Source organism: Gobius niger (genome assembly GCF_951799975.1).
Source record: "Gobius niger genome assembly, chromosome: 5".
NCBI classification, from domain to species: domain Eukaryota; kingdom Metazoa; phylum Chordata; class Actinopteri; order Gobiiformes; family Gobiidae; genus Gobius; species Gobius niger.
In genome coordinates, this window is record NC_136856.1 from 8,917,978 (window position 1) to 8,981,131 (window position 63,154).

The 63,154-nt window shown below is 42.0% G+C and overlaps 1 protein-coding gene across 1 annotated transcript; it reads left to right on the forward strand.

Annotated features, from left to right (window-relative positions):
• Positions 1–9,152: 9,152 nt before the first annotated feature.
• On the forward strand, positions 9,153–19,152 carry tbx22 (T-box transcription factor 22; the record flags this gene model as incomplete). The annotated part of the gene is made up of 7 exons (XM_079557034.1): positions 9,153–9,241; positions 10,498–10,599; positions 10,684–10,858; positions 13,519–13,683; positions 16,775–16,839; positions 17,045–17,149; positions 18,657–19,152. Exons 1-7 carry the CDS (start codon positions 9,219–9,221, stop codon positions 19,150–19,152), a joined length of 1,131 nt encoding a protein of 376 aa, XP_079413160.1. The 5' UTR covers positions 9,153–9,218.
• Between the last annotated feature and the right edge of the window lie 44,002 nt (positions 19,153–63,154).

The window sequence follows — 63,154 nt, forward strand, 5'->3', positions numbered from 1 at the left end:
GTATGTCTGTTTTTTGTCTGTTTTGGATTAGTTCTTGTTTAGACCCACCTGGTCAGGGTTTAGTCCTGTCATAGACCCGGTCGTCTTAGATTAAGTGGTTCTCAGTGAGCCGGTTCAGCGGATAATCAATAGATCAGTAACTCCACATATCACCTTGAATCTAGCTTTGCAAATCCCCAATTTCAAAGCAGTTATTCATAAATGAGACCAATCAGGACGGGCCCGCGAGGCCACGGGCGCTAATGTTGGCCTAATTGCAGCTGGTGGTCATCACTGCACTTCCATGTCTAATGGAAACCTGACGTCCTGCTCCTAATTGGATTTAAGGATGTTGCTTCCTCAAGTATTGGGCCTAATAACAGGAAACATGTGGAGCAAACAGAACATGTGACGACGTGCGGACACTGCAGCTTCGCACTGGATTAGAGACGCAGACTCTGTAACGTGTGGGCATTTCCTGTTTGGGCCCGGAGACGTCACCGTGTGGCCGACGAACCCAAACTCAGCCATGATTTATGAGCTGTGAGCTGAAGACGGGGAACGTGATCCTGAGTTTGGAGGACGTTTCTGAGGAGAGATGTTTCTGAGGAAAGATGTTTCTGAGCGGCGTCTATTTCTGATCATCGTGACTGAAAACAGACGGAGCCACAAACGGACAATATAAAGCTTTATACCGTGGTCTGGGTGAATACTCGATTCTGATTGGCTGGTGGGCGCTAACAAGCGTGCAATATTTTGGTATAACCGCACATGTAGTCCGGTAGTTAAATGTGGGCATCGCCATAGCAACGCATGACACAGCTGAATCAGATGAAGGCGTAATTAGTGGCTGACAGGAACGTATGAGATGGATTTTGTGTTAATTTCAACGTTTTTGGCCAAAACAAAACATTAATGTTTGTAGAGGAGAGTGAGCAGCTAGGTTAGCTACTGTTAATAACATATGAGCTTTACATTTCTATTGAAAACCGTTAAAGCTCTTTTCATCATTTTCAGGCGTACATAAAATGATCCTGCATTTAAGCATATTTGTCTGGATTAGTAAAGTCAAACATAAAAGTTTCAGTTCGTGGGGCCCAGGTGTGAGCGACTCCACCGCAGCTGTTTCCATAAACAGTTGAGCTGGTTGAGCTAGCTAGCTAGCTTCAGGTTAAACAGCGTAAAAGTGAAATAACTCCTGCCCATGAGTGCCGCATATCGGTGTTTACTTCCAGGGAAAAGTGTTTCCGGGTTAGTCCTGTTGTGTTGTGATTCTGTGCTGATGTTGTGTCGTTGAGCCTGACTGAGATCCTCGTAATAGCTGCGGAGAATGACTCGCTCTGAGACGAGCCTTCAGTGACCGGCTAATAACCCACACAAAATAGTCCCGTAGTCTGGCAGATTTAGTGAGTTTAGTAAATGAAAAAAAACATTTATTATAAATGTTACGTTTGTGGGACCCTGGTATAAGCGGATTAAAGAACGAGGAGCCGCATTAGACGGTTATAATGCACTTCGCGGAGTCAAGAACACCACTCCACTGCGCGTCTAATGCGGCTCCTTGTTGTTTAATCCTTACTTACACAACACTACAATGTATAGGCGGCTGCATATATGAAAAAAAAACACCTAACCCCAAAAAAATTGCTACAAAAGGTTTTTCAATGGTTTTCTGTAGTATCAGGTGTGCTTATTAACATACTAAAAGTCTACCAAAATCTGACCACTGGAAAGGTCTAATTTTCAAGATGGCGTCCAAGAGGGTGGCGAGATCCTTAAAATGCCCATTACTCCTTTATTATTCATCCTAGACAAGTCATTTTGGTTCTAACCCCATGTGTTGGGTGTCTAGGAATCCAATGGGCTTGTTCAAATTGTAGTCACATGATCACATAATTATGATATACAAATCGTGGACAAAGACTCTATATATTAACATTAGCGAGTTGTCATGGCAACGGCACACATTTTCAATGCAACCTTTGCTTCCCAGAGGCTTAGAGGGGCATGGATGGGCTCGTTTTAAAGCCCCGCCCCTCTTCTTCCCAACGCAATAAAAGGTACGTCATTTACTCACGGAGATATTCACTAAAGTCTGCGAGGTGAGCGACCACGTCGGCCCTGACATGGTGGACCTGGAAGGTTAAAACCCTTCCAGGTCCATCATGTCAGGGCCGACGTGGACTCTCTGTTATCTTAGCATTTTATCAGTTAGCATATTTAAATTATAGTGAAAGGATTACAATTACAAAGTGATTACAAATCTTAATTATTTTTGAAGAAATACCTTTGATTTGCACCATATTTACAAATAGTCCTTGTCACACTGTTCCTCCCATAAAGGTGGATTATGTGGATTGGCACAATTTTCCACTTGACGTGGTCCACAAGCAGGTGTGCGTGGTCGTCCACATCCTCTGCAACTACACCGTGGTGTTCGGCAGGCAGTTGTGCATAAATATCTCATTCTTCTGGAACTCTATAACTCCGGGAAGTTATGTCACAACCTGTGAAAGCGTGAATAAACAGTAACTGAGAACACAAGTCACCCCCCAAGACTTGTTTCATCTCGTTGATATTTTATACTTTAGGAAGTGTGGATTTGTCCAAATGAAAATAGAAGTCCCCGTTTTTCATCTCAGCCTAGTAGAGAAGAAGAATATGTAAGTCTGTATCTTTGTCTATCAAGATCCTGGGCTGATGTTGGGACGCCTGCATTGCAGCCTTCACAACGTCCATGTCTGCATCTCCTGTGCTGATAATGTTGCAGCTGTTCTTCTGCAGTTCCTCAGTCACAAGACCAATAAGTTCTTGTTTGTTACATGGTCTGCAAAGAAAATCTTCTTTTCCCACAAACTCAATTTTGCACTGAAGAATTTTCCCAATTGTGCTCCGTTTTCAGGAGGGAGGGGTGAACTCCTTTTAAAGTTTTAAATGATTGGATCTGATTTTATCCAATCGCTAGCGTTTAGTCGTGAAGTAATGCACCCGAATGAGTGAAGCAAAGCTATCAAATGCTTGACGTCACCTACAACATCTGCCTCCCCCGCCCGCTGAATGGTAGGTTGAAATTTAACCGATGCAACGCAGCCACTGAAATTAGACCCAGACGTTCATGTAGGGAAATTATAATTGACTGGAGTTTACGGATGGCTAAGGTCAGGCCAGTTTGTGCCAGTTCTGACCGATAAAACTGCTGCCCTGAAAAGTCTCCTGTAGATGGTCCACTGTAATTGCACAACTACCTGCCGAACACCACGGTGTAGTTGCAGAGGATGTGGACGACCACGCACACCTGCTTGTGGACCACGTCAAGTGGAAAATTGTGCCAATCCACATAATCCACCTTTATGGGAGGAACAGTGTGACAATGACTATTTGTAAATCTGGTGCAAATCAAAGGTATTTCTTCAAAAATAATTAAGATTTGTAATCACTTTGTAATTGTAATCCTTTCACTATAATTTAAATATGCTAACTGATAAAATGCTAAGATAACAGAGAGGCCACGTCGGCCCTGACATGATGGACCTGGAAGGGTTTTAACCTTCCAGGTCCACCATGTCAGGGCCGACGTGGTCGCTCACCTCGCAGACTTTAGTGAATATCTCCGTGAGTAAATGACGTACCTTTTATTGCGTTGGGAAGAAGAGGGGCGGGGCTTTAAAATGAGCCCATCCATGCCCCTCTAAGCCTCTGGGAAGCAAAGGTTGCGTTGAAAATGTGTGCCGTTGCCATGACAACTCGCTAATGTTAATATATAGAGTCTTTGTCCACGATTTGTATATCATAATTATGTGATCATGTGACTACAATTTGAACAAGCCCATTGGATTCCTAGACACCCAACACATGGGGTTAGAACCAAAATGACTTGTCTAGGATGAATAATAAAGGAGTAATGGGCATTTTAAGGATCTCGCCACCCTCTTGGACGCCATCTTGAAAATGAGACCTTTCCAGTGGTCAGATTTTGGTAGACTTTTAGTATGTTAATAAGCACACCTGATACTACAGAAAACCATTGAAAAACCTTTTGTAGCAATTTTTTTGGGGTCAAACCATATATGCAGCCGGCTAGTAATACACACAGGGTGGCAGAGGGAAGTAGTTAGCACCTTTAGTTAGTCGGTCAGTTAGTTGGTTAGTTGGTTGGTTAGTTAGTTGGTTACTGCCAGTGTTTTTCAACCTTTTTGAGCCACGGCACTTGTTTTTCATTGAAAAAATCACGAGGCACACCACCAGCAGAAAATGTAAAAACAATGTAACTCTGTAGACTATATTCAGTCGTTCTCATCAAAGTGTCTTGAATAGGATCACCGTGTAGTCTCGCCACAATGACTCAATGCCTCAATGCATCACTAACTCTCTTGTCTCAAAGAAATTAACTACCTGATATGGAAGAGCATTACATGGTCACTCTGCCGATCACTCGACCGCACAGACAAAAAGTCAATTAGGTGAAATTGGATCATTTCCCAAAGCACACCAGACAATATCTCACGGCACACCAGGTGCCACGGCACAGTTTATGGGTTAGTTAGTCGGTTAGGTTTATTTGCTAGTTAGTTGGTCAGTTAGTGTATTTGTTAGTTGGCTAGTTAGTTGGGTAGTTTACAGGTTACTTAGTTGGTTGGTTAGTTAGTTGGTTCATGAACTGCTTAGTTAGTTGGTTAGTTTATGGGTTGGTTGGTTGGTTGGTTGGTTGGTTGGTTGGTTGGTTGGTTAAGTTGGTTTGTTAGTTGGCTAGTGTGTTGGGTAGTTTACAGGTTAGTTAGTTGGTTGGTTATTTAGTTGGTTCATGTACTGCTTAGTTAGTTGGTTAGTTTATTGGTTGGTGAGTTGATTTGTTGATTTGTTAGTTCATTGGTTAGTTTATTGGTTGTTTAGTTAGATGGTCAGTTAGTTTATTTGTTAGTTGTTAGGTAGTTGGTTAGTTTATAGGTTAGTTAGTGGATTAGTTAGTTAGTTTGTCAGTTAGGAAGTCGGACAGTTGGTTAGTTAGTTAGGTATTTTATTAGTTGGTTAAGTTATTTGTTAGTTAATTTGTGGATTAGTTGATTTGTTTGTTAGTCAGTCGCTTAGTTAGTTTATTGGCTTGTTAGTTGATTAGTTAGTTGGTTAGTTTATTGGTTATTTCATTGGTTAGTTAGATGCTCAGTTAGTTGTTAGCTAGTTGGTTACTTAGTTTGTTTGTCAGCTAGGAAGTCGGGTAGTGAGTTGATTGAGCACAGTCCTTTACAGCAGGACACATTTCAATCCATCTGTGTTGGGCCCTTTACCACAGCTTGCAGTTCTAATGTTATTTACTAATTTCATATTTCCACAATCGGACTGAGCAGAGATGGAAGAGAAGTGCTTTCTCTTTTTTTTTTACTTCCACAATCTTACATTGCATTATTAAACAGTGGTAGGATATTTGATTGTGAAATTGACTGTATGTATTTTTCCACATGAGATTTAATTACTGCAGATCACGGTCTAGCGGTGGTTAGCAAACAGCAAAGCGAGCGGTTTCGAATCCATCCAGTCTTCACAGACGTCCCAGAACTTGTCAAAACAATAATCTCATGGTTATGGAACATTGACTGCTTGTATTTGTGTTTTTCCCCCCTTTTATGCATATTTTTTTTCCCCCTTTTATCTTGACATTATGACTCATTTCTGTCTTTCTTTTGCCCCAGTCCTGGCTCCAAGGTCCCTCCTCACTCTCACAGGATGACCCCTCTGGCTGCGGCTCGTCTGTGGTCTCCTCCGGTTTAAGACAGGACGAGTTAGCCCTTCTTTAGCATAAACATAAATCTCCCCTTGCTCCTCCTGATGACAGGGAGCATGTGAGTCCTCTTGGTCATACTTCTCCGTTTACCGACCGCCTCGCCGAGATTTCCATCACCCACCAACTCGACCGTCGCATAAACACACAACCTCATTTGTTTCCCCCTCCGACCAATTATACAGTGTGATCAAATGCGTTTTAAATACGACTTTTATTTGTGTAAAGCGGATCTATTTCATGTCGGGGAGTAATGTAATAATCCCCAGCTGTCATTACGGCCCAGTCAATGTTTTTGATGTGAGCGCTTATGAGAAACAGACCGGACCAAGGAGAGGAGAGAGAACAAATGTAGGAAGGCTTCAAATTAATATAGGAAATGTATGTTTCAACACACAAAGCACTCAGAGATTTTGCATTGCACATGTTCCGCGTTAACAAACTCAAATATTTGGGCCTCCACTCTGCTCCCACTGCGCTGAAAACGGTCCCTGTATTTATCCACGGGCCGTCTGAAAGGAGGGAAGTAACGTGCACTGTCCACACAGGTCAAATTAAACAGCTTCCTATACGCACCGAGTGAAAAAGCTCTCAAAATAACCTGTTAAAAGTAAACAGTAAAGGCTCGAATGTGCTTATCGCTTCATCCGAATCGTATTCGGGAAATCGCATCAAGGAAAATAGGAAAGTGCGTGTCAGATTTTGGGGAAGTTTTGCCCGGACAGTACGGCCACTGAGAAGCCTGAGGCACAAAAGACAAGCCTTATTCCAGTTTTATTTGACCCTGTAGTTCAAGAAGTGGTTTACCTCCTATGCAACTATTAATAGTGAGATTAAGCATTATTTTCTTCTTCCAGTGTCTGCGTACATTGGTGTATGAACGAGAGTGTGAATGAGTGAGAGGTTCCTTGATGTAAAGCGCTTATACAGTAAGTTGAGAACATTTAGCATTCTTCAATAAATACATGAGCCTGACTGGATTGTGAATATTATATTTAGCAATTTAACATTTGTCAGAAAAAAACAACACGAAGACAATCACTCTGGTAGAATTACTGAAAATTGATCATTGTAATAATACTGAAAATACATGGTTATAACTGTTACAACCATATAGAGTTCGGGAATGTGATGCCATATCGCTAAGCATTAAGGGATTTGCAGCAATTGTAAACTAATGGAGATTTTAAAAGTTAAAAAACATTAGTTATTGTTCACATTAAAACACTTGGACACCACAGTGTGTTAGATGTGTTTACCATCAGTAACTCAGCAGCTGTTCCACGGCTATTTTCTCAACTTTTTATGCTGTTTTTAGCTAATGTTAGTCAGTGGAAATGCATGCTGCAAAGATGGCGGATCTCCATGGTAACTGTGGAATTTCCCGAACTCTATTGAAGAGTTGCAAAAAACAGATAAGTGCCATTGAAAAAACTCAACATGCTTGGCAAATTTCTCTTTCCATAGCATTGTTCTTCATTACCAGGTCTGTTTCAGTGCCATGAAAATATAAAGTCACCAGTTCTTAATGAAATCTACAAGTGTAATCTATTGTAGAGCAACAAATATGCAAAATATAAATCAAAGCGTAGATATCTGCTTTTGCAAATGAACTCTGAAACTGCCTCGACGACTTCTTCAGTTCCATCGAGAGCTGGAATGAACTGCTAAACAAATACAAGGTTCTCATATATTTCAATATGTTTGCAAACAGCAAGGTCTGCCGGCTTTATTAGTCCTCATGGAGACGGGATATTTTGTACTTTGGGATATTGTATTGCCCAAATATTGCAGTCTTAATGTAGCTTTAAACAAAACTTTGGGACATTTTATTATCACAAGCTTATATTATGATCTATTTCTTTTAAATATAATTTGGTCCAATTATGTAAACTTTATGACAGCAGCATTTTTAACATTTGTATCAGAAACACTGGCTTCATAAACACACACCTGAGGATTATTTTCTGGTCATATTAAGCACACAAAAAAAAGAATCAAATTGCGCAGCCTTACAAAGCTTCCTGTTCCTTGGTTTACACGATAATTTATTGGCCTGGCTCGATCAGAACTAATGTGATTTGTAGAAGCGCATCAGGCCCTGGATGTGGAGGAATGCGCTGCCCACCCTCTCTCTCTCTCACACCCCCCCTCTCTCTCTCTCTCCATGACGCGCGGTGCGAAACAATCCTGAGGCGAAACCCCCGCTCAGACATGGACTCACACTGCGAACGAGAGGCGGGCCAACTCTCAGCACTTTGGGTCAACTAGACTCTCCGGGAAACACAAATGGGAGCGCGCAGGGACGACGGCTGCTGCTCAGCGAGAGTGAACGGGGGGCCACGCGGCTGTTGCTCCAGCACGTCCCGCGCGCCTGAGGTGGACACGGCGGACCGGAGGATGCAGGGCCTGAGCTCGCGGGCGCACGCTTTCTCCGTGGAGGCGCTCGTGGGGAAGCCCTGCAAACGGATTAAAGTGGATGAACATGACTCAAGTTCGACCGAAGACGCCGGCGGTGACGCGTGCCTCGCCGGTGAGAGGGACACTTTGGATAAACTTGCGTCGTGCGTAATTTACTCACAGCGGGGAGAATGTGTACGACTGTGCAACTTTAATGAATGAAATCCGAAAACTTAAAGAGACCTTCTGAACGCATTGAAGCATGATGGGATTTATTTCTAAATAACAAAGCTTTTCGATGTCTTATTCTCATTATGGCACGAGCACTTTATCATTGACTTACTTCTTTACTTCTTACTTTACTTTCAATTCTCAGATATTACATGAAGGATTTTTTTCTGAATCTAGTTTTTGGTTTAGTTTATTTGAGCAATTTACATTCATTTCATATATATGCATGCTCAAAATAGATTAATAGCAATAATATGTGCCTATACTCCATATTCAATTCAATATACATTTACCTAACTTAATAAATTATATGGTAACATTACTTTGGATGCAAACAATTCCTTCTTGAATTAGTCCATATTTAAGCTACTTTTTCCAAACAGTGTGTTATTGAACGATATAAAAGCTCGTTCTTCCGCTGCAGTGTTTAATGTTTCCCAGCATTTGCACTAAAGTGAGTAATGTAATTTAATAGGCCACTTTATGTTACTTTTTACAATGTCATATCCCCATTTTAAACACAGGAAAATTATTATTATTATTTTCAAATTGTGAGATGCATCAGCGTTTCGGTTTCCTCAACACCTCGCTCTGTCTCCCGTCAGGCCTGCACGAGTCCCCGGCGCGTCATTTGGCGGTGAAGGGGGCCTCCTCTCCAGCCGCGCGCTGCAGGTCAGAGGACACGTGCGGTGACCCGGACTCGGCGGCGGCGGCGGCTGTCAGGCACGAGCCCGGGACAGAGGTGGTGGAGGAGGAGCGCGTGCCGGACAGAGAGGTGCGCGTGGAGCTGCAGGGCTCCGAGCTGTGGAGGCGCTTTTACGAGATCGGCACCGAGATGATCATCACCAAAGCGGGCAGGTATAATGGAATAATGGGGAGCGGGGTCTTAAAATCATAGTGGCGTCTTTAAACCTTTATTCTGCGGGGAATTGCGCGGGGAAATTAATAAATAAGCTGAACGAATTTATCTAATGCGTTAAGCTCTGAGTCATAATTACGCTCACGCAAAATTGAAGTTACGCACGAGAAAGAGCTTGCTTGTTTTCTCAGTGTTTTTGCTTTTAACTATGCATTGGTTTTGGTAATTTTATACTGTGTTTAAATGGCAACACGCGCTATATTTTGGAGAGGAAGCACCAGGGGCGGACTGGGACTGAAAAACAGCCCTGGACTCTGACCGGCCTGGCCCAAATGAGCGTAATTGTGACACTTCCACAAATACATATTTTAACTTCTTACCACCCGCCTAAACCAAATGCATTCTGTCCTCTTTTGGCTCATTTGAAAGCTAAGACCCACAAAACTGACCTTTTTCCTCGCGCTGTTGCTGTGTTGTGTCACCTTTTGTATGTTTTTTTTTTCTTTTTCATTTTTGTCACATTTTTGTTGAGTTTTTGTCACTTTTTGATTGAGCTTTTTTGTCACTTTTTGTTGAATTTTTGTTACATTTTTGTCGCATTTTTGTTGAATTTTTGTTGAGTTTTTGTCACATTTTTGTTGCATTTTTGTCACATTTTTGTTGAATTTTGGTCACTTTTTGTTGAATTTTTGTCACATTTTTGTCCGTGTTTTTCTCATGTTCTCACCCTCGCAATGTTGATGCCTTTCTTTTTAGCTTTTAGATTTGGGTAAAGGTCGGTTGAGGCGGGACCGGTGGCCCTCGAGCCAGTGGCCCTTCTGTGCTCTTCCAGAATGGACATATGGCCAGTCCGCCCCTGGGAAGCAAACACACACACAAACACACACCATATAAATACATTTACACACTTTTTATAACAATGTCAGGCCTGTTTCCGGAATCATTCATGTTCATTCGCACTTGAATCATCAGAGTTGTTTTTGCGATTATTTCTCTCCGCAAATAACTTACCACGAGTTAACAACCTGCTGAAACTTAGGGTCCGTTTATTCAATTACCGACAAACAAGCGTCGTAAATCTTGGCCCCAGGAGCGCAGTGAGCTTTCCTCCGGACTGCAAATGACCCACAAGGCAAAGGACAGCACTGTAAAACGCACCATAGTGATGTATTTTTGTTTTCCGTGTTAAATATCACTGGGTTGTAAAAGAATAGTAAAACATCTCGCCTGTTTTTGTGTGTGTGTGTCTGAACAGGAGAATGTTTCCATCGGTGCGCGTAAAAGTGCGCAACCTGGACCCGTGCCAACAGTACTATGTGGCGATGGACGTGATGCCCGTGGATTCGAAGCGCTACAGGTACAGGCTCCAACTCTGCGGATTTAATGGAGGTCGGATAATGAGGTCTGAACTGTTTGATCGCCGCGCGTGCGTGTTTTGTAGATACGTGTACCACAGCTCGCAGTGGATGGTGGCCGGAAACACGGACCACTCGTGCATCTCCCCGCGGCTGTACGTGCACCCGGACTCGCCGTGCGCGGGAGAGACGTGGATGCGTCAGGTCATCAGCTTCGACCGCGTGAAGCTCACCAACAACGAGATGGACGACAAGGGGCACGTGAGTGATTATACGACTATTACGCGCGAGCGGCAACGTCTGTTTTGTATATGTCGCTGGTTTTAGTTATTACTTTTATATTATTTTTTTTATTGATTGATTGGAATTGATTTAACCCCTTAACCCAAGTTAAGCCCAACTAAGCCCAAGTTAGCGTAAATGTGCACTTCCACAAATACATATTTTAACCTCTAACCACCCGCCTTAACCGAGAGCATTTTCCCCAGGTCGACTTTTTTTTTATTGGTATCATCAGCAAAAAGAACTGGACATGTGGTCGTAGAAACAGAAGCAAAATCATTAATATAAATAATAAATAATAATGGTCCCAAAATGTAACCTTGTGGTACACCATACTCCACGGAATTCCTTTTAGATTCATATTTTTTTTATACTGGGCTTTACCCAAATCTAAAAGCTTCTCGACTGGAGAGCAACAATGTTACGCCTCATTTGAAAGCTAAGACCTACAAAAGTGATGGCAACTTTTTGTCACGTCATTTTTGTCATATTTTTGTTTGTTTTTTTTAAATGATTTTTTTTTTAATGATCATTTTATGTTGTGTTTTTATCACGTTTTTTGTAGTTTTTTTGTTCGTGTTTTTTTCATGTTTTTGTTGCCCTTTCATCACATTTTTGTCACTTTTTTGTTGCTTTTCCAGCACATTTTTGTTTTGTTTTCATCCTCTTTTTCTCGCTATTTTGATGCTTTTCTTTTCAGCTTTTAGATTTGGGTAAAGCTCGGTTGAGGCGGGACCGGTGGCCCTAGAGCCAGTGGCCCTTCTGTGCTCTTCCAGAATGGACATTTGGCCAGTCCGCCCCTGCCGGAGACTTTACTGCTTATAGGCCAGAGTAACACCTCATTTGAAAGCTAAGACCTACAATACTGATCTAAACTGAAGTTGTTCCTTGTGTTGCTGCCATGTTTTTGTAACTTTTTTTTTAATTATTTTTTTTTATAAATTCTTGCCACTTTTTCGTTGCACTTTCATTGCTTTTCTTTTCTTTTTTTTTCTTTTTAATCTTTTGTGGCTGTTTTTTGTCACTATTTTGACGCTTTTCTCAAGAAGCTTTTGGATTCGGGTAACGCTGAACTGGAGAAAATGTGCTCGGGTCAAGGCGGGGGTTAAGAGGTTAAATAACAATGCAGATCATTTTTAACGTCTTATTTTTTCGTGTCCTAAAATTGGACAGCACAGAGCCAAATTAAACTCACTGTCAAAATGTGTTCGTAGCTTTACAAAGATGCAAAGAGAGAGAGAAGAAAACGTTGTGGCTTCACTGAAGTAAAATATGATAAACACTAACCACAAATATCCATTGAACTAAGTCTAAGTACAAAAGGAAAACAATCTGTCTCATGCACTTTATGTCTCAGCTTGCAAAAAATTTGATTACAGAGATATGTAAGTTTGTTCTCTAACCCCAGCTTTAATTGGGATTTTTCTTTATATCTTTTGACACACATTTATTGAACCAATTGCAAGGAATAGAATTACATCCACACATTTTCTTCTTCTCTTCTGATGCACAAAAAGGCAGATAATGACTGTTGTTGTAATTCAGAAACATTGGACTGAGTTTGTCTGAAGGCCGCGCTCATGTTGTGCCAAATCTTGTCATTTCATTTTCCAGATGGAATTGTAAATATTTTTGACACATCTTTCTCTCCCATTTGCGAGAGGCGGGCTGTGATTTGAAACCCCCCCCCCCCCCCCCCCCTCCTCTCCCCGTCGCTAAGTCCTGGTTTGATTTGCAGGCAGCGGTCGACATTTAGTCCAGTCTTTAAACCTGGAGGTAAATCCGAGATCAGGAAGTGGAAATCCCGCTCCAGTCTAGACTTCCTGTGAGGTTCAGTGATGCGCAGATGTTACAGATGTGGCGGCTCGTGGTTTACACTTGATCCCGGTGTTTAGACCAGCTCACGTGACCCTGCTCCTTATCCACCGTGTGTTTTCAGGAAAGGAAATCGTGGTGGAAAGTAAAATTTAGAGTCAAACCGTGTTTTATTATTGATACTGAGGAAGCAGATTTACTCTATGGGCTTCTTAACACTTATGTCTCTATTATTGTTTAGTTTTAATGCATATTTTCATTTCCTTTTACATTTAGACTGACAAAAAATACTGTGTGTTATTGCTCTGTACTGTTTTATGCTATTTTAATATAGCATAACCATGTATCTGTTTAATTCAAAAAAATGACAGTGGGAGGGAAATGTATGTAATGCTTTGGAATTTCTCCGTTGCAGTTCAGCAGATTCCTGGGTTTACTTGCTTTTTCATCCCTGTCCTGTGAATTTTCTCATGTTATGACCATTAAAAATGTGATAACATGCAATTGTTTGGGTGGTATTAGTTTAAGCAGAAACTGTTTATTTATTCTTATGATTTTGATGAAGATCAGGACACATTTTATGACCAATTTAGGCAGAAATGTGAGAAATTCCAAAGCTTTCACATACTTTTTTCTCCCACTGTAACTAGCTGCTAAACAAAAATCTTTTCTTCTTCTTCCTCTTCTCCTCCTTCTCCTTCTTCTTCTCCTCCTCAATCCACATAATATTGATGTAATGTATTGACATTGTTTGAGCAAGGCAAGGTTTTTTTTATTGATCAAAACATTGGCTGATCATCTGTTTGTCTGTCTGTCTTCACCAGATCATCCTTCAGTCCATGCACAAGTACAAGCCCCGAGTGCACATCATCAAACATGACCCTCGTCTGGACCTGTCCCAGATCCAGTCCCTGCCCTCGGAGGGAGTCCACAGCATCTGCTTCCCAGAGACCGAGTTCACCACAGTCACGGCCTACCAGAACCAGCAGGTAACAGGCCCCGAACACCCAACACTGCAGAGAGTCAGAGTCTGGGAAATATATGAAAACTATTTAGTATTTAACAATATTCCGATTGTGAATGCTGTTATTGTTGTTCATCATTTTAAAAGCCTTTCCATGTGGTGCCATTGTGATTAGAGTTTGTCTGTTTTCTCAATGATTTAGTGGATTTATGTGCTCTGTTTTCAATATAAAACATGCATAAATAGGCTCATTCTCCATGGATGCAATCGCCCGCTGCTCCGGCTCCTGGCACTCAACTTTGAAAGTCACAATAACTCACATTACCACATCTTTCACAGCAACAGCACAGCAGACACGTTTACGGTCATGTTTAAAGCCACGGCAATCGTAAACAATCACGCTGTAGATATGTCACAAAAGCCACCAAAATCTTAAATGCATTGTTGGGTATACCAAAAATGACAAAGACAAAGCTATTTGAGCGCTGGGTTACCAACATAAATCTTTTGGAAAACGATTACTTGTGATTATCATTGGTAGAGGTATTTTTCTCCAATCAAAATCACTCCCAATTGAATTTATTTACATGTACAGTGGGGAAAAAAAGTATTTGGTCAGTTTCACATAGACATTCTATTGGATTTTGGCCAAATACCTTTTTTCCCCACTGTAGTTTTCATTGGTATCTCTTGATAGTAACCATGGCGATCCACTGAAAGCACAGATACAGACAGCATCGCGTCATAGAAGGGGAAAATAGAATCTTCTGGGAAACTTTTCACTCTTTTTAGCCATTTTCTGGAGAAATATTAACGTATTTATCACATACAAATAAAGTCAAGTCTAAATCGGGTCCATATGGATGTTTATTCACAGCAGATTGTTCAGTAGAAGCGAAGAAATGGCTGTAGCTAGTGTTACAATTAGCACGATGCTAACATGAAGCATCATTTTAAATTATGGACTGTTGAACCACTTTGCTTTCTCCATGTCTTTGTATCTTTATTTAGTAGAAAACTATATTCATAATTCAGCATTTGTTGAAGTCGTTTTTGAATAATTAGAGAAAGTTTAAATTTTTCTCCAAATTGTTTTCCCTCTTAACTGTTTTCTAGCATGACCATATATGGACGACATATTAACTACTGCTTGCAGATAGCTAAACAAAAAAAAAAATACCATATTGATTTTGATCAATTGACAATTTTGTGAGAAATGTAAGCCATGCAAAAACAAAGCCCAGACTTTTGTCTAACATGAGTAGACAGTGCTTCAGACAGTGCAGGAATGTTAACCCGCAAACCTTTCCAACCAAGAATAGATGCAGACGGCAATATGTCACACTAGGGGCGTGGCCTAGCGAGGGTGAAGGAAGTGTGTTCTGGAAATCGTTATTTTTCTCCACTCTTTTTAGAGTGTCAGCATATTCGAGTCAAAATGGGGTCCTAATGAATCAGGATCTGAATTGTATTTATTGCCATTGTTTGAGAACGTTTTCACAAACTAGGAATTTTTCTCAGTACAATCGTGCAACATAGAACACAGAATTTAGATAAAAATAAGCTATGACAACTTTTAAACTATAAGACTATGAGGGCATGCATAAAGAAGATTAAAAATAAATAAATAATGAAAAATGTAAATAAAAAGTAAAATATGATAGGACAACAACAATTGAACAACAGCGGTGCAGTAGGTGCATGTGAGTGAGAGCAGAGTGTGGATAGAGCGCAGTGCAAATGGCTGGATCAGGTTATCATGTTCATGAGTCTGAAATAGAGTTTTTGGGTCTTGTTATTGTTCATGAGTCTGAGGCGGAGGGGAAAAACTGTTCAAGAATGTTTAAAGACTGCAGATTGTCCAGTAAAAGTGAAAAACCTGCACTCGAGCAGGGTTAGCATGTGTTAATGTGAGCATTATGGCTAGCATTCACTGCTATATGTACAAATGTGGGCTGCTGATCCACTTTGTTCCTCTCTGTGTCTTTGTTTGGCAGAAAATACATCCATATTTCACTGTCTGTTAAAGTGGTGGAGTAATAGGCAAGGCAAGGCAAGTTTATTTGTAGAGCACAATTCATACACAAGGCAATTCAAAGTGCTTCACAGTTGCATAAATATAAGAAAACAAATACAATCAATAAAAACATCAACATAGAATTAATCAATTACAGTAAGAGGCAAGAGTGCAGATAAGATTCTTTCAGTTATATGCATTTTTAAGTCTTGTTTAGATTCGCTCTGTCTTGAGAACTATTTCGCTCTGTATTGAGCTCTATTTTTAAGTCTTGTTTTGACTCGCTCTGTCTTGAGCACTATTTCGCTCTGTCTTGAGCACTATTTTTAAGTCTTGTTTTGACTCGCTCTGTCTTGAGCACTATTTCGCTCTGTATTGAGCTCTATTTTTAAGTCTTGTTTTGACTCGCTCTGTCTTGAGCACTATTTCGCTCTGTCTTGAGCACTATTTTTCTTGCTCGTTCACACAAAGTTACCTAACCTCTGTTTTTGTCGCTCCTTCTCCTCTGGACATCAACATAAAATTAATCAATTACAGTAAAAGGCAGGAGTGTAGATTATAGGTATAGATAATAGGTGAAAGAGTTTATGGCCTTTCCCAAAGATGCTGCCTGTGTCTATGTCACACGAACATACTGGGTGAAATTGTACATATCATGGCTTTAAGGGTGTCTACGCAATATACTTAAAAAAAAAAAAAATAGCTGGGAACAAAGTCGCGCTCAGCCCTGCCCTGATTTTCTGGTTCACGACGGTTCCCCTGACCTCTCCATTGGCTTCTATTACCGCAGTAACAGAGCGGGGCTGCCAGCGCTTTTCATCAGGCGTCACTTTACAATCAGCACATGTATTATTGCAGAAACTCAATAATGGCCCGCTACACTCCGCAGCTATTAAAACACCAAATAAAACCTAGTGGCCCCAAGCCCTTCTCCAAAAAAAGCTGTTTGAGATGGCTGCCCGCCCCGAAGCTCGCTGTAACTGGAAGTCCCCCCGGGCCAGCGCTGCCACTCTTCTCTCTGTCATAAAGCTGAGCTCATTGTTGCCTTAAACACGTCACTTGTCCCGATTGAAAAAAAATCCTGTGTATTTTTCAACAGATCACCAAACTGAAGATCGACAGGAACCCGTTTGCCAAAGGCTTCAGGGACCCGGGGAGAAACAGGTACGGCGGCCGACACACTTGTCCACAAAACACTCGGCAACGGGACCCGAGAGGGAGTGCGGGTTTAACCACTGAAACGGGACACCAAATAAAATGTGTTAGAGTGGCGGGACAGAGTCGGGCTGAGTTTCACACCTCTCAGAACTAATATTTGAACAGGGGTAATATTTAGAGGCTCTTGTATTGACTGGACTTGTGTGTACAGGGGCGTGCTGGACGGCTTGCTGGAGAGCTATCCCTGGAGAGGACCACTCAGCCTGGACCTGAAGCCTTTCTCCATGCAGCTCCCAGGTATTAGGGCTCAGGAATTGTATTGGACTGATATTGGCCAGCAGTGTTTGGACATGAAGCCACTTATCATTCACTAAACAGAGGTGTGCACCTGCATATCTCACACAGCAGCACATGGGACATACTATCTCTGTCCATCCATAAGGAAGATCAATGTTGAGCATTTGACTTGAGCTGAGCATAGAGCGAACATTATTGTGTCTACGTCTTACTCCTTTTAGCTTGTTTAATTTATGGATTGTTTAAGCAGTTTGTTTTTCTAGGTGTTTTGCTGCTCCTAATGCAGGCAGACACAACTGCACTACAGTGAAAGTAGATTTTTGTACCACTTTGCAAATTCAAACTCATTTATTTTGTGTGTACCTGGTTTGTTAAGTGGTGACGTCACAGCTCTACTTCAGGGTCCGCATAGACCGGCACATGTGCGAGAAACGACAAAAAACTCTTTAATACCACAATCAATATTTCTGAAACTCAACAGGGAGTTACTGAACATACTTATTTCTCAGGCCCATTAGGCCCATTAACAGCTATGCTAATCCCGGAAGTAGTGACTTTAGTAAATATTACTTTTTTTAGCAGTAGGTACAGCATTTTTGGCTAATGAGTCTGAGACATAAATAGGTTCAGTAACTCTCCGTTGAGTTTCAGAAATATTGATGGTTGTTTTTAAGAGTTTTTTATGTTTTTTTCCGCATATTTGCCGATCTGCTAGTACCCGGAAGCGGAAGTCGACGACTGATTTGTTCTTTTATCGTCTAATGTGAGCTTTATAGTTAAACATTGCTCCTTTTTTTAGTTTAGTGTGAGCTGTCGTCATCCTCGTCGTAACAAAATTGCGAGTGAAATGCCTGACATCAACATGAGCAAAAAGTTAATTTAGGTGATATTTCTTTTAAAACAAACAAGCTAATGTTTAGCTTTAGAGATGCTAACACATTTAAATGTGCATGCTTATAAGCTCTTGCTTCGGCCCACTCCATTTGAGTAGAGTGTAAACTGCTCAAATAAACAAATGATTAGCTAAGCTAAGCGCTACTCAATGCTAAAAGACAGTTTTTACTTGATGATGTCAAAATCCCCACTTTCCCACATAAAAAACACATGAACACAAACCAACAGGGGACAATGACGTCACATCTCGGGAAAACGAGCTCCCCAGTCCCCATGAACGCACCAAATCCACTGTTGCCTGCAGAAAGCACTAGAAGCCAATTCAAAATCCTGTCCAGTCTATCACTTTTCCTCATGTAAACATTATTTCAATATCTAACATGTTAACAAGATGCTGTGTTACCCAAAATGATGCTAAAAAAGAATAATCAAAGGCTTGATATGCCCAAGTCCAGTCAGGTCACTGCTCCCTGAAGGCCCAAACTGCAAGTGCATGATACTTAAGAGAGTAGGAAGCTGCTAAACATGTTCCAGATTCCATATTTAAATATCTGTCATCTGTCACAAACTCTCCTCAGCTGTTTGTCTCATGGATGCACGTTTCTCCCTGTAGGCAGTCCCTGCTCGGGCAGCAGCGGCGTGTCTCCTCTGAAGTCCCTGCTCCCATTCTCTTCGTCTCTTCAGCCCTTCTCCCTGTCGGCCCTCTCCTGTCGGGACGCGCCCTCACTCCAGACCCTGGCCCTACCCCTGTACCCCTCAAAGACTAACCCCGGTGGTTCCCTCTCCTCCCCTGCTTCCCCGCTACCCATCCGAGCCTTCTCCTCTCTGGGTCCGGACCGACTCCTGCACCCGTTACCCTCTCTGGCCGACCTGCCTTTGCTGTCTGCGCTACAGGGGAAGAAAACCAGAGACCTCAGTGCACCGTACCTCATCCCATTCAGCAGTCACTTCACCTCACACAGCTCCCCTCTGCATCTCCCCGACACTTTTGGACCGTACTGTTTGTACCGATACAGCTTCCCCATCAGCCCGCCTCTGCCTTCGCTGTCCCGGCAGAGCAAAGTCTCAGAGGACACTTTGAACAGTCTCCAGTCGACATGGCCCACGTCCTCCAACCACTGCCTTTGACAATTGGACCACATTCCTCGGGACTATGGCCTGTTCGAGTATTGGAGACTTGTGTTGGATTTACCATCACAATAACAGTGAACTGGACCAAAGACAGTAGATGTGCATTTTCTTTATGGACACGAGGCTCTATTGTTGCCTTAAGTCGTCTGTGTGTTACCAAAGAGCGTCATCAATGTGAGGTATGTAAATACTCAATAATATTATCAAGGATGTGACTGTTGCATTGACCATAAGTGCCTATTAAAATGTTAATCGGACCAGAACTTTGTGTTTGACAAAAGGTTATTACTTACTCATTATCACTTACACCAGGGGTAGGCAAGTTTGCTTGGCGGAGGGCCGATTTTCTTCATTGTAAAAAGACCAAGGGCCGGACCTGCCAATTTTAGCCCAAAGTAAAGCACCATTTTCTACATGATTATGGCCATACTGTTAAACGACACCAGTCTGGTATCGGAAAAAAACAAGTTTAAGTTCTACTGATATGTAAAGCAGGCAAGAAAAAGAAAAAAATAACAGGCTGTGATGCCGTTAGTCCAGGGACAACATTAAAGGAAGACACTTTGTTGTTTTAGCATTTTTTTTTCTTCTATTTTTTCAATTTCTTGCCCAATGTTTGCCCCATTTCACCCAATCTTCTTTTCTTTCTTATTCTTCATTTTCTTTTTTTTCTTGTTTTCACAATTGTTATTTCCTTTTTCCCAAATTGATTCCTGATTTTTCCTTATTTTTAGCCACATTTCCCCCCAAATTATTCCCCAAGTTTCACACATTTCTTGTCATTGGAGATGAACCTGATATTGTAAATGTGCAGATCTTCCACACATTATTGTTCTGTTTTCTGGTTCTAGACAACACATATTTTAGTATAGATATCGGATAAAGCATCGTTCAGATGTTGAACGGTACCCAGCCCTATACATGACCTAACTGGGTGTTTTGTTTAGAAATTTTGAAATATTTGACTGTATTTTGCCAATTTTTTTTAGAGTATTCAAACAGGCATTTGACCTCTGATTTGTGTAATAATATCATCTTTTCATTTCATTGATTGACTGCGGAATTCTTCCGCAGTCAATTATTGGTTTTCATGTTCTTTATTATTATTCCTCTTCCATCTTTTTCCCGATTTTCTAGAGCTTTCAGCACCTTCATGCTTTGTGCAATTTATGCAAGTTATGCATCAAAATGTTCCGCATGTTGAGGAGAAGGGTGCTATTACTTTTGGGACTTCTGCAACTTACGGTTTTTCCGCAATCGGCCAAAATGTCGGAGATTTTTCCCATTGACTTATAATGGGGCTGCCGCAAATCCATGCTTTTCTGCACTTTTCTCTGCATTTTATGCAATTTCTGCACTTTGTGCATGTTCAGCTTATGCAACTTGTGGGTTTTGAGAAAAAAATTTCCTTCTGCAGTTTTCCAGTTTTTTTTATACGAGAGTTTGAAATTTTTGCATTGGTGTGTATGGGGGAATCCAGCCAATGGGGAGACTCCGCCTTTCAGCCATTTGTGCAGCTTCTGCCAATCAAGCACTTTCAACAGTTTGACCAGTTTATGGAATTTAAAAGTTTATGCAACATTAATAATTTATGCAAAGTAACGACTTTATGGGATTTAACCAGTTAATGCATTTTAAAGCGTTTATGCAACTTAAGAGTTTATGCCATTTAGGATTTATGCATTTTAAAGAGTTTATGCAATTTACATAATTTATGCAAATTAACCCATTCATGCATTTTACCACTTTATGCAGTTTATACAGTTTATGCAACATGACATTGTATGATTTTACCAGTTTATGCAAATTAGATTATGCAAATTAAGCAATTTATGCAATTTGAACAGTTTATGCAATTTCTGCATTCGCTTCCTGCAATTCCGCAGTCAATCGCAATGGCGCAGCCATTGCATTTCTAGTTATTATTCCTCTTCCATCTTTTTCCCGATTTTCTCCAGCTTTCAGCACCTTCATGCTTTGTGCAATTTATGCAAGTTATGCATCAAAATGTTCCGCATGTTGAGGAGAAGGGTGCTATTACTTTTGGGACTTCTGCAACTTACGTTTTTTCCGCAATCGGCCAAAATGTCGGAGATTTTTCCCATTGACTTATAATGGGGCTGCCGCAAATCCATGCTTTTCTGCACTTTTTTCTGCAGTTTCTGCAGTTTCTGCACTTTGTGCATGTTCAGCTTCTGCAACTTGTGGGTTTTGAGCAAAAATTGGCCTTTTGCAGTTTTCCAGTTTTTTTATACAAAATTTTTGCATTGGTGTGTATGGGGGAATCCAGCCAATGGGGAGACTCCAGGACTTTCAGCCATTTGTGCAGCTTCTGCCAATCAAGCACTTTCAACAGTTTGACCAGTTTATGGAATATAAAAGTTTATGCAATATTAATAATTTATGCAAAGTAACCACTTTATGGGATTTAACCAGTTAATGCATTTTTAAGCGTTTATGCAACTTAAGAGTTTATGCCATTTAGGATTTATGAATTTTAAAGAGTTTATGTAATTTACATAATTTATGCAAATTAACCCATTCATGCATTTTACCACTTTATGCCGTTTATACAGTTTATGCAACATGACATTTATGCAATTTGATCAGTTTATGCAATTTCTGCATTCGCTTCCCGCAATTCCGCAGTCAATCGCAATGGCGCAGCCATTGCATTTCTAGTTTTATTTATTCTTTTTTCAAGGTAATGCAACCTAAAATAAAGCAACAATCCAACAAAAAACAAACAAACAATACATTCCATGAAAAGAAGAACAGGAGTTGGATGAAGAAAAAAAAAAAAAAAAAAAAAAAGAAAAAGAAAAAAATCATTCAAAATCATTAAAAAAATCTGACGTAGCCTGCCCCTGACCAGGGGCTGACTGGCCATATGTCCATTCTGGAAGAGCACAGAAGGGCCACTGGCTCTAGGGCCACCGGTCCCGCCTCAACTGAGCTTTACCCAAATCTAAAAGCTAAAAAGAAAAGCATAAAAATAGCGAGAAAAAGAGGATGAAAACAAAACAAAAATGTGCTGGAAAAGCAACAAAAACATGAGAAAAACACGGACAAAAAAAACTACAAAAACGTGAGAAAACACAACAAAAAATTATAGAAAAAAACAACAAAAATATGACAAAAATGACGTGACAAAAAGTTACCATCACTTTTGTAGGTCTTAGCTTTCCTTTGATCTCCAGTTGAGAAGCTTTTGGATTTGGGTAAAGCCCGGTATAAAAAATCATGAATCTAAAAGGAATTCCATGGAGTATGGTGTACCACAAGGTTCAATTTTGGGACCATTATTATTTATTATTTATATTAATGATTTTGCTTCTGTTTCTACGACCACCTTTCCAGTTCTTTTTGCTGATGATACCAATAAAAAAATAATAAAAATAAAAAGTCAACCTGGGGAAAATGCACTCGGTTAAGGCGGGGGGTTAGAGGTTTAAATATGTATTTGTGGAAGTGCACAATTACGCTTATTTGGGCCAGGCTGGTCAGAGTCCAGGGCTGTTTTTCAGTCCCAGTCCGCCCCTGCCCCTGACTTACACCATCAGAAGCTTGGGAAACCGAAATGAACTGTAATAAAAGCTGGTATTTGGCATTTTCTTTAAAGATAATAATGTCATGGTCAGTAGTCACCCCCTCTGTCATGTCTTTAAACTCTTGATAGTTTCAGTTCACTTGCAAAGACCAAATCCTCTGAATACAGTGACATAGACTTTGAGCAAAGATGGCGATCGAGAGCAAGGGGTCAGAGGAGAGAACGAGCTCTCAGGTTTTCATCCCACCAAACCTGAAAGATAGAAAGAATGAGAAAGTAGTGAAATGTGGGCGAGTGGGAGGAGGACGTGAGTGAGAACACTGAGGAGATGCAGGAGAGGGCGTATGTGAGGTGTGGTCCTGTAGTCCCCAACAGGAGAACATCATGTTCATATGAATGGGAATTCTGGTCCGGAACCGAGTGGGTTTCAGTGTGGGTGGGTCTGTTGAGGTTAATATGTGAAATAGTCCAGATTAATTACAGTTGTGAACATGTTATCAGACAGTCATGTGAGATATATAGAAACCCTAAACCTCTTAACCCCCCACCTGAACCCAGCACATTTTCTCCAGCTAAAATGTCCTTGAAGAAAGTGCCAAAATAGTGACAAAAACGAGGATGAAAAGGCAACAAAAAAGCGTCAGAATCGACTGATGAAAGTGCGATGAAAAAGTAACGAAAAAGCCACAAAAACTCAACAAAAAAGTGATGAAAAGTCAACAAAAAATGACAAAAACTCAGCAAAACTGTTACAAGAAAATAACCAAAAAGTGACAACAAAAGCGATGAAAGTGCAACAAAAAAGTGGCAAATATGAGATGGAAAAATAAAGTGAAAAAGTGACAACACAACACAGCACCCACGTGAGGAAAAAGCCATTTAGATCAGCTTTGTCGACATTTTATCCAGTACGGCTTTACCCAAATCTAAAAGCTTCTCCACAAGAGTTTTGTTGCCATGTTTTTCTCACATTTTTCTTTTAGCATTTTTATCGTGTTTGTGTTGCTTCTGTAATTGCTATTGTTGCTTTTCCAGCATGTTTTCGTTGCCTTATTTTCATCTCTATTTAGATGCTTTTTATTTTTCCAAGATGCTTTTAGATTTGGGTAAAGCCAAACTCGAGAAAAAAAACATCCTGTTCCATCGCTTTTTCAACACTTTTTTATGTCATTGCATTTTTGTCAGTTTTTTGTCAGTTTTTTGGGGCTTTTTTTGTTGCTTTTTCATCCTTGTTTCTGTCGCTATATTTTTCAAGAAGCTTTTAGCTTTGGGTAAAGCCAAACTAGAAAATGTGCTGGGTTCAGGCGGGAGTTAAGAGGTTAATATCTTCTCAATTGTAAATGCTGTGTGTAAAATGATCTCTGTGAACGGAATCTTGAATTTTAGAAAATGAACTTGCACATTTTGACAGAAATTTCGACACAAAACAAAACAAAAAACACAAAATGACAGAAGAACCTTTCTGAGTGACAGTGCAGGATTTTAGAGGCAGTTGTGATGAACAGGTCTGGGCTCATTCTACACATTAGGACATGGCTGGAACATGTAGGGGGAGGAAAATACTTAATTTTAACATTTTTAAACCCCGTATACAGTCCCTTTGATTGTCAGGAAAAAATAAAATAAATTACATGCATCCGTACAGTATTGCTGGGTTGCAGGTTCTAGAACATGATAATGTCATCGGACCCAGCGGGGGGGGCAGGAGCCAGTTTTTCCTATTAACAGCATTACACTTTCACAAGTCATAGCTTAAAATAAAATATATCAATTAAAAAAAAAAAATCATTAATATCAGTCACTGGGTCCATGATATTTCTGTACAAGACCAAAAATGTCCTCAAAAACAAAATGATGTTTCCTCTATAAAATAGTATAAGCCTTCAGAATGCTGCTCAATGATACAATAGGGTTTTAACTTTCTTTATAATACTTTTATATTCATTTCCAGGCAAACACACACAAAAACACAAGTGTGAGCCTATGAGCCCTGTGAGTCTATGAATGTAATCGTAATATGATACTTCACCAGTATATTAAAGTATCCTAGTGTTTTGCTCCGTTCAGTCTCTTTATCGTACCCATTCCACAGTGAAAAAGTGTAAACCTGAAAAACAAGCACAAAAAGCAGAGGCTGCAGCTGAACTGGACAAACCCCGTCTTCTTTCCCCCAGATTGCACGGTTCAGTCCGGCGCTGACCCGGTGTGCGTGAACCGTGAGCTCATCAGTTTGATTGGCGAGGTCCGCAGCTGCAGGAGTCCATTTCCATGTGCCGCAGTTATTACAATAATCAGACGATCAGACACAGAGGAAAGGCCAGTGCGAAAGGTCAGGCCGATTCACAACAACACCAGGAGAAAACAGGAGGAGCAGCTGGTCTTTGCCGTCGTAATGTTGAGATCAACGAGGAGTCAGAGGAACATGTCGGACAAGTTTCATTATTGTCTTAGCGATTAAACCTTTTAACAGAATCAAGGCGGGGTTAGTTTTATTCTTTTATTTGATTTTGAATCTTCCCTGATTCAATATTTGATTTAAACTACTGAGGAAAAAAGAGACCAAGTTTTTATGCCTGTTGATCCAGGGTCAGTTTTAACTTCTTAACCCCCGCCTTAACCAAGACTACAGGCCAGTGAAACGGTGCATTTGAAAGCTAAGACCTACAAAACTCAGCTAAACAGATCTTTTTCCTCATGTCATCTTTTTTTCCATTGCTTTTTTGTCACATTTTTCCACATTTTAATCGATTTTGTCACTGTTCTATTGCTCCTTTGTGGCTTTTCTGTTGCGTTCTTGTCACATTTTTTTGTCAATTTTTCGTCAAATTTTCGTCACATTTTTGTCCTATTTTTGTTGCTTTTTCATTCCATTTTTGTCACATTTTCATCACATTTTCATCACATTATCGTCACTTTTTTGTCACTTATACTGTTTCTCTTCTGTTGCTCTTTTGTTGCAATTTCATCCTTGTTTTCGCCTTATTTCTTCAAGAAGCTTTTAGATTTGGGTCAAGCCAAACTGGAGGAAATGTGCTTGTTTCAGGTGGGGGTTTGGAGATTAAAGGAAGTAACTTGGTTGTTTCCGGACCACCACCAACAACTCAATCACACATTACATTCGCCCAGGCTTCCTGGTGTTCCCACACGGTCTCCCATCCAAATACAGACCAGGCCCTTCCTGCTTAGCTTCCAAGGTCTGACGGGACTGGGCAGAGCAGAGTGTGGCCTTTAAAGTCAAGTGTAAATCAGGTCCATGTGGATGTTTATTCACAGCAGATTGTTCAGTAGAAGCGACAAAACGGCAGTCGTATCTAGCACTAGCTAGTGTTAGCATTAGCATGATGCTAACATAAAGCATCATGTTTGCATTCTCCATTATTTATGTATTTATGGGCTGTTGAACCACTTTGCTCCTACCCTTGTCTTTGTATCTTTATTTAGTAGAAAACTATATTCATAATATAAGGATGTGTTAAAGTTGTTTTTGAATAATTAGAGAAAGTTTAGATTTTTCTCCAAATTGTTTACCCATTAACTGTTATCAAACATGACCATATATGGGTGACTCCAGAGATGCCGTCTGTATCTATATACCAGTGTGATACCTCATTTGAAAGCCAAGACCTTCTAATTTTTAAAAAGATGTGTAAGATCGGAGTGAGTGAAAGACAACTTCCATGGCATTTGCTGTTCCTAACCCTAAACACTTGACCCTTAAAGGAATAGGCCACCGTTTTTACATACTGAGATATGTTCTTACCTTAGCTTTGACGAGTTCTTTAGGACCTGTCTGATCTTCACCCGTGCCTTCAGTCACGTAAACACAGCGCAGACGGCGTTAGCATTTAGCCTCTCCCTCTCTTCACTATAGCTCCAAAACCAATGGCCGCTGGCTGCCCTGCTTTTTGACCACAAACGTGGGGGCCGCCATTGCTCCGCCGTTGCTGCAGTACCTCCATATCGCCGCTAGGCCCCCATTGAAAAGCACTGGAGTTTAGACACGTTAAAAACTACTTTAAAGCCTGGTTTCAATTGTTTCAACACTAGACTAGGCTAGATATTCCTCCTGAGATAACGCTGGGTTAATAACAATATATGAAACCAGGCTGGTTTTCGTAATATGAATTTTTGAAATCTCGAACTTAATGAGGCTCGGACTGTTAGCATTGGAGCAGCGCGAGCTACACGTCACGCAAGGGCCGAGTCTACGGTGAAAATCCCGCCCGTATGTCCTTTTTAGGAACATGCTTCGTCAGAGCTGGGGAGGGGGAGCCTGTAAATCCGCCATGAATTGCCCCACGGCCGTGGTCAATCTGGTAAACGGGGAGGAGTGAGCATAAGACGTCCATTTTTTTTTACAGTCTATGTCCAAAACAGGTCAAGATAGAAGCTACCAAGCTCTTCCACGTTTTCCCTATTTAAATATGGTTAGGTGAAGTGTTACACTACAAAGTATAATTACACAAAATTAAACAATGTGGATTTTCTAAGCGGATAAAAGGGGGGACTATATTGTAAGGCGTAATAATACCAGGAGTAATTTGGCATCCGCACAGTAAAGTGAAGATTACTGCGCAGTAAAGTGAAGATTACTGCGCAGTAAAGTGAAGATTACTGCGCGGATTTCGATTTCGTGGCGAATCAGATATTTTCAGTGTAATTATCAGAAGCTTTGCCACATTTGCCGTATCTATTCAGCGCTGTGTACATCCTGTGCCATGTGTGGGACACGTTCCAGCAGGAGCTCACCACTCCACCGCCGCCCCGCTCTCAGCCCTGTTTTTCGGCCTAAACCCCAAAGTGTCCACGCCCGCTCAGCCGCTGACGTGATAATTCATGGCTTCAGTTCAGCTCAAACCAGCGTCTCGTGTGTGCCCTTCCTCTGTACTCTCCGTCCTCCAATCGCGGTTTCGGCCCCAAAGCACGGGGGGAAATGGGCCGCTTCCACAAAATCGCTCATAACCAAACAGTCATTAGGCTGTCACGGCGCGGGACATCGGCGAGCTAACGCGCCCGAGACGAGGAAATAGCAGGAAGAAGTTAATTGAAGCAGTAAGATTGAGATGGTTCTCGTGCGGGGCAGTGGTCAGGTGCGCCCCCTTATATCAAACAAGCCCGGGCTTTGTCCCAAAAAACAGGCGTAATATCCTGATCCTGGTCACCTGATACTGTCTGTCATCTCTGTGTTTGTCCATGGCCCACAATCATTTTAAACTCCCACTAATGCCTGATCTTTCAATTAGACTAATTGCTTTCATACCAGGCCGAGCTGAACCCTGCACCTGCTGCTCCAGAGGAAAGTCCACACACGACCGTTATACTGTTACAGGGGAAGTCATGTTGAAGCGCTTCGGTTCTGTTTCCGTCGGCTCTCAGTCGTCCAGGAATTGTCCATGAAAGAAGAGCTTTTCAAACATGAGACCCCATGAGACACATTTTGCGTCTTTTCCTCAAAAACCTCTACGATAATCACTTGAAATAAGCACAATTGTTCAGATTTGTAAAACATATTGTAGCTCTTTTTTTTCTAACATGAAGCTTTTTGATGCGTTGAGAACTTCAGAGCGCAAGGCCGGTCAGAAAAAAATACCCTTTTGCTGTGAATGTCATTAAGAATTAAAATTGAATTGATCGTGACCTCCCTTGCCATAGTTGTACAATGTGTTGCTCAACATAAAACATGCTTTAAAGAAGAACTGAGTAACTTGTTTACCTTAATAAGTCCCTCTGGGGGTAATACAAGCGTTAATGGGATGATTGCTTTCCTGCCTCCGGGCCAGAGCCACCAATACACACTAATGGAATCATGAAGAAGAAGCTAACAGGCGAACGGGCAAAGCTAACTGTGGGCTAGCGCCGCTTAAACAGTATTTAGAGCCAAGTTTGAGTGAAAAAAATGATCTCCATTGTGTAATTGGATGTACAATATCCCTCTGTCCCTCTGTCTTTTCTGTCAGAGTAGTATTTACTCTCACGGACAATAAATGAGTAAAAAAACGCAACATGCTACGACTCCTGCAGTGGCGCTTATGGCCTCTAGGGGCTTGAGTTACTTAGTTCTGCTTTAACCTCTTAACCGAGTGCATTTTCTGCAGTTCGGCTTTACCCAAATTTAAAAGCTTCATGAAAAAGTATCAAAAATGCAACAAAGATGAGACGAAGGCGTGACAAAAAGGTAGGGAAAAAGTGACGAAAACGCAAGAAAATGCAACAAAAAAGCCACAAAAGAGCAACAGAAAAGTGACAAAAATCGATGCAAATGTGGCAAAAATGTGACAAAAAATAAGTGCCAACAACGCGGGGGGAAATGTTCTGTTTCGATTAGTTTTGTAAATTTAGGTAAAGCTGAACTGGAGAATTGCACTTGGTTAAAGAGGCTAGATGCAAGTTGGCCATTTTATACTCACTACTGCCACCTCAGGTCTTACGCGCAACTGCAGGTTCTATTTTAAGCTCGTGCATGACGGCACTTCGGACCCAGAGTGACAGTGCAGGATTTTAGAGGCAGTTGTGGTGAACAGGTCTGAGCTCATTCTACACATTAGGACATTGCTTGAACATGTATGGGGAGGAAAATACTTAATTTTAAATTTTTTAAACTCCATATAGTCCCTTTAATTTAATTGTATTATGCTTTTTTCAGTCACATAGCACCAGTCTATAGCACGCTACAATGATGACGAAACCTTCTGTTGGTCTGTAAATGCAGTAAATAAGAATAACTGCCTTGTATAAAATTGCTCTCTCAAAATGGCTGTAGTGAATGTCTCTTTAAGAACCTCTGACCCTTTCCGACACGCCCCCTCCACACGCTGTCTGTGGCATCAGTGGGGAGGGGGTTCTGCTGAGGAGCAGTGGTTGGTTACTCGGCTGGTGACGAAAGCTCGGAGGCGTCTCCAGGGGGTGGAGGCGTTCCTGGGAGGACTCAGGCAAACCTATCCCTAAAATGGCCGCCATCAGAGTGTTTACAGATTACTCAAAAATATGTGAATGTGCCAAGGAAACACTTCAGGCATGTTTTTAATGAGGGAATGACATAATAACATGATGGAAAGCTTGAAAAAGACGATTTTGCACAATACCCCCCCTTTAACATGGTTGGCATGGCAACAGTTTGAAATTGTTGTCCATGTCCAATAAGGAAGTGAATCTATAAACATCACAACAATGGTCAAACGAAAGAAAGCCGGGTACAATCTTTATCAAAATCTTAAATCTAATCCCGTTAACTATGTTTTTAGCAAGAACTGTGTCTAATGTGTCATATGCACTTTAAAGCAGCACGTCCACTCGCACCTCGCTGTCACTCACTGCCCGCCACCACCGCCGCCGCCCCTGTGTTGTTCATTGAGCCGACAACGTGTCAGGCTAATACCTAAACGCTCTCCGAAGCGGCGGCCAGAATAACATGGAAGCCGCGCTGATTCCACTGCGGTAATGACACGCGGGGGGAAACTGCTCCCTGTGATTGACGGGCCGTAAAGAGCTGGGAAACATGAGCCGAGAGTCATTTGTTTCCAATCAGGAGGAATAGCATCAGGAGGAAGACAGAGAGGGAGAGAGACGGGGGAGAGAGACGGGGGAGAGAGGGCAAGACTTGTAAATATGATGAAACTCATTAGATTAGCCTGCGCTGCTCCACCACCAAATCTCCTGTTTTCCATTTTTACCGCGCGAATGCAGGTCGTCTGCTTTCCATTTTGTTTTGGCAAAAGTTGTTTCGCCTTGTTCTCCGTTCTGCACATCGGGAAACACAGCGAGTTCCCGGTTGTGCTGATTCAGAGATGAAAGAGGCACTCTTGAAAAATAACACGTACTTTTCACGATGTTCTTCCTCTTCTTTGTGACATGTTGCAGTTTTTACGCTTGTTTCTTTTACAGCATTCCTCAAATCTTATGGTTTTCTGTACATGCCTTTAAATGGGAATCACTTTAAAGCAGTGATTCTCAACATTTTCAGTAGGGTTGGGTATCGTTTTTTTTCCATACCTCTACTTTAACGATACCTGCTTTTCGGTACTGGTGCCTTAATGGTGCTTTATTCGATACCTATGTCATTTTAATTTAATTCAAATAATGTGTATAAAAAGTTCAGGAGAAAGTTCAAACACGGCACAACAGAAAACAGGAGCAGCAGCGTCACCTGTAACTTCATTTTTTGAGCAGAATTCCCACTACTTCAGCTAAACTTTTCTAAACACACTGCGCTGTTTGACAAAGCGAAAGCGAAAAGTCCATTTGGTGCAGCTGGAGTTTAGTAACAACAGCAGTAACTTCAGGCTCTGCGGGTCTTTCACCCCCTACCGGAGCTTTTTGGTCAGTACCAAGTACCATTTAATGGCACCCAGCCCTATTCGTGAGCCTGTTCCAGGGAACATTTCTTTCCATCTGAAATACTAAGACCTACAGAACTGATCTGAACTTCTTTATTGTGTTATTGCTGCTTTTCCGGCAGGTTTATGTCATTTTTTGGGCGGCACGGTAGTACAGTGGTGAGTGCTCGTGCTTCACAGCTAGAAGGTCCGGGTTTGATTCCCACCAGGGCCGGGGCCTTTCTGTGTGGAGTTTGCATGTTCTCCCCGTGTCTGCGTAGGTTTCCTCCGGTTTCCCCTACCACTAAAAACATGTACAACAGGTGAATCCTCCAGCCAGGTGTTTCTGACCACCAGCCTGGCCGCACATCATGGAGATGGGTCCCCGAGCGCTGGCCCACGCTGGCAGCTCAGCTGAATTTCCCTACGGGGATTAATAAAGTCTACCTTAACCTTAACCTTATTTGCTTTTTCATGTTTCTGTGACATTTTTTGTCTTGTTCTCATCACTTTTCCGTTGCTTCGGCGCTTTTTTAATGACGTTTTTGATGACAGCCTTTATTCCAGTGCCTTTTTGTACGTGTGTGAGTAAAACACAATATACAGGTGGATGATAGATGAGCTTGAATTTAATGTTAATTGGTTGTTTTGATCATTATTTCAGTCTTAAAAGGCACATCTACTGCTTATTCAACAAAAACGTGTGTGGAAAATAGAATGCTGAACTGGAGAAAATGCACTGGGTTAAGGCGGGGCTTAAGAGGTTAAAATAAAATAGCAGCAGTGCCTTTCTTTATATCGGTGTAAACACTGGTGGTGATTTTAGCCAATACATCGCGGGCTTGATCATGTTTTTCGGGCCCACCTCTGTTTTGGACTAGAGCAACATTTTTTCCTAGAACCTTCGCCTCACTCGTGCAACACTGTCTCCCCTAACGCAATAAAGCATACAAAATAATATCAGCCTTCTTAGACATATGCTTTTTTTTCTCCCCCATTTACTTTGCTCAAATAACATCAGCCATGACCTGACCCTCTGACCACAGCATCGTATAAAAACAGTTTATACATAAAACATCCCTACGAACAAATGCCTGAAAGAGTATTTTTACTGCTTGGGTAAAGGGGTTCAGTTTCTTCCACCTTTGCCCCCCTCACACCGATGCCCTGCAGCCTGCACTCTCAGTCGGAGTCTCTCACACAGCTTTATGCCGGACATTATTTTCTTTACAAACTCAATGGAGCGGGTTATTTATCAGGTCACTTCATGGACGTGAATGCGGCGACTGTAAAGAGTGGAAACAGCTGCGGTGAAATTCAATTACAGCGAGTGAGTAATGCGAAAAACAAGGGCAGTTTAACAGTTATTAGGCTCCTGCACTCACTGCCTTTTCTTTATCTCATTTCTGCCTTTTCTGGACCAAACTGTGACCTTCTTCTCACCGCAAACAGCTGGGACTGAAGCGGGAAGTGTGGGCAAAGTGTGATGCTCAAAGACACAAAGGCTGTTCATAAACCACTCGATAATTACCTCATACATCAATTACTCTGGCAGTAATATTAGATTAAACGCATAATTACAGCCGCAGTGTGCAAAGTGACCCATATTGTATTGTAGTGAATCTCCCCTGAACGGGTACATTTTCTCCAGTTTGGCCAAATCTAAAAGCCTCTTGACAAAAAGCATCAAAATAGCGACACAAACAAGAAGCAAACGAGGATGAAAACGCAAACACAAAAAAAATCTGACAAAAAATAAAATATTTGATGAAAAAGTGACAAAAAAATGTCTAAAATTTAAAAAGTGACAAAATATTGAAAAAAAAAAAGACAGAAAACTGGGCAAAATACTAAAAAAGTGACAAAAATTTGACAAAAAGTGACCAAAAATATAATATATGATGAAAAGTGACACAAAATTACAAAAAAATAACAAAAATCTGACAAAAAAAAAAAAGTTACAAAAAACTGACAGAAATTTGACAGAAACTTGACAAAAAAAGTGACAAAAATGTGACAAAAATGTGACAAAAAAAAAAAAAATGACGAAAAAATGACAAAAAATGTCAAAAATGAAAAAAGTGACAATTTTTTTTTACAAAAATTTAAACAAATCTGACAAAAAAATAAAAAAGGACACAAAAGTGACAAAACAAATAAATAAAAAATGACTTTTTTTTTAAAAAAAGTGACAAAAAAAATTACAAAACATTTACACAAAATTGACAAAAAAAGTGACAAAAAACGAACAAAAAAGTGACCAAAAAACGACAAAACAACAAAAAAAGGATCCTAAAAGCTGCAAAAACTCAGCAAAAAAAATTGATGAAAATTAGATTAAAAAAAGTTTAGATCAGTTCAGTAGGTCTTAGCTTTCAAATGAGGCGCTTCACTGGCCTATAGGCTTCAAGCTCCATCGAGAAGCTTTTAGTTTTGGGTAAAACAAATCGGGAGAAAATGCACTCGGTTAAGGCGTGGGGGTGAGAGGTTAAGTTCATAATTTGCAACAAAATATAATACGTGACACAAAACCTCACTCTGAATGTAGCAAACACGATTTGTATTTTAGGAAACCGTTCATTTAAAGTGATGTAGCAAATCATTGGAACATAATCTGTGAGCTGAATCGTGTTTTATTTTAGCGAACAGCAACTGTAAATCGCTTTGCAGTTCGATTTTGATTGATTGGAAATCCTAATCCCATAAAAAGCAGTGTTTCCTAACCAGGGGTATGGGGACCTGGGGGTACTTGAGCACTTAAGTTAATTTCAATGATGTTTTTTTTCAGGTTTGAGAGGATTGTAGCTTCATTCAGAACAGAACACAATCTAAATAATCTGAGTTTAGTTTATCGCTCGCTCCCCTGCTCTGTCTCCTGTCCCCATAAAGTGGTAGATCAGGCAGTGTTGACAGCAGCAAGGACCCGCTTTCCTCTCCGTCTCTCTCCCTCGCCGAGCCCGGGACAGTGTTTAGGGTGAAAGTCAAAGGTCGCGGCAGAGGCATGTGCTCCTCAACATGCTCCGATCGTCCGGGACAACAGCTTTACCATGTGGCGTCCCACCTGGTCCCAGTGTGTCCGAGTTACCTCTGAGTTTTCCATCTGCGCTCATACCTTACATGCCTTCCACGAGGTGTTAATGACCTGAACAGCTTCGGACAGTTTCCACAAAACCGTATATCTTCATTTGTGCCTTTCATCATTTGTATGTAGAGGAAATCCTGGAGGAAAAGGTAGATCGTAATATTTAGAAATAAATTAGATCAATGGTGATTCTCATCAGGCATCAGCTTTAGGATAATGGACATGGATGAAAGAGAAGAAATTAAATTGTTATGGAACGTTATTGCAAAGATTACCACTGTTTAAGCGAGAAGAAGAAAAAGGCCAAGAATGGGTGGGACCTTTCTGTGTGAAGTTAGCATGTTCCCCCTGTGCCTGCAGAGGTATCCCACGGGTGATTTCCACTAAAAACATGTCGAATGAAAATTAGATTCTAAAATGTCATAGGCCCTCCTTGACTAATTCAAGATAAAAAAAAAAAAACACAAACAGCAAAAATCATTATTTTTGAAGGACTTCATGTGTATAGCACCTTTCACAGACATGGTCACAAACTGCTTTAAATGGTTCCAGTCACCCATTCACACTCTCATTCATACACCAATATACACAGAAGAAGAAGGAAGAAGAAGAAAGAAGAAGAAAGAGAAAGAAAGAAGAAGAACAAAAGAGAGAAGAAAGAAGAAGCAGAAAGAGAAAGAAGAAGAGGGAGGAAAGAAAGAAAGAAAGAGAGAAGAAAGAAGAAAGAGAGAAGAAAGAAGAAAAAGAGAAGAAAGAAAGAAAGAAAGAAAGAGAGAAGAAGAAAGAAAGAAAGAAAGAAAGAAAGAGAGAAGAAAGAAAGAGAGAAGAAAGAAAGAGAGAAGAAGAAAGAAAGAGAGAAGAAGAAGAAAAAGAGAAGAAAGAAAGAAAGAAAGAAAGAGAGAAGAAGAAAGAAAGAAAGAAAGAAAGAGAGAAGAAAGAAAGAGAGAAGAAAGAAAGAGAGAAGAAGAAGAAAAGAGAGAAGAAAAGAGAGAAGAAGAAGAAGAAGAAGAAGAAGAAGAAGAAGAAGAAGAAGAAGAAGAAAGAAGAAGGTTCAGTTTCCCCTGGGGGAGACTGACAGAAGCGCTTTCGCGACTGCACACGTCTGCGCCAACGGTCGCTCTGACCACCACCACACATTCACTCACACACATCATTCATCCTGGCCTATTGTACATGTTTTTAGTGGTCGGGGAAACCGGAGTGCCTGGAGGAAACCGACGCAGACACGGGGAGAACATGCAAACTCCACACAGAAAGGTCATGCGGGCATCGAACCCTGACCTTTTAGCTGTGAACGAACCGCTGCGCTACCGTGCCGCCCAGGCAAGGAGGGTGAAGTGTCTTGCCCAAGTGCACAACGACAGTGTGCATCTTCAGGAGCTGGGATTCGAACCCTCGACCTGCCATCTGTGCCACTGCCGCGGTACATGGGAGAATGAGTGGATATGGAATGTGATGACAAATCGCTAAGCATCATGGGATTAGCAGCAAATATAAACTAATGGAGATTTTAGCAGCTAACGGAGTTGTTCCACGGCTATTTTCACCACTTTTAATACTGTTTTGAGCTACAAACATGGCGGATCTCCATGGTAACTGTGGATTTTCCCGAACTCTATGCATTCACATTACGCAAAGGCCTGTGAGGCGCCGAAAACGGTCCTGGGAATTACTATTACTACTCCTCAGTGCCCCTCACTGGAAATATATATTTATGGGTATCTGAAAACAATGAGTGTTAAGGAGACTCACACCTCTGTATTTACCAGATCCATTTCAATAAAATGTATAGTATGTTATTAAAGAAGTTAAGCGCTAAGAGAACAATATACACCATTTGAGGTCTGTGAAAGAAGTTCATGAATATCACTCTTGCACAAGCTGAGGCCTGGGAAAAAGCAGCAGTGAGAGAACCATGAAGAAAAGAATATCCTCTTAACACTTTGATGACTCTTATCCAATGCCAATCATTCACAACATCCTGGATTCACAAATACATCACGCTTTGCTCTAGACCTGGACTCAGGCCATTGGCAAACAGTAACAAAGCCTTCATCAGCTTCCCCAAACCTGTTCCAGTTCCCATGTAGACCCTTTCTGGAACGCTAGTGTACCTGTTTTGTTTAGCTAGTGACGCATGGCTGAGATGAGGGAGGTTTGGCGTCACTGTCAACACTTGGCTCATGATCAGCAAACAGGATGCCCCTCTCTGACCCGGGCCGTCCATCACACCTCTTCACAGACCTGCACCGAGAGCGTATCCCACTGTCCCCGCACAAGAGTCCTGCAACAACGAGGAAACGCTAATATGAGAAGCGCTAGATTTATTTAATGTACTTCCATAAATCACGTCTTTGAGAAGCTGAGATGTGAGATATTCTCTTTCTCGTTGGCACGATCTCTGACAGAGGGATAGATGGTTTTGGGTGTGTTTCGCTTCCTGCTCCTGACAGGGAATCACTCCTCGGCCATATAAGACTAGTACTGGGATGTGTTTGATTGAAAGTGATGCTGCGTATCTGATGTATCGAATGGCAGACCTATGGCGCAGGGGTGAAGCGCCGAGGCTAACGGGAGATTTTGATTTACCGCCGTCCCGTACGCTCAACTCCTCTCATCCACGCCCCGGGTCTTTCATGTTCCTAACCCAGGGGTCGAGCCGCCTGCTGCCCCAGATGGTGCTGTCTGTCTGGGGCCGCCCTGTACAGGATGTGCCCCTCCAACCCGGGCTTAATTGATTTCAGGGGGAAGGTCCAAATCTCACTATTTCACTCGGTTTCCACACCAGCATTGAGACGGCCAGGCAAGTGCGGTGTTGAACACACACGTACACACAGGCACATGCACCGGGGGCCGCAATGGAGGCTGTCAACGCTAATTCAATTTGGGACGCACACTGTGACGAACTGTAAAGAAGAAAAGTGCTTTAGCAGATGCCCCACACGCTCCAAGCACACCCCGGAAAACAAGTCCCTTCAAACTAAAGATATAATTGAATCTTGAGGCATTTGCTATTTCTGTGATTACGCTGTTTGATTGATTGATTGCTAACTGTGTTCACACATAGTTGGCACTTCATTGTCACAATAAATGGCACAGAGCTCTTTCACTGCCTGTTTTAGCCACAAATGTTGCAAATGCTAATACGTGGAATGTACTGTATTTGTCTATTTGCTAAGGTTTAGAGGATTTTGTTTAAAGGAATAGTCCACCGTTTTTACATACTGAGATATGTTCTTACCTTAGCTTTGATGAGTTCTTTAGGACCTAGGTCTGATCTTCCCCCGTGCCTTCAGTCACGTAAACACAGCGCAGACGGTGTTAGCATTTAGCCTCTCCCTCTCTCCTCTATAGCTCCAAAACAGGTCAAGATAGAAGCTACCAAGCTCTTCCACGTTTTCCCTATTTAAATATGGTTACGTGAAGTGTTCCACTACAAAGTATAATTCACTAAATTAAACAATGTGGATTTTCTAAGCGGATAAAAGGGGGGACTATATTGTAAGGCGTAATAATACCAGGAGTAGTTCGAAATCCGCGCTTCACTTTACTGTGCGGATGCCAAACTACTCCTGGTATTATTACGCCTTACAATATAGTCCCCCCTTTTATCCGCTTAGAAAATCCACATTGTTTAATTTTGTGTAATTATACTTTGTAGTGGAACACTTCACGTAACCATATTTAAATAGGGAAAACGTGGACGAGCTTGGTAGCTTCTATCTTGACCTGTTTTGGAGCTATAGAGGAGAGAGGGAGAGGCTAAATGCTAACACCGTCTGCGCTGTGTTTACATGACTGAAGGCACGGGGGAAGATCAGACAGGTCCTAAAGAACTCGTCAAAGCTCAGGTAAGAACATATCTCAGTATGTAAAAACGGTGGCCTATTCCTTTAACGGAAAGTTTGGCTTTTCAGTGACCAGAGCTTTTGCCTCTCCTGGTGTCGGGCTGATTTGCTCCGAATTTTACATCCACTCAAAACATAAACAGTAGACTAAACCAAACCAAACCACAAACAGCTCAAGCTTTGGACTAGGGGCCTGGGCCCTACTGAGACTAAGCACTGCAGGCTGCCCCATTGAAGGATGGGTCAAATGCAGAGGACATGATTCACCACAGAGACAATAAAGTAAATCTGAAACTTGGCTTCATTCTGTTCATCACAGGAGCCAAATCAACATGAACAAGATGTAAGACTCTGACTTGATTCTGCAAAGGCAGAGGTTAGGAAAGATTCCACATATACACACACACACTCTCACTCCAGGTTCAGGTCCCTTCCTCTGGGGACAAAGAGGGCGACCTCCACTTTCTCCCTACCTCCATCCGCCTGCTGAATGAATGACTGTGTGGACCTTGGTCTATCAAAGGCACTATATTGTTCTTAATGTATTTATTATTGCACATGTTGATTGTGTTGTGGATGTACTGTTTTTATTGGGCCCGTACTGGCACTTCGTCTGCAACAGATAAATAAAGTGAATTTGATTTGATATTATCAATGTGAAACTCAACTATTCAATCAATCTCAATCAATCTTTATTTATAGAGCGCTTTTCACACACAGGTGCATCGCAAAGTGCTTGACATTTAAAAAGATATTAAAAACATTATCGCTCGTCAAACCCTCCCAATAGGGTTTGACGGGCTAATATTTTGATATTAGAATTATTCAAAATTAAGTTCAGTGAATAGGGCAGCTGCAATAGGACTGTTTTGTGTTTGTGAAGAGCGAAACATCCATTGTTTATTCACTCGGTTGGAGACAATTCTCTGGTACAGGCAAATACACAGACTGTACAAAATCACCATCAGGCCCAGAGTCAGGACTAAACAGGTCTCCAAAGGTTTTCCTGAAGATGTGAGATGCCTTACAAGGAGCCGACAGAGCGACCCGTGTCCATGTCCGCAGGTTGTTTCAGAGATATCAGTCCGATGTCGGGGTGAGGCGAGGGTCAAGTGGAGAGGGGTCATCAGGAGTCAACATGGGGGCCAATAGGTCCCGGGCAGTGTGAGGTATTTGGGGTAAATCTTAATGAAGCCTGTGTTAGCTGCTGTGGGATGGACAGGACCAGCTGGAGAGCCCGGTGCGGATAGTAAAACCGATTAAAAAGCAGCGTTAATGCGTCTGAAAGGAAAACGCTCGGCAGAGGTGAGTGGAAAGTGCTGCGGATTCGACACACGGAGAAACGGGGAAAGCCCTGTGCAGCTGCGATTGGTCACACCACGCCCCGAGATATCTGAGGAGAACCAATCAGGACGCTTCCTGTCTGAGCCCTGACCCTTCACACCGGGTAATTGAAAAGTTCAAATGAGCGGCTGCCAAAGAGAGAGACAGAGAGAGAGAGAGAGAGAGGCAGGTTGGTGGAAGATCATGTGGATGAATGATGAGTATTGTAGGTTGTTATGTAAAGCACTGAAACTTGAATGTGCTCGTGATCATAGAAAACAATATTGTGGTACAACAAACTGCTAAGATGAAGGTGGACTCATCCTCGTGGGTAACTTTGTCATTTGACCCAACGCTGCAGGGGCAACCTGTCACGAGCAGTGGAACATCTCCAGATCTAGGTTCATTGCCTGCAGCCACTCCTGGTTTTGGTATCTGTTCAAAAGCAAGGTCAAGGTCATTTTTTTTTATAAAGCACACTTACAACTATCTGCCCACAGTGCTGTACACAGGCAATATGACATTTCAGCAAAGTTAAAATACATCACTACATAACAATAACAATAGCAAAAACCACCAAAGAAAATCCGGCTCAGCAACAGCAAAAGCACGGTCACCCCTAGTTTTCATGCGTGATCTCGGAACAACTAGCAACAGTTGATCTGCCGACGTCGTTGTCCTCTTTGGGACATGAACAGACAGAAGCTCTGACAGGTAAGACGGGGCCATCCCGTTTAAACACTTAAAAACAACAAGTCCTCCAAATCCATATGACACAAGTGGCCGTTTGTCTAATCCCTCAATTACGACCATATAAGAGGTCGACTGAAACGGCGCCCCCAAGCTCCCATTGAGGGAATGTACATTACATTTAACCTGATTCAGAAACGACTTTATATTACGCAGTGTAACTGACCAACTTTGAGGATGATTCCAAGAGTCAAACGCAAAGAAATGAATCAGAAACTTGCAAAATTGGCCCCAATTAGAATATATGTTCGGGCAAATAGCAGTCCCAGGTCTTCGGGCCTGCCACGCCTGTGGAGGAGCTGAATGTCCAGCTACGCCAAAGGCTCAAGCGCATACTGCGCCATTACGCATCACACCTCCCCAACCGCAGCAGCAGCCACAATTTACCGCTCTCATATTACATTATATGTGTAAGCTATAGGTTATCGCCATTTTACTCAGCGATACCAAAGCATTACTTCCATAAACTCTCCTGTCCACTTCCATCTCTGTCCTCAAACGTCCTCGTGTCTCAGACTCCGTGTCTCCCGTACGTCCGGTTGTCCGGTGACCGCTGCGAGCCTCGGATCCGCGCCGGGTTCCAGTGCATATGATGCGGGTTTAACTCCTCTCGTCATCCCGGCAAAGTCGGGCCTCGGCTCCGCTGCTGCACGTGCTGCCAAATGTCCGAGATGAAACTGAGGTCGTTCATTTCTCCGCAGGTTCGTCATTTAAGGATAAAACATATAAAACATCACAGCTTTGTTTACCCTATAGCCTACCCATATAATGTAATATGAGATATGAGAGCGGTAAATTGTGGCTCCTGCTGCGGTTGGGGAGGTGTGATGCGTAATAGCGCAAAGCGCGCTTGGAGAGCCTTTGGCGCAGCTGGACGTTCAGCTCCTGGCAGGGCTGAAGACCTGGGACTGCTATTTGCACGAACATATATTGCAATTGGGGCTAATTTTGCAAGTTTGTGATTCATTTCTTTGCGTTTGACTCTTGGAATCAGCCTCAAAGTTGGTCATAAACATTACGTAAAATAAAGTAGTTTCTGAATTGGGTTAAATGTAATGTACATACCCTCAATGGGAGCTTGGGGGCGCTGTTTTAGCAGACCTCTTATATGGTCGTAACTGAGGGATTAGACAAACGACCACTTGTGGCGTGTGGATTTGGAGGACTTGTTTCTTCATGTTGCCGTCTATCGTTGCACATTTGTGTTTATATCTTTGTTTAAAATCAGAGCCGAGTTGTTAATGACTCCTTATATCCTTCAGATTTTGTGGGAGAAACGTCATTGATTGATTGTTCACATTTGTCCCTGCTCTCCTGGCAGATGCAATTGTAAAACTATTAACTTCCTTGTTCACAAAATGCGCAGCATCCCCTTTGCATCATATCTGGCATTTTCTCATTGGTTAATGTGCTTGTTAATCACACCCATCAGGAATTCAAAGAAATCATACCTGATCCCAGACTACACATCGTTGTAAAGAATAGGATTCACCTATTGCACATGTTTTGGATTCATGGGGAAACTGTTGCATGATCCATGAAAATATATCCATAGATAACTTTTGAAGTAGTTTTCATCTCAAAAGGGGTTTTCTATGGATAAAATAGTTCATAACAATAAGAATAAGAACAAGAACTTTCATATTCTAAATATAGAGGCACACGACAACAGCAACAGGAAAATAAAAACAGATTAAAAGCTTTAATTAATTTGCTACAAGTGACACGAGTTGCTGAAATAAAGACTACATTGTGTTTGGATTTCAGGAGAAGTTAAACATTTCTGCAACAGTGTTTCAAGAAACCGCTTACTTTTGTATTTGCTCTCGGGCAGTAGCTTTCATCACCTCCTGCTGAAGCCTGCAGACCCTCCAGATCCCCCTGCCCTGTCAGCCGGTCCCAGCACTGAGGCGCTGACGGGACGACAGGAGAGAGTCATCACCTGCTCCACACGCTCACATCTGCAGAAGTCATGTTGTGTTCTCATATTGTTCAAGGTGAAACATTCACAAACGTAACGGGATTTTGCAGATTAGATGTGGCAAGTGGACCAGTATACTTGTTTTTGGAAGTACGAAGATATTCATGTTTTGCTTCCTTCATGTATGGCTGTTGGACATTTTGTCAATCCATCAGAGGTGACTGTTCAGAACTAAAAGTCACACTGCAAACATTCAAGTTATATGTATGTCACAAGAAAAAATAAACTACTGTGAAACTTAAAAACTTACATGATCACACCATAGATGCCAAATATTCTCCCAATGCTCGAACATGGGCGATCGGGCCTTTTCAGTATGGGCCCTGGGCTTTGGAACGAGCTGCCTGACAGGGCAAGGCCCCATCAGCATCTTCTTTTAAAGAGGGGGTATTATGCTTTTTTTCAATCCCATAGCACCAGTCTATATCACACTACAATGATGACCAAACCTTCTGTTGGTCTGTAAATGCAGTAAAACAGAATAACTGCCTTGTATAAAATTGCTCTCTCAAAATGGCTGTAGTGAATGTCTTGAAATAGGCCTCTGTCTCTTTAAGAACCTCTGAGCCTTTCCGACACGCCCCCTCCACACACTGTCTGTGGCATCAGTGGGGAGGGGGTTCTGCTGAGGAGCAGTGGTTGGTTACTCGGCTGGTGACGAAAGCTCGGAGGCGTCTCCAGGAGGTGGGGGCGTTCCTAGGAGGACTCAGGCAAACCTATCCTTAAAATGGCCGCCATCAGAGTTTTTACAGATTACTCAAAAATACGTGAATGTGCCAAGGCAACACTTCAGGCATGTTTTTAATGAGGGAATGACATAATAACATGATGTAAAGCTTGAAAAAGTCGATTTTGAATAATAATACCCCCCCTTTAAATCCCTTCTTAAAACCAACTTTTAGACAAGCCTATTTATAACAATGTTATTATTTACTTATAATTAACTATCTTAATGTGCTTTGCTTTCACCTGTCTGACTTGCCACACTGCACTTTTCTAACGTTTTTAAAAGTGCTCTGAAATTAAAGATTCATTATGTCCCGAAATGCTTTATTTTTGAAGGCAGTTGGCAAATAAAAGTCGTCACAAAAATGGTCACACTCTTACCTTACCTGTTTCAATACGTTCCGGAAATGTCAAAATATCCAATGTCGCATTGACGATGGGGGAGTGTGACCACTGTGCAAAGCCTTCTCAATGGGGTTAAGATCTGGACTCTGTTGCAGCGATTCCATATGTGAAAATGATGTCTTGTGATCCTGAATTGCTCTTTCACAATGTGTAAGTAAGTAATCTGTATTTATATAGCGCTTTTCACAGACAGAGGTCACAAAGTGCTTTACAGTGGACAGCAATAAAAACAAACAATAAAAAACAGTAAAAAAAAAAAAAATCTACATTCATAGAGGCAGCTCTATTGGCTCTGGAAAGCCAGTTTAAACAGATGAGTCTTAAGTTGCTTTTTAAAAATCTCCACAGAATCAAGGGAGCGCAAGGACAGAGGAAGTTCATTCCATAGACGGGGCGCAACGGCTTTAAAGGACCCGTCTTCTCCGGTTTTATAAAAGGTCAGAGGAACCATAAGCCGGTTTTGACCTGAAGACCTCCGACTCTGAGCTGGTGTAGGGCTGGATAAGGTCAGTGATATAAACTGGAGCCTGTCCGTGAAGCGCCCTGAAAGTCAGAAGCAGAATTTTAAAGTTCACTGAAGGCGTCTGGAAGCCAGTGGAGAGACTTCAGAGCAGGAGTAATATGGGCTCTCCTGTTGGTGCGGGTCAGGAGCCTCGCTGCAGAGTTTTGAACATACTGTAGGCGGGTCAGCTCCTTTTTATTTAGGCAGGTGAACAGGCTGTTACAAAAGTACAATGAATCCTGGCATTGTCATCTTGAAATATGCCAGTGATTTCAGGGAAGAAGAAATCCATTAATGGAATAATCATTTTTTTCTGCTGATCTCATTCTTTGGGCACATAGTGTTGCTGAACCTGGACCTGACCAACTGCAGTAAATGAGGACTGTGTTTTGGTCAGGCAGTGTTTTTAAACCTCATGTTTATGAAGTCTCCATGGATGTTTGTGATGTCCCCGCTCCCAATAAAGTTATAAGTCAGGTCTGAGGAGAGGCGAGCCCATTCAGAGATTTTTCCAGAAATAAAATCATGTGTCGTGTGTGCTCGAGTCCTGACGAAGACCAGGAGGCGGGACCACATCACACCGGTTTTAGAATCGCTGCATTGGCTTTCAGAACTGCTTTTACCTTACGAACCTTCACGGCCCCTTCGCTCCTCCGGCAGGGGTCTCCTAGTTATTCCTAAAGTCAACAAAAAGACTCATGGTGAGGCGTCTTTCCAATATTACGGCCCTCGCCTCAGGAACCACCTGAGGAGGAGCTCAGGGCTGCAGAGAACGTTCATGTTTTTAAGAGCAGCTCAAGACCCACCTTTTTAGCTTAGCCTTTAACTGACTAATCTATTTATTTAATCCTAATATATAAAATGTATATATATGGGAGGTTGTGCCGCGCGTATTGTTTTAAATGTTGTAATCTGTAAAGCACTTTGTGATACCTTTCGGTATGAAAAGCGCTTTATAAATAAAGTTTGATTGATTGATTGATGTGAAATGTATACTTTTATTAGTAACTCTATAGAGAACTTGGACTTGGCATGATGAGGAAATGATGAAAGTGGGAGTCAGTGATTCTTACCTCAACATGATCAAACTAATAGCAATGACTGACAGCCGTTTTGAGGTCATCTCTGAACAATGTCGACATTTTACGTGTTTAGCTGATGACTCTCCTCAGTCAGTTCCCCTCATCTGCCAACAGGACGGGACAGAGTCCGTCTGAGCCTCTGATGATGATTGTAAATGTGGTAAGTTTCCCCCTGATCATGATTGGGAGGGACACAGAGCGGGTCAGGGGTGTCAATCAGGAGCTCGACTTCAGCCCAGGCCCCAGTTTAGGCTGAGGGAGAGAAGCACCTGTAATGGCTGCCAGCTGAGCAACTCCCCCCCCACGCGCCTCACCCCTCATCCTCCCCCGGGACGTGTTTAAATATGTGTGTGGATGTGTAGAGGGGGCTGTGCTGGCATGCGAATGGCAGAAGACCACTTCCTCAACAGGTGACACCTCTGACCTCTCATCTGGTCCCTGTTGGAGTGAGAGCAAGATAGTGAGAGGGGGGCAGTGGAAACTATCTATTGGACACATGAGGATGGGCTGCACATGCCAAAGGTAATAAATAAGTTAAAAAAAAACTAGCACTTCCCTTCAAATATTACAAGAATCCAATTTTAAAAAGTGACATTAGCCAATCTTTGAAAGATATAGTGCTGTGGATCATAACTCTGTGGCTTCAACGATATAAAGATTACGTCCAAACTCACCCGAACAGCAACATGACGGGGCAAACTTCAGGAACAGAGAGCACATCTGCACACCACTGTCTAGGCCAGGAATGTCCCACTTTTTATTTTTATATCGAGGGCCACATATTGAAGTCTCTGAGAAAGGCCACAGGTCAATGCAGTGAAAATTTCAACTGGATGCATTTAGAAGAGTTTTTCCTGTTCGCCACACCATAAAAACCATCCATCCATCCATCCATTTTCTTCCGCTTTATCCGGGGCCGGGTCGCGGGGGCAGCAGTCTCAGCAGAGATGCCCAAACTTCCCGATCCACACACACCTCCTCCAGCTGTTCTGGGGGGACCCCGAGGCGACACCAGGCCAGCTCGGAGACATAGTCCCACCACCGTGTCCTGGGCCTTCCACGAGGCCTTGTCCCACTAGGACATGCCTGGAACACCTCCCACGGGAGGCGACCAGGAGGCATCCGAAACAGATGCCCGAGCCACCTCAGCTGGCTCCTTTCGACGTGAAGGAGCAGCGACTCTACTCCGAGCTCCTCCCGGGTAACTGAGCTCCTCACCCGATCTCGGAGGGTGCGCCCAGCCACCCTGCGAAGGAAACTCATTTCGGCCGCTTGTATTCGCGATCTTGTCCTTTCGGTCATGACCCAAATCTCATGACCATAGGTGAGGGTGGGAACGTAGATCGATCGGTAAATCGAGAGCTTTGCCCTCCGACTCAGCTCCCTCTTCACCACGACAGACCGATACAGCGACCGCATCACTGCTGACGCCGCACCGATCCGTCTATCGATCTCACGCTCCATCCGTCCCCCACTCGTGAACAAGACCCCGAGATACTTGAACTCCTCCACTTGAGGCAAGGACTCCCCACCGACCTGAAGAGGGGAAGCCACCTTTTTCCGGTGGAGAACCATGGCCTCGGATTTGGAGGTGCTGATCCTCATCCCGGCCGCTACACACTCGGCTGCAAACCGCCCCAGTGCGTGCTGAAGGTCCTGGTTCGTTGAAGCCATCAGAACAACATCGTCCGCAAACAGCAGAGATGAGACTCTGAGGCTCCCAAAAACCTTTTATTGTAAAAAGAGGTGGCATTATCGGTCCAATTAAAGGTTATACTCGAATTATGAAACTGGCAGTAAAAAGGACCATCTTTGGCAATGTGTTCCCACCAAAAATTGATCTGAGGGCCACATTTGGCCCCGGGCCTCACTTTGGACACCCCAGCTAGGTTTTAAATGAGATTAAATATGCTGCAGCTTCATTTACTTATCTTTGTTTTGAGTAGAATGCAGTTGCTGGTCATATAATTAGAATAACATGGAAAAGTGCATTTACTTCTGTTATTCAACTTAAACTGTGACAATAATATATGATATAGCAGTAGTTATTTGTTATCATTTGGATAATTATGGCTTATTATTAAAAATCTCATTTTCATCATTCAAATCATCATTTTAAAAATGGACTGTAAGCCATAATTATCAAACGTGTAACAAAGGCTTGACATATGCCAAAAACAGAAGTAAATGCACTTCTTTCATGATATTCTAGTTATATGACAAGCACCTGTATATTGATCATTCAAATGTAGAAATGTACCACCCAGTACTTAGGTACATTTACTTTGTTACTGAGCTCTGTGCATGGATGGCCAAATGTAAAAAGACCTAAAACAACTATCACTATCAGGAAGCTCTCAGTCCCTGTGTTTGTGCTTTTCTGTCATTATTGAGGATGAATCAGAAAGTAAATCTTTGTATATTTTAAGTGAAATTTATTTAGTTTTATGGCATTTAAAAAGAAGTGAATGGGAACATACAACTTGCAGTGTCCACAGGCGTCCACTAGGTGTCACTTTTACCCTTGTGCAGATGCCTCTCTCCGCATGTCCAGTATGTTACATTTGATTATTTTTCTCCCGTCACAGTTATGTGGAAAGCTTTCAGCCGTAGTCCAGTCTATATTTATTTTGTGTAAGAACTTAGAAATCAAGGGGTTACATCAACCTATTTCATATCCCTAAGAGCATGAAATTCATTGCTTTTATTTCTCAAGTGATGTCAAAAAGCAATTGGTCCACAGTATATGATTGAGATTTCATAAAGTCACAGGCTCAAATATGAGTAGTTTTGCATTGTGTGTTTACATTGACTTTCAGTCCGCATGGTCTACCAATGTCTGAAAGTTTCCTCTGTCAAAGGCCTATCTCAACAGAGAGAGTTGCGGAGACTCCCATGACTGGTAGTCTCTGCAACGTCTCCGCAACTCACTGGCCTGGAGACTAGTTGGAGACTAGAGTCGGTGCTAGTCACAGTGATGTCTGATACGTCCTCTGGCAATAAGGCGAGTCTAGTCTCGGAGAAAACAAACAGGTTCAATTTCAGCAGTGAAAGGTCTCCGAAAGGTCAACGTGGTCTCAAGCAGCTGTGTTGTGAACACTATTTGTTGTCCTCAATCTGTGAGACGTTTCTGTGATGTTCCTGCAATGTCTCCGAGACCTGTCAGATACCAAGGAGATCTCAAAGAGACTCCATATCACTCTTTGAAATCTCCTTGGTATCCGACAGGTCACGGAGACATTGCAGGGACGGCACAGAAACGTCTCGCAGGTTAAGGACAACAAAAATAATTCTTGACACAACAGCTTGAGACCGCGTAGACCTATCGGAGACCATGCGGAGACCATGCGGAGACCATGCGGAGACCATGCGGAGACCATGTGAAGATCTCTTGGAGACCATCTCCACTGAAATCGAACCTGTCCTTTTCACCAAGACTACCTGGAGACTCGCCTTATCTCCAGGGGACGTCTCTGAGATATTTCCGTAACCAGCAGCAACTCAGGTCTCCTACTAATCTCCAGGCCGGTGAGATGTATGTTTAGGAGATATACTCCGCCCGTCTCACCCGCAAAGCCATCAAAATCGCCAAGGACCCTTCGCACCCATTACCAGTCTCTCCAAGGTTATGTTTTTCAGGGAGGAGACTGCGGAATCTACAGGTCAGTTCCAGTCGACTGAGGAACAGTTTTGTACACAAGGCCATCGGGAAGCTGAACTCGATGCCCTCTCTCCCTCCCTCTTCCCCCTCCTCCCGCTCCACAATCAAGGATGAGAGAAACATAATTTCAAACCATTCACATGGTTTGACAAATAAATAACCTTGAATCTTATATTCCTGGCTCTGTTCTCCTTTCCCCCTCCCCCTCACTCTGTGTGTGAGTGGAGTTACCTGGGCAGAGTCCTCGTCTCACAGCTTCTGGCTGATTACTTCTCACCTGCAAGCCAACTACAATCAAGACAGTCTTCATATACTCCTGTTCAACTCCCACTCCTCGCCTGTTCATCATACGACAAGAGTGAAGAAATCAGCGCCGACCCAGCCTGACCTCTCTGCTCAACTGGACCCCGACCCAATACCTGCTTGCTCCATTGGCTCCCCAGCATAATACCTACCTGCTCTACCAAAGAAATATTTGTTAAACCTTTTTTGGTACTGAGTTCTTACCTTTATTTTGTGACATCTTCCAGGTGTTTTTTTTTTCGTTACCACTTCTGAATATCAGTGGGACATGTTTTCCTGGTTAAATACAGGCCAAATGAATAACGGCAAACAGCAGCAGTAGACGTGTTTCTTTTCCAGTCAAGAGGGGATGAAATAATACTGTAGTAATTAGGCCTTTGATGTGGAGGGAGCAGGGGGCCAGCAGAGGTGGCTGATATCTATCAGTTCCATTAACGCAACTTAGAGGCTGATCAGGCGAGACACACGCCAATGCCCGATCGATGCCACTGAATGAGCGCTGAAGACTGTCACAAGGACCGAAGACATGAAAGAAGTGTCTCTGCTCTTCAACAGGCCGGCTAGGTTTGAGATCAGAAAGGACAAACTTTTACAGAGATCGATTTTGTAGATCCTCCGGTCCGCCTTAGTCCGCTGCACTTCATCGATACCTCATCACAGACGGGAGATTGTAGGAGTATAAGACCAAGCAGACTGAATCAAACAGGGCCTAATCAGACGTGGGCAGAGTGGGAAAACCTTACACTTTCAACACCGAGTATGGTAGTTTGTGAGAGCAGATGTAGATGACTTGCAGCACTTTGTCTGTGTCTGTAGTAAAGGTCAAAGCACTTTTTACAATGTTTGATTTGGGATTTTACAACACTAAGTGACACATTTGTTTCTCCTTTTCACGCAGCTTTCACAGCCCCGGAAAAGAACCATTTCAGATCAAAGTACTCTTTACAGAATGGACTGGAGAGGGGAAAAAAAAGTATTACACTTTATTTCCCATTATCATTAAAAGACTAAGCAGAACCTACATTTTCAACCTTTCATCCCACGGATTTCGGCTTCAGTCGGCAGGACCAGCCGCTCAAAAGGATGATTCTCCCTCCTCAGGGGCTTCCACTAAATCCTCCGAGACCAAAGGAATCCCCGTCCTGCCAGTCCATCCTGAATTAACCTCCGATACTTGGGGTGTAGGAGGCATCCGAAATATTACATTAACTTCCGATGACAAACAGAAACAAACAACTTCTTGCTCAGACGGATAGTGCTAAAACTGTCAAGTAAAGGTTACAGTTAGTCACAGTAAGCTTTATTAGGAGCTCCACCACAAGTGCAAGTAAACAACATACAATATACACCACCTCATGACAAACTATTCTCCCCAAACGTAATATTGATAACATGTCTGTCTCATAGAGGTTTTCCACATCTACTCCTATTAATTTGACTTTTAGACCTTTTTGCAACGCTGGTTTTTCATCAAAAGCAAACCTGCAGTTGTGTTTCGAGCTGCTGTGCTTCGCATCTTTGAGCGATCTTTGGATCTTCACCAGTGGCTATTCTGAGCATTGCAGTGACAGCTCCCAAAAAGCTCCTCCTGAGGTCCTATGCATCCAGAAAAGGCTTTCATCACTTTTCGATCTCTTAAGGTTTTGTCGTGAAGTGAAGATCTTCACCATAGCTTCACTACAGCCACACGAGCCGAGCGGTCTGTTTTTCATCCTCTTTGTTGAAACAGCTGCACAGCAAGGGGAGCAAGAGCAGGAGGTGGGATGGGCTTAATGTGAGATTGTGTGAAAATCAGAAAGTGAAGGCAATGGATATTTTGGCCCCAAAAGTCAAGCTGAGGACGAGACACAAAGATATTTTATCAATCCAGTGTATCGTCCATACGAGCCCGGTGTTTTGGGGTCTGTGAACAAACATTTTCCAAAATGTGATCTTTCCCAGAGTGGAAAGATCTCAAAACGCCGTTTACGCGGATCCATTGTTACAGCGTCTCTGCAACTTTTACTAAAACGATGACATCACAGCATCAGAGTGGTGTGTGTTATCCATAATCTACTGACCTTATAATGAGTTTTACTCATGGATCTATGATGGTTTGACTCCGCTCCTCTTTGTTCCACTGCAGTCCACAAGCCACAGGTGACAAGCAGAAAAACACGTGTCAGTCTGTGTTTTTGGACTGACAGTAAAAGTCACTGACAGGTTTTTCTGCTTTAGTCCCGCTACGTCTGAAGAATAAACTCTCCTCCTCATCTCTTCTGTAGATCCTAAATCCTTGAATCACTTTCATTTCCACTGTTAACATAAGTTTACATAAGTTTACATAAGTTTACTGCGCCTCTACATCTTGTTCTATTAACTGTGTTAGCGTCACAGCGCCTCACACAGGCCTGGAAGATGAATTGTGCCATTTTCACAGACCTGAGTGGACGCACACATTTACTAAGCTGGCTTCATGCTTACAAAGAAAGTTTCTGAAAACATAAGTGTTTTGTCTTTGTGTCCACCATTTGGATCAATATTGCATTTTCTAACAAAGTGTAGGGGTAAAGATGTGTTTGAGATTATTACCAAATTACCAATCCACTACCATTCACTCACTCACTCAATCAGGGTTGGAGGTTTGGTGCGCATCACCAGAAATTATCAAATCAGTTTGATAATTCTAGATAATTCTACCTCCAATACAAACATTTTAGTGTGACTCTGAGCTGCATTAAAGTCCCAAGCCTGAACTATGGTAATCATTGACTATTTTCCAACCAGAAAGCAGAATGAACCCTACAATGAGGGTTGCCAAGTCCTAAAACCAATTTGGAAATAACATAAAGCTCTCCCACTTCCACAATCCCAGCTCTTGTCAACACATAAGTCCTAGCACCGTCCTCACATTCAGCGTCAGTCAACCCAGGTTCAGTTGTAGTGCCCTTTTAAACAGCAAACAGCAGGTACTACAGCCATTACTTTTAAAAAAACACTCTCCTATGTCCATGCCAGTGATCGGTGTTTTTCTTGTTCGGTGGGGGTTGAACAAACAGAGCCGTGGGCGTCGCCTGTGGTCTTTCTCGTGTGCGTAATGGACGTGGATGACCTTTGTCAGGGGGGGAAGTCATTTTAATGTTGCAGAGATAGCGCAGTGTGAAAACAGATCGAGCGGAGCACTTGTTGTGGCTCGTACGTCACGCCGCTGCACTTTGCACAGCAGTAAAAGAGTACCATCGGCAACAACAACAAAAAAAACAGAGAAACACTCGCGAGGCGCCGTCGACTGTGAACAAACCAAATGTAACAACTGCTCCCCTCCCTTTAGGGCACACCTCAGCCAGGCTTGAAATGAGCAGATGTTTTGTGGCAAGTGGAAAAACAAAGATGACAATAAAAAAAGAGACAATGCTAATCTTTGTCTTACATGTCTGGTGTTTAACTGTGTTTGTTTATCTGTCGCTGCACTCAATTTGGGCGAGGCATACAGTTGGTGAAACGGGGAAAGGACACAGTGAAGTCAACACAACTTTTACATTAATATGCAATTTTAACATGTATTTATATCTTGATTGTTGTTGTGTATTCATGTTTATAGCTCAATATCATTAGTACCTTAAAGGGATACATCATTTTTGACATAGGGCCTCATTTCCTAGCTATCCAGAGAGTTGTTGATTTCAGTCATTCATGCAGTCCTTATATTTGAAGAGTTTAGTGGTGCTAGGCTAGTGCTAGGCTAGCGCATGTCTATGGTAACTAGTAGCCTGCATTAAAAACCTCTTCAAAATCATGGGGTCGTCCTCCAAACGTTGCCATGTCTGATTTGTAGAAAGCTCCATTGTAAATTCCACGTGTAGTAATGCCGGCCGCAGGTAAACAAACTAGATCCGGTAACCGAGCAGATCACTCCGCCGCTGTATATAAGTTCTTTTAAATGCAAAATGGTTATATTTTTGAAAAAAATCAGTCAACACAGACATTTATATGGGTAGTCCCGGTGTTATAAGTGATTTGCCTCAGTCGCACTGTGCTTGGGTCAGACATGCACTAGCCTAGCACTAGCCTAGCACCAGTAAACTCTTCAAATACAAGGACTGCATGAATTATAAGGAATAAATATAAATCTCCAGAAATCAATACACTCTGGATGATTGATTGATTGGATAACTAGGAAATGAGGCCCTATGTCAAAAACCTGAAATATCCCTTTAATTTTAGCCCCTTGTTGCTTTCATTCTTTTTTGCACTTTCTTGCTGGAACAATGCCAGAGTCAAGCGAGATAAGGACAACAGTTTTTGTGGGAACTCGTTGAGGATCCAGGAAGGAAGTGAAGTTACAAGATTACTGATTAAAAGGTGACTCCACCCACTTTGACTTTTTACGATAAGTACTTTATTTATGAAAGGGATGTACCAATGCATTTCGAACACTAATAGGGCTTTTCAACATATCGCTACTGATGAGATTTATGGCTCTTTACTGGGGTCTGTTAATTTCAAAGAGCCGTTCAAAAGACTGGCTCTTTTTAATATAACATTTTAATAACACCCGCCAGATAACTCACAATAGTTAGGATCTATACACTGCAAAAAGTACCCTTCTAAAAACAAGGGAAAAAAGCTTAAAATAAGACGTTTTGTCTTGTTTGAAGGAAAAAAATTCTGCCAATGGGGTAAGCATTTTTTCTTGCTAAGAATTAGTTTTCCTAGAATATTTTTCTTATCATAAAACAGGAAAGAAACACTAAATTTAAGCAAATAAATAACTAGAATTAAGCAAAATGTCCTCAGAAAATAGAATAATTTAAGGAAAACATTCTTATTTAGTGAAAAATTGATTTTATTTAAATGTTGCTTGATTTAAGCAAAATGTTCTAAATTACTCACATTTTTGAGCGAAATGTTCTTAATAAATACTATCTCCATGATTTGGAGCCAGATGGTCAGAATCACCTGGCTGGAGGCTTCACCTATTGCACATGTGTTTAGTGGTAGGGGAAACATTATGCAGACATGGGGAGAACATGTAAACTCCACATAGAAAGGCCCCATCCTGGTGGGAATCGAACCCAGTACCTTTGAGATGTGAAGCTGAGGCTCTAACTGCTGTGCCACCGAGCCGCCCACTTTAAAGAATGGCATGTATTATCAGTATAATCAGTTATTAAATTAAGAGTTGTTGTGATCTTTTTTTTTTAAAATAAGTATAAATATTCTTTGTCTAAAGCTGAAGAAGATTCAAAAAGTCTTACTTTCTTGTTACAAGAAAAATTAGCATGTTTTTTAGCAAATATATCTGTACAAGAAATGGATAGATTTTATTTCCTAAAATAAGATTTTTTTTTCTCAAGAAAACTTTGCTAGACAAGACCTTACTTTTTAGGGAAAAAATAAGAACTTATTTCTTAAAGTAAGACATTTTTTACATGCTTAGAATCCACTTTTTGCAGTGTAGTAGTATAGTTACAATGGGACTGATATTTAGCGCTTTGAAAAATGTGTTTGTGAATAAAATCTTGCGCCACCACTAATAAAAAGAGTTTTTAGTGCATTTAGTGTTGACTTTAATGCAATAGCTTTCAGTTGTGTCGCCTGCTCCATTGTTGGGCTGATTCTTGTGCTCGTTCGGGGGAGTTCTGGGTAAAATTAACCGAAAAACAAGATTCAGATCTTTTCACAATTGACCTTTCGCAAAACCCCGCTCCAAATGGTAATTGTCCAATCATACATCATAGCAACCGTTACTATGAAGCTAGCTCCGTCAAGCCGAAGACTCTGCTGCAAAACAATGGTACATGCCGGCACTGAGCATTTTTTTTTCCGCTGCTAACCACCAAAAACCCTACCAGACGAAGAAGAAGAAGCAAAATGGTGAAGCGATCTGCCTATGCAGGCAACTCGAGCGCTGCCTATAATGGATCAAACAACGGCCCTACGCTCAGCTAAATGTCCTGAAAATAAACAAGTATGGCTGATGTTCCAACTCACCTAGGAAACCGAAGCAATGCTCAAATTTTCAACAATACTACAAAAATAACAGAGTGCTCACCTGGCAGTGCAAGGACATGACTGGTTCACAAACTTGTGCTGGTTGCATTTAAGGTATGCTAACACCAGCGAAAGTTGTGCTAACAGCTAAATGCTATCATCAGCAAAATCAAATTTTTCAACAGCGGTATGATGCAATATTCAATCTCGTATGATTTACCTGTTTTAGTGAAGGCTGTCAATTTGGTCAATCAGAGCCTGAGCCAGAGTCTGCTCACGTCATGCTTGTATCAGTTCAGTGGCAGAGTGGCGGTTTATGCTTATGCTTCACAGCTAGCAGCTGCCTGGCCGGACGGGGCCTTTCTGTGTAGAGTTGCATGTACTCCTTGTGTCTGTGTAAGTTTCCTCTGGGTTCTTTGGTTTCCCCTACCCCTGAAAACATGTACAATAGGCAAGAATGAATGAGCGTAAGTGGTTGATGGTGGTTGGCCCGATGGCGCAGATTGGCAGCTTGGCTTCCATCAGTCTACCTCAATGGGTGGCTGTGCCTACAATAGTGCAACATTAAGTAGAGCGGGTTGTCTTGTGACTGGCGAATCCCACAGGTGCACACTATATACAATAGTAGCTTACACCAGTATGGTGTGAATGAATAATGACCACAGTGGTGCTTTGAGAAACATGGTATCCTGGCTTGGGCAGTGGCATAAAGTCGCATTAAGTGTCTTTTCCACAGGCAGGCGTGACTCTGCCCAATGCCTGGTCAACCCGGTTTGGCGTGCTTTTCCAGGTTTAAGTTTTGGGACTGACCTCCGGCTTTGGTGCGCTAACCCGTGACTAATGTGACATGATCAATAAATAAAGGTTTATCTTATGAACAGACTCTGGCCGCTGATTGGCAAACGAGAGAGTGGACACCCGTCACTATTGACACACAGGTCATATGGATGGATTTCCCATCATACTGCTGTTCAAAAAGAGGATTTAGCCGCTGTTGCGCAACTTTAGCTGGTGTTAGCATACCATTTGCGTGTATCTTGCCTTCACAGTTCATTTCGTTTGTTTCTTTTTTGTTTTATTACAGCTTGGCACCTCTGAATGATTCCATAAGTCCCACCAGAAGGCAGCATTTATTCACATTTTTTCTCATCGCAACTTACAAAACTTTAATGATGATCTGTACAGCATGCTCCTCTGTGGGGGCGCCCCCCACAACAACTGCGGTTGTGTAGAGTAGTGGAAACAAAAGGTAGAGTCGATACGTGCGCGTGTATCATGGCGTATGTGGAATAGTGGCTTAACAGGGTAGACCAGGAACTGCCAGTGGATTTGGGGCAAAAGTAATCTTGGTCAAGCCACATAATATGTTGCAATTCTCTTACAGTTAACTAAATATTTGCAGGAAAACTAAAAAACCTTACAAAACCTTACAAAAGTTTCTATGCCATCATTTATCATTTGTTGTTTAAATTTGTGTCCCCAATATGCAATTAATGAAATGAATTGTTTTGTCAGCTGTTGTAACATTGTAGAAGAATGGGAAGCAATTTTATTTGGAGAACACTTTTCACTGCTGAATAAATGTTTCACAAGAGAACTGGCTGACCAGTCTCTTCAGCCACAAATCACTCATTCACACATAGTCATACCTCGGCATGATGGGTGAAGTGTCTGGCCCAAGTGCAAAACAACAGTATGCATCAGTCCGAGCTGGGTTCAAATTGTGGACTATCTGGATCTATGGTCAAATGACATGACCACTGAGCCATGAAGCTTCCTGTACTGTGTATTCATATGGCCTCCCGTCCTGGCACTGACTCCCTATTGACCAGAGTTGTTGCATTGTTACTTGGATTGACCCCAGTGGCAAATGTCAACCGACCCCACAACCAAGAAAATGCATGCATTACACAAATTGAGGAATTGTATGTCACTACATCAGCTTTTCACAGGTCACTGTCCAGATGCTGTTTGGAAAATCAGCACAATCACAGTAAATAGTCAATGTAAAACCAATTAGGCTAAAAGATAAATTGCATTGTTTTCATTGTCCCGCTAGAGTTCATTCATTGACATTTGGCGGCATCAGCCTAAAAGCTGCTTTGAATGACAATAGACGTGTATTCTGTATTGCACATAGGGTTGCAAAATTCTGGTAATTTTCTAAAGGAATTTACATGGATTTATGTGAATTAATGGGAAATAACAGAATGAACTCAAATGAAAGCTGCTTCTTGACAAACAGATATAAACTGAAGCATAACATTTTTATTTGATCGACATACACTGCAATATCTATCACAGCAGAGATGAAAAGTCTTTAAGAAATCAAGCTCCGCCTCTTCTGAGCTCTTTGAAGAGGACAGTGTTTTAGGTGTTTGAAAGACTTGAAAGTTTCCATGTTTCTATCCATCTTGTATATATTCATCAAGGGTGTGCAGTATTACAATATTGTATTATTTTAAAGTCTATTGTTTTGGTCTGTTCTGTTTAATGCAGCTCTTGCAAGCGTGATCTCAGCTTCTTCCGAAAATTGAAAAACAGATGTGACGTAGGAACAAGCTGCAGGAAGCCTTTTCAGCAAACATTAAACAAGGAAGGAATGGCATGTCTGCCAGTACGAAGCTGTCAGGTCAGAAAAAACAGTGTATCAGCAGCCATGCACAGTTCCATGACATCTTTGATGTTTTGGAAGAGTGCGGTTACCGCAATGAACTCTCGCCTCTTGGCCCGTGAGTGGACCGATAGTGGTAAAATCGGGAAATGATTGGCTGCGAACAGCTGCCCAGATGGTTCTTCTTTTGAACAGAAGGGAGAAGCTGGCCAGGCAAATGCAGCTCTGTGTCGGACACAGGCCCCGCCCACTCCTTGTACAGTATTGGTCGGTCTCTGTCATGGTCTGAGTGAGAGACAAGTGAATTTAACCAATCACTGTCTGATAAAACAAATTCATTATATAAAACTGTATGTGTCTGAAAATTCATTTAAAAGAACATAAATTAGAATATAAGTTCAGGAAAGTTGTGTTATGTTTTGACGATTTGGTCCTCACAGGTCGTGAGTGTGACGTCAGTCAAAAGTTAATGTTCAAAAACATAATCAAACTGATAGTTCACCAATTGTTTAATCAACAAAAATGTTTATGTTTATGAAACATTTGGACAGTTATTCATTTTTGAAATTTTCCAGAATTCCAAGCTAAAGTTCTCATTGATAGTTTCCGGAAATTATCCGGAAATGTGTGAAGAATTTTCCACCCCTTTGCAATTGCACAGTTCTATATTATGGAACACTTATGTGATTCACCGACTGGAACCGGAGCTCATCTCTTTTTAATCACATTTAGCATTAAATCCAAGCAAGTAGAAAGTATGTGACAGTAAAACCTCCTGTTTCAATCAACTGCAGGGAATTTGATTTCAAAATAGCTCTCAGGGACAAATAAAGTAGTTGCTTAAGAGGGTGCATAGGTCCACCCTCAAACAAAACGGAGTTTGTTGATGTCTTGTTTGTGTCTTGTTTATACATAGCAGCTCTCAGCAGGGGGTGTCTTGTAACATAAGTGAATGGGGTTAGAAGGAGGATAAAGGAATGAAAAATAGCAAAGGAAACGCTGGCAGGGACCGGAGAGAGGAGGGAGCGAAGCATTGAGGGGGATCTATTCTGTTCGCACACGCAGACGAGATGGAAATGAGTGGGTGTATGTGACGTCAATCAGAGTAGACACAAACAGTCCCCCCCCCTCCCCTCCTCTCCTCTCTCTGTCTCTCTCTGAGTCCCAGGCTGATGCATGCTTCAACGGAGGCAGCAGTCCTATGGATTGTGGTCATAAACATCAGCAAACAGCGCACCCGCCCACCACCACTGCCACCATTCAGCACACACCGATACAACACATACAAATAAAACAAACCTATGATTTAGAGCACTTGACAGAATGACTATGGAAACAGTAATTACAATCAACAGACACATGCCTTTGCTTCTCGTTTTACATGTTAACAAAAGGCAATTTGTCAGAAGGCTCCCATGTTTGTCCAGTAAGATTTATATACAATAGATTTCTTTAGCAGGTACAGGTGTGTGAGCGGGAGGGACGAGGGGCGTGGCATATGAAATGTCCTTGCCTGTTTTGTCTGCAATGTACTGCTATGTGTTTTGTCTTATGTGTTTTATATTGTGTGTGTTCTTGTCTTAGTTTTTTAGTTTTTCACCTCATGGGACGGATGGAAATTAGCCTTGGACTAAATCCGGCATATTTACAGCACTAGTTGTCTGTTCATTAATATGCACTGTCCCATTCAATTAAGAAATGAAATTAAATGTACAATTGTAAGAGAGAGCAGCTCAAATCAACACATTAATGCATATTCATTTCTTTCCGGTTGAGTTGGGATCATTTAGCAATTCAACCTTAAAGTTCAGACTTTCCTCTCCCTATATCTTCCCTGCAGGCGCGTTGAGTTGCCATGTGTACGAAATGCGGAGTATAAATAAAGTTGCCTTGCCTGACTCCCAGTCGGAGCAGCTTTCAGAAAGAACGTTTCAGACACGGCCCTATAGGCTGTCATGATAATTACTATATCGACTTATCGTTCAATAAAAGACAGATAAACAATGCATTTTTGGGCTCAATATTTATCATGTTTACTGTGGGAAATGAAATGAAGTCGTTTTTAAATAAAGCTTTACTGTTATTTTTCAGCTTTAGAGTTTATGTGGCATTAAAAGGTCTTCAATAATAGACCTTTTAATGCCACATCGCAATATTTCCGGGGCTCTATAGACCCTTTCATTTTTTGCAGGGAAGGAGGCGGGAACGACTGCCGTTTTTTCACTTCTTTCTTGAACAATCTGCTGTGAGAAAATATCCATATGGACCCGATTTACACTTGACTTTATTTATGTGTGATAAATACATTTCTATTCCACCAAAAAATGGCTAAAAAGTGTGGAAAATTGTTTCCCAAAAGATTCTATTTTCCCCTTCGGCGAAGCCACGCCCCCTTCTATGACGAGATGCCGTCTGTATCTATCTATTTCCATTGTAGCTGTTGTCATAGTAACGATAAAATAATGTTTAACAGTTGTTGGACATATCAGATAAACCTAATTTTATCGTCTCGAATGTCATTCCTCTTGTTCTGGCACGTTAAGCCACAACAGGACCACATTTTTAATTGTAGTTTTACTATTATAATCACTAGTTTAATCTGATTTCTCATGATCACTTCCTGCCTCCAGCTCATGTCACTGATGATGTAAGCAGCGAAAGGGTCTATATATCAAACTTCAAATTCTGTTTTTGTGACACATCCCATTTCTTCCCAGAGATGAGTTTATGACCATGTCTCACAACTTTCAGGGAGCAACATTGTCACTCTAATGCAAACAACAACCACAACTAGCTTGCAAGTTCATAATCGACAAAAAGTCACATAGATACAGTCGGCAACTCGTCATAGAAGGGGGCGTGGCCTCACCGAGGTGGAAAATACAATCTTTTGGGGAAACACACATTTTCACTCTTTTTAGCATTTTTCTGGTGAAATATGATTATTTTTCACATACAAATCAAGTCAAGTGCAAATCAGGCTCATATGGATATTTTCTCAGAGCAGATTGTTCTGAAGTGAAAAAACGGCAGTTGTAGCTAGCGCTAGCTAACCGTTAGCATTAGCCCAATGCTAACATGTAGCATCATATTAGCATTCTCCGCTTTTTTAAATGTATTAATGGGCTGTTGAACCACTTTGCCCCTCTCCATGTCTTTGTTTCTTTATTTAGAAGAAATTTAGCATTTGTTAAAGTAGTTTTTGAATAATTAGAGAAAGTTTAGATTTTCTTCAACATTGTTTTCCCCCTTAACTGTTTTCAAACATGACCACATATAGGCGATTCCAGAGATGTCGTCTGTATCTATAGATACTCATCTCGTCATAGAAGGGGGCGTGGCTTCGCCGAGGGGGAAAATAGAATCTTTAGAGAAACACAATTTTTCACTCTTTTCAGCCATTTTCTGGTGGAATATGAACTTATTTATCACACATAAAGTCTAAATCAGGCCCATATGGATATTTTCTCATAGCAGATTGTTCAGTAGAAGTGAAAAAACAGCAGCTGTAGCTAGCGCTAGCTAGCCGTTACCATTAGCCCGATGCTAACATGCAGCATCAAGTTAGAATTCTCCGCTATTTATGTGTTTATGGGCTGTTGAACCACTTTGCTTCTCTCCATGTCGTTGTATCTTTATTTAGTAGAAAACTATATTCATAATTCAGCATTTGTTAAAGTAGTTTTTGAATAATTAGAGAAAGTTTAGATTTTTCTTCCCTTAGCTGTTTTCAAACATGACCATATATGGGCGATTCCAGAGATGCCGTCTGTATCTATTGCAACTAACTGATGATTTTTTTTTTTTATTGTTCCAGAGAAAAAGTATTATCTACTGACTGTATCTGTCCACATTGTAAACCATTTGTGATAGTGACTCATTAAGCTTTGCCCATATGCCCTTTTCCTTTTCATTATAACAGTCTAGACTCTTGCCACCGCCGGGCGCGCGCACAGCTCAGCCACTCCACTGGAAATACCCCCTTCACGTCCGCCTGATTGATCCGCTCTTATGCAAGCTTCCCATTTGTCACATGGATAACAATATGATTCATTATGCTGTTTTTAGTTTTGGATTAATTGACAATTAGCGGCGCACAGATCGCTAAACAAACTCAATACCTTTGGGACGGCGAGGCAGGAGACACGCACACACCCCGCTTTCCGCATCCAAAACAAATTATCAACACATGAGTGATGAAGTTTCGCCTGTAAATGGATGGAGGGAAGAGGGGAAAAAAAGAAAAACGATTGAGATGGATGTATTAGTGAAATGGCATGGGGAATTTTGATGGACAGTCTTGATTCACCGAGAGACGAGGACTTGGCATGTTTTCCCTTTAAGAAATCATTCATCCTTGTCAGAGAGCGGTGACGACACAGGCTGTTCTATCTAGAGAAATGAGAAACTATTTTTAAAACACCCCACGCCGCCTCCCCAATTTTGCTTTTAAGGGTGAATTAGCGCAAAAAAAAGAAAAAAAAGAAAAGCGGAGAGCATAACTAATTGCGTGGTGCCGTGACTTGCTCGTCCCACTCCGGTGTCAAAAAGACGCCGCGTGTATGAGTGAGCTCGTCCTGTAAGGCAGATTGCAAAAGACGCGTTTAGAAATCTTGCCAAACGCTCTATTTCTTTGAGTAAACAAACAAACAAAAAAAGTATTCTTGGCTGTTTTACCACCAGGGTTTTTTTTTTTTTTTTTCATCCCCCTGTACCCTGGATAAGGACTGAGTCATAGCAGAGGAGGAGGCAGGTGGGAGGGAGGGGGGGATCCGGGGGCGATGAGGGTGAAGCACGCAAGAGGCGGAACTACTCAATGAAAAACAGGGAGGGGAAGGGGGGGGGAAAAAATCATGAATGACGATGAGCGTGTGCATTATATTAGTCACGCAACATTAAACAGGGAACAGTGATGACTTCCTCTATGCCAACAGCCTCCGCCAGCTTTATTCTTTACTGTAATTATCATATTTCAAAATGGCATTCAATAATCACTGCTCTCGGATGGGTTTTTAAAATTGGCAGAGGGATTGTTTTGTATAATTACTTTTTGTGAGAGGGAGAAGGGGAATTCGTAAAAATACGGGCCAAAGGGAAGGACAGAACCGAGAGGGGACCAACATTGAAAAAAAAAAAATTCAACCCTGTCAAAATAAGTACTAAACACGCTGTATACAGAATCAAAACAAACATGGCGGCTTACCCCAGTACGAAGACATAAAAAACTGCTAATGAAGCACACAGACAGAAAGAGTGGCATCTTCTTCCAATTCAACCTATAGACTCTTTCAGTTACAGGTGAGAGAATGATAGGATATACAGTATGATGCACGAGTGGCTACTTCATCCATCTCGTTTGTGAAAGTATTGCCGTCGTCAGGGGCAAAAATGGTGGTACTCGGGGTACTTGAGCACTAAGCTCGGGGTACTTGGAATTTCCTAAGATCAAAGAAAAGTTGAAAATGAGTAGAATTTCAAAGGTAATCTGACTTATTTTTTCAGTAAAAGGTTTGAATTTGAGAATCCATCCATTCATTTCTTTCCGCTTTATCCGGGGCCGGGTCTCAGCAGAGATGCCCAGTCTTCCTGATCCACGAACACCTCCTCCAGCTGTTTTGAGGGGACACCAGGCCAGCACAGAGACATAGTCCCTCCAGCGTGTCTTGGGTCTTCCACGAGGCCTCCTCCATGCCTGGAACACCTCCCGCGGGAGGCGGCCAGGAGGTATCCGGAACAGATGCCCGAGCCACCTCAGCTGGCTCCTTTCGACGTATAAGGAGCAGCGACTCTACTCCGAGCTCCTCCTGGGTAACTGAGCTCCTCACCCGATCTCGAAGGGTGCGCCCAGCCACCCTGCGAAGGAAGCTCTTGTCCTTTCGGTCATTAC